This window comes from Lissotriton helveticus, chromosome 6 (genome assembly GCF_964261635.1).
Source record: "Lissotriton helveticus chromosome 6, aLisHel1.1, whole genome shotgun sequence".
In the NCBI taxonomy this organism is placed as follows: domain Eukaryota; kingdom Metazoa; phylum Chordata; class Amphibia; order Caudata; family Salamandridae; genus Lissotriton; species Lissotriton helveticus.
This window is the reverse complement of record NC_136067.1, coordinates 131,134,457-131,206,545: the sequence shown is the minus strand read 5'-3', so window position 1 is coordinate 131,206,545 and position 72,089 is coordinate 131,134,457.

The window sequence follows — 72,089 nt, the reverse complement described above, 5'->3', positions numbered from 1 at the left end:
TGCTCCGTCGATCAATCTTGGTGACCAGACACACTGTCCACTGCCTGCCTGATGCGGATTTGCGGATCGCTAATTGTAAGCCTGAGTAGTACATCGGTGGCACAGGGTAAAAGCGTGCCTGTAATTGATGATGGAGAAACACAACAGTAAGCTCGGAGAAAAAAATACATAAGGCACGCTGTGTAGTGCAAAAATTATACTTTCACTTTCAGAGATGACAGTCCCCAAAATCTAGAACACCCCACATTACCCTCCCAAAAACGTGCAGAATACTGCTGCTACCTCGCAGAGGCCTAATTTCAAATCGTGCCAAAACGCACTCAGAAAGTATGCCCAAAACCCCCCTCTCCCACCATGGATTTTCTTCAAACCACTTGCAATCAAAATTAGACATTCTAACAAGTGTTCCAAGACCCCACCCAGTTGAAAAAATCTAGAACACCCCCAAACACATGCAATACAATACTGCTAACCCTAACGAGCCCTAAGTTAAGAATAGTCACAAACGCTTTCTTTAACTAGGCCAAATCCCCCCTTTGCCACCATGGATTTTCTTCAAACCACTTGCAACCAAAATTACACATTCCGACGAGTGCTCTAAGACCCCAGAACCCAGTGGAGAAGTGTGGCTCACTGGTTAGAGGCGGCAGACCCTGAAGCAGAGGTCAGACCCGGGACCAGGGTTCAATTCCCGACGCGGCAGGGTCTTGAGCCCAAATATCCACGGACTCGATAATTCTCGTTTCGGTGCCTACTCGAGTCACAGGTTCACACTCTGCAGCTCTGGGCATTAGCTTGCTTAATCTCCACTACGGCCCCCCCGCGGCGGGATGCCTGGCTTTCACCTTGGGGATGCCCAGTACGGGTATCTCACAGGGAAAAAAACAGGACGGGTTCCCAAGGCAAGCGCCGAGATGCCTACGGGTAATCGAGCGCTATATAAGAACGCTTAATAATAATAATAATAATAATAACCCAGTTGCAAAAATCTAGAACACCCCCAAACACATGCAATACTGCTGCTAACCCTAACGAGCCCTATGTTAAAAAAAGTGCCAAAACGCTTTTCAGGATGGATTTTCTCCAAACCACTTTTATCCGGTATTAGACCTTCACAGCAATGCCCCAAGACCCGCCAACCCACCCGCAAAAAAGCAGAACACCCCCAAACAGGCAAAAAGCAAAAATGGAAAATCTCATACTTAGAATATTTTCGGCCTTCTTTCAATTCTGTCCAAACGTGCTGTGCAGCTACGTCATAACTCCACTTTTCCACCATGGATTTCCTGAAAAACAAATGCAATCAAAATTAGACTGTGCCAGCAGTGCTACCAGACCCCATAACCCACCCCCAAACACCATGAACCCCCCAAACAGCCCCCAAAAACAGGCAAGTGAGCAAAAACGGAAACAAAAATTCACCATGGATTTTTGTCCTAACCACTTGATTCCGATATTAGACCTTCCCAGCAATGCCCCAAGACCCGCCAACCCACCCGCAAAAAAAGTAGAAGACCCCCAAACAGGCAAAAAGCAAAAATACAAAAACGGGCACTTAGAAATATTTTGGCCTCATTCCAAAATCACTCCGTGCGCGCTCTGCAGCTAGGCCCTAACTCCCCTTTGCCACCATGGATTTTCTTCAAACCTCTTGCAATCAAAAGTATCCATACCCAGCGTTGCTCAAAGACCCTCCAATCCACCCCCAAACACCAGGAAGCCCCCCAAACAGGCCCCTGAAAACAGGAAAGTGAGCGAAAACTGTAAAAAGTGAAAAACTTTTTCACCATGTATTTCATCCAAAACACTTTTATCCAGTATTAGACCTTCCTAGCAATGCCCCCAGACCGTCAACCCAGGCGAAAAAAGTAGAAGACCCCCAAACAGGCAAAAAGCAAAACCGGAAAAACTTACACAGAAATATTTAGGCCTCATTCCAAAATCACTCCAAGCGCGCTGTGCAGCTAGGCCATAACTCCCGTTTTCCACCATGGATTTCCTGAAAAACAAATGCAATCAAAATTAGACTGTGTCAGTAGTGCTCCCAGACCCCAAAACCCACCCCCAAACACCAGAAACCCCCCAAACAGCACCCCAAAGACAAGCAAGTGAGCAAAAACGCAAAAACATTTTCACCTCCGATTTTCTCCAAACCACTTTTATCCGGTATTAGACCTTCCAGCAATGCCCCCAGACCCGTCAACCCTGGCAAAAACTAGTAGAAGACCCCCAAACAGCCAAAAAGCAAAAATACAAAAATGGGGACAGAAATTTGTAGGCATATTTCCAAAATCACTCTGTGCGCGCTCTGCTGCTAGGCCCTAACTCCCCTTTGCGACCATGGATTTGCTTCAAACCTCTTGCAATCAAAAGTATCCATACCCAGCGTTGCTCCAAGACCTAAAAACCCACCCCCAAACTCCCCCCAAACAGCACCCCAAAGACAAGCAAGTGAGCAAAAACGCAAAAACTTTTTCACCTCCGATTTTCTCCAAAACACTTTTATCCAGTATTAGACCTTCCGAGCTATGCCCCCAGACCCCTGCAGCCACCCGCCAAAAAGCAGAACACCCCCAAACAGGCAAAAACCAAAAATGGGCCTACCTTCAATTCAGTCCAAATACGCTCTGCAGCTAGGCCCTAACTCCCCTTTTCCACAATGGATTTCCTGAAAAACAAGTGCAATCACCATTAGACTGTGCCAGCAGTGCTCCCAGACCCCAAAACCCACCCACAGAAACCTAGAAGCCCCCCAAACAGCCCCCCAAAAACATGCAATACTGGTATATTCAAAACATGGCAAATTGCGCTGTTCACAAAACATTGCTGTTTTCAGCACTTCCACTACTTCGATCCTCTTGAAACTCACCTGGACAGTCACTTGTTCCAGCGATTCACAAGAATCTCAGCAAGGCAGAACAAAAACAAACCACTGCACTCTTTGAAGAAGAAGAAGAAGAAGGTCTACGGCTAGTTTTCACTTAGTTTTCACCCAAACACACGCGCACGCAAAACACCCAAAGAGGCCAAAATTCTGCCAATTCTGGACCAAAGAACACCAAAACCCCCTAAAACATTGCCAACATCATTATGAACGAGCCTGCATGGGGCCCGAGCCCTAGAATCAGCGTGAACCATACCAACTTAATCCCAAAAACCCTAGTAAATCGCACTGACTGAACCCTAAACCGTAGATATGCTTTGTCTGTCTGTGTCAAAGAGCCTAGGTATGCTACATCAGGAGGATGCTTCACTCAGTGGTGCCTGCCTTGACCGTCTACATGGCCCTGTCGCAAGCATGTCCCAAAAATCCGTTCCGCTCCAGAATTTGCGATTTTTCGATACTTTCACGAGATTTGCGAAATGCCGAAAAACAGCAAATTTTGCAAACATAACGGATGTTTGGCCCAAGCTTGAGGTAGTGCCATGCAGAGGGTCAAGGCAGGCACCACTGAGTGAAGCAACCTGATGTAGCATATCTAGGCTCTTTGTCAGACAGACAAAGCATATCTAATTATATGCAGCAAGCCACATAGCCCCAATTTTACATGAACTGCTGTCTGTAGTGGACTCTGCCTGGCATAACAACAACAATATACTGCCTCGCCCTCGACCAATACATACCACGAATAGACAGACATGTAGTCCTGCTGTAGTAGTTGTTGTAGACTGGTTTACCTGTTTGCCACTCAAGAATTGGCCATTGTTCTTCCGTAAATCGACGCTGATGATCAATCCATCCCAATGAGTGACTGTAAAGAAAAAAGATATAATATTTAATCAATCATCATGGTATATTGGCAAGTGAGTCCGCTCCAAGGTCATTTTACATATGTTGCGAAATGCAATATAGTGGCCCCTGAATTTGAAGTACAATTTTAATCAAACAAGGTAAAAAAAAAACAGAGTTGTTGACATGAGGTACAATTACTGTGTGAAAGATTAAATAATAACTAAGAAAAGACATATGAATTATCATTTCATGCACAAAAAACAAACAGCAATTGGTTTCATCAGAGCCATACAGCCATTGCTGTCCACTGCATGCCATCTTCTCAATTATTCATTACCTGTTCTACTTTTTGTCCGTATCTTCTTCGGAAAGTTAGGGCCCACAGGGCAGCCTCTCCTGTCAATATCAGAAGTAACTCTGTCAGCAATCAGCAAGCATGATAGTCAGTCAGTAATTTCAGTCCCACTTGAGGGGACTCGTCGTAATCCATCCATCTGCCTTGAGGGAAATGGATAGGTGGAGTCTGGAGGAGGAGTATAAAGGAGCATGATTGAGTTGTGAACTTGTGAACCTCAGGAATGCAGACTGAGGCACCTTCAAATCAATAAGGAATATAGGATGAAGACAGTGCTGCTGATGGACTTGTTGTGATTAGGTGATTAGAGTTTTGTTGTGGTAAAAGTTGCAAAACAAAGAAAGACACACAGGAATAAAAGTGAATAAGGACGAAAAAAAGGAAGTCATTTTCAGGCCTCGGTGTCAGGGAAGTAGAGCTCGTCCTCAAACTCCATGAATTGATACGGGAGTAGGTCAGGTAACAGTGAAGAACTTCCGTCACCTAAGTCGGTGTCCTCTTGTTCCTGCGTGCATTCACGTACTTTGTAATCTGGTGGTATCAAGTGCTGATTCATCTTGATCAGTGTTAACCTCTCCACATTTTTGGCCGAGAGGCGGGTCCTTTTTGAAGTTACAATGGCACCAGCAGCACTGAAAACATGTTCAGAAGACACGCTTGCGAGTGGGCAAGACAAATAATTTATAGCCAGGTTGGCAATCAGTGGCCATAGATCCATTTTCCTGTACCAATACAGCAATGGGTTCGTATTAGCAAAGACCTGTGTTGGCTCATCCAGATAGGCCTGCACCATCAACTTAAGGTTCTCCACGGTTGATCCACTTTGCGTACCATCTGTGGCCTTCTCAGCACTGGAACAAAGAAACCCTTTACGAGTTAGCCAATCCGCTTCCGACAATATTATGGCTGGGCCTGGTGCAGGTGAGGATGATGATACGGTTGCTGCTGGTGTCGTTAACGGCTTTGAGGGAAAGTGACTCCGTTCGCCCACAGATTCAGAAGTGGAACTTGACGCTGGATGGCCTGCTGATTCAGTTGGACTTCTGATGGCTCCTTGAATTTTCCGCCGATCTTTTTCGAACCGACTGGCTGACACAGCTAGCCAATGTTTGTACTTTGAAACATCTGCTTCATCACAAGGAATGAATGCTTTGCTGGCTACTGCCTTTTTGTACCGTGGATCCAGAATAGTGGCACAAATATAATGTTGTTCTGTATGTATATTTTGAAGCCTTTCATTGGCAACTAGGCAGCTTAATAAGTTCTCCCCCAACCGATATGCATCTTGCTTTCCAACATCATCTCTGAACGTTGAAGACACGTCCTTCAGTTGGTGCTCTAGCATGACCAACAATGGGATAGCTTTGCTCAAAGAACAGTCCTCCCTGCTGACTTCACGCGTGAAGACCTCAAAAGGACGAAGCATGTCTGTCAGGCTTTTAACTAGCTTCCATTCCTCCAACTCTAGCCTCTTGTCTTTATGATCAGAACCTAGTTTAAAGACATAGTCATTGATAAACCATGCACTGCTCAGACAGACGCTCAAGCATGTAAAAGGTTGAGTTCCAACGTGTTGCCACCTCCTGGATGAGTCCTTTGACTGGCACTTTACGTTCATGTTGAATGCTCCTCAGCTCCGTCCAGGCATTAAAAGAATGGCTGAAATGTGTGCAGATTTTTCGGCAGGTGGTCAGTAACTTTTTGACTGTGTTTTCAGTTTTCAAGAAATCTTGCACAACCAGGTTTATACAGTGCGCCAAACATGGCACTCTGAAATATTGACCCTCCTGCATGGCCTTAACTATATTACTACCATTATCCGTGGAAACATAACCAACTATGCGAATTCTTGGTTGCAGCCATTCAGAGACCTTACTGTTAAACTCCTCCAAAATGTTTTTTAGCAGTATGAGTTTTCTCCATGGCAAACATGGCTGATGTTGCGTGTTTCCTAGTAGCTTGAAAAACTGTGTCCAGGTCAACAACTGCACTTGACTTGTCTCTAACCCCTGCCAAAGACCCTGCAAAAGAGACCCAGTGTGCAGTGATGCACATGTAATCAAGGGCTTGGCAACTGGTCCACATGTCTGTTGTCAAATGGATAGTGTGAATAGCACTCTTCTGCAAAGCTGCCCCAATCACCTCCAGCACATCCTGATGTAGTGCTGGAACCGCAACTCTGGCAAAATAGGACCGGCTAGGAACCTTCCATTTAGGGCAGACTGTTGCCACTAATTCTAGAAACCCCACCCCTTCCACGAAAGAAAAAGGGAGAAGGTCCAGCGCTAGCATTTTAGCCAGCTTTGCGTTATACAGATGTACTGTTGGGTGGTTGCGTTAAAATGGCGCCTCCGACCACAACATTTGGCGAATGGTGGGCATGGATCATTTTACGTGATGATGATGATGATGACGTCTTCAAACCAGTTAAACCCATTGATGTAGTTTTTCGCATAGGTGTCTCACCCACACTCCTAGTGTGCCTCATAGATGTTGCAGGGGTAGAGGGTGTGGGCAATACCACTGCAGTGCTGCTGCCAGCAGAGCTGGGTGTACCAGACAAAATGTCTGTCGCTTCTTCACTTCCCCCCTGCACGATCAGCCTCTCGTCCTCACCAAATACAATATCAAGGGATACATTTGGATTTGTTTTTCTTTTGCCTTCCTCAATCTTCCTCATGTGTGCTTCCCAAATGATAGTGTGGTGTTGCTTGAGATGACCTCTCTGGCCTCCTGTACCATAGTTGGTATCAAGCTTACCCCGACTAACTAATACTTTACAAATCGGACAAACAACCATGTTTTCCACCCTTTGGCTAACAGTAAAGAAGTCCCAAACTGGGGACTGGTGAAGTCTGGTGAAGGTGAAGGTGCTACTTTGACTTTCAATGCCAGATGAAGTGGAGGATGGGTGTGGCTGTATTAGTTTCTGTTGTTCACTTACAGCACCACTACTTGAGGTCGAGCTGGATGGAGGTCCATGCCGGCCCTTCTGACTAAAAAAGATGGGAGCTGTAGGTGGTGTTGCAGTTAACGGTGGTGGTACCAGTGCCACGCCGCCCATATCGCGCTCAGCAGCCATTCGGGCTAGGGTAAAAATGTCTGTCTGCTGCATGCCTGCTGGGGCGGGAGTGATGACTGTGATGACTGGGTCATCGTCAGACTGTTCATCAGCAGCAGAAGACACCAATTCTTGTTCATCGTCATCACCGATAAGTGGAAGCTTTGCAGGAGCCTTCCTTTTAGGCTTAGCTACCTTTGTCGGCTCATGGCGTGACTCACTCTAAGACTGCATGGCTGGGTTCCAATCATGATCAAGGTCATCAGAAGGAAGGGGGCTTGAAGAAGAACTTGTAGTAGTAGTACCCCTCCTTGACCTTTTTCTTGCTGGGGATCTGGAAGACAATGGATAAACATCATCAGGAGGAGTGGCTTCCTCGGATGATACCTCCTCTTGAATATCAATTTCCTGATGTGCCCCTACTTCTGGAGGAACAAGCGTTGTAGGCAGTTTAGCCGCTCAATGAACCTCTAGTTGCACCTCTCCATGCGCCTGTCCATGCGCCTCTCCTTGCGGCTTTACTTCCGCCTCTCCTTGCGGCTCTACTTGCGCCTCTCCTTGCGGCTCTACTTCCGCCTCTCCTTGCGGCTCTACTTGAGCCTCTCCTTGCGGCTCTACTTGCGCCTCTCCTTGTGCCTCTCCTTGCCCATGTACTTGCGCTTGTACTAGTTGCACGTGTGGTTGTCATTGCGGCTGTGGTTGTTGAACACTCGTCAGCTGAGTTACACCTGGCGTTGATTGGATGGTACTTTCTTGTGATGAGCCAACATCACTATTCGATGGTGATTGAACAACCAAAGTAGCTGCCGCAGCAGCACTCATGGTCTTGGACCTAAGTTTGAGTGGGGGCACTGAGCCCAATGAAGCGGAGGTGCTGCTTCCAGCTTGGTCCCCGGCGGACACCGCTGCTGCTGCAGGCTTATGTTTTTTTTCCCAAAAAAGGTGTCGGTGGGCACACCAGTCTCCTTGGTAGGTGGTGCCACTTGCTTCTTCTGCTCCATCTTACTGGCAGTGGCGCTGGAAACTTTTTTTGCTGAGGCGCTACGGCTAACTTTCTTTGGGGCCATCTTCTTGAGATGTCAGAACAGCAGGCCGCAGTTGCACGAGTTGCAGAGTTGTCTTGTCTGTGGGCACACGTGACGTCACGTGACGTTGTGCTGCACACACCGCTGCAGGACTTCTTCCTGGCACTGGTGGTTCTCTTGTGCACATAAAAGCAATGGAAGCCAGAGGAACATCAGTTATACACCCCAAAAAGTCGAAAAACACATACAAATCACCACAATCCAATGCCATCCATGCCCTCAATGATGTTTAAACTCAAGGCACCCCACAGAAAGACTAGGCCCATGCACCACTGAGTAACCCTGAGCATAATGGTTGAAAGCAAGGCAAAATGGGTGCAGGCCTGAGCACACTGTCTTCCTTCAAAATGGCCCCTTGACCCCCACCACATGGCCAGGCCCTGCCTGTACCAGCCCTCAAAATGGCCCCCACCCACATGGCCATGCCCCAACAACACCCCAAAAAATCGAAAAACACATAAAAATCACCACAATCCAATGCCATCCATGCCCTCAATGATGTTTACATTCAAGACACCCCACAGAAAGACTTGGTCCATGCACCACTGAGTAACCCTGGGCAGAATGGATGAAAGCATGGCAACATGGGTGCAGGCCTGAGCACACTGCCTGCCTTCAAAATGGCCCCTTGACTCCCACCACATGGCCAGGCCCTGCCTGTACCAGCCCTCAAAATGGCCCCCACCCACATGGCCATGCCCCAACAACACCCCAAAAAATCGAAAAACACATAAAAATCACCACAATTCAATGCCATCCATGCCCTCAATGATGTTTAAATTCAAGACAACCCACAGAAAGACTAGGCCCATGCACCACTGAGTAACCCTGGGCATAATGGTTGAAAGCAAGGCAAACTGGGTGCAGGGCTGAGCACACTGCCTGCCTTCAAAATGGCCGTTGATCACCACCACATGGCCAGGCCCTGCCTGTACCAGCCCTCAAAATGGCCCCCACCCACATGGCCATGCCCCAACAACACCCCAAAAAATGGAAAAACACATAAAAATCACCACAATCCAATGGCATCCATGCCCTCAATGATGTTTACATTCAAGACACCCCACGGAAAGACTTGGTCCATGCACCACTGGGTAACCCTGGGCATAATGGTTGAAAGCAAGGCAAACTGGGTGCAGGCCTGAGCACACTGCCTGCCTTCAAAGTGGCCCCTTGACCCCCACCACATGGCCAGGCCCTGCCTGTACCAGCCCTCAGAATTGCCCCCACCCACATGGCCATGCCCCTACAACACCCCAAAAAATCGAAAAGCACATAAAAATCACCACACTTCAATGCCATCCATGCCCTCAATGATGTTTAAATTCAAGACAACCCACAGAAAGACTAGGCCCATGCACCACTGAGTAACCCTGGGCATAATGGTTGAAAGCAAGGCAAACTGGGTGCAGGGCTGAGCACACTGCCTGCCTTCAAAATGGCCGTTGATCACCACCACATGGCCAGGCCCTGCCTGTACCAGCCCTCAAAATGGCCCCCACCCACATGGCCATGCCCCAACAACACCCCAAAAAATGGAAAAACACATAAAAATCACCACAATCCAATGGCATCCATGCCCTCAATGATGTTTACATTCAAGACACCCCACGGAAAGACTTGGTCCATGCACCACTGGGTAACCCTGGGCATAATGGTTGAAAGCAAGGCAAACTGGGTGCAGGCCTGAGCACACTGCCTGCCTTCAAAGTGGCCCCTTGACCCCCACCACATGGCCAGGCCCTGCCTGTACCAGCCCTCAGAATTGCCCCCACCCACATGGCCATGCCCCTACAACACCCCAAAAAATCGAAAAGCACATAAAAATCACCACACTTCAATGCCATCCATGCCCTCAATGATGTTTAAATTCAAGACAACCCACAGAAAGACTAGGCCCATGCACCACTGAGTAACCCTGGGCATAATGGTTGAAAGCAAGGCAAACTGGGTGCAGGCCTGAGCACACTGCCTGCCTTCAAAATGGCCCCTTGACCCCCACCACATGGCCAGGCCCTGCCTGTACCAGCCCTCTAAATGGCCCCCACCCACATGGCCATGCCACAACAACGCCCCAAAAAAATCGAAAAAGACATAAAAATCACTACAATCCCATGCCATCCATGCCCTCAATGATGTTTACATTCAAGACACCCCACAGAAAGACTTGGTCCATGCACCACTGAGTAACCCTGGGCATAATGGATGAAAGCAAGGCAAAATGGGTGCAGGCCTGAGCACACTGCCTGCCTTCAAAATGGCCCCTTGACCCCCACCACATGGCCAGGCCGTGCCTGTACCAGCCCTCAAAATGGCCCCCACCCACATGGCCATGCCCCAACAACAACCTAAAAAATTGAAAAACACATAAAAATCACCACAATCCAATGTCATCCATGCTCTCAATGATGTTTAGATTCAAGACACCGCACAGAAAGACTAGGCCCATGCACCACTGAGTAACCCTGGGCATAATGGTTGAAAGCAAGGCAAACTGGGTGCAGGCCTGAGCTCACTGCCTGCCTTCAAAATGGCCCCTTGACCCCCACCACATGGCCAGGCCCTGCCTGTACCAGCCCTCAAAATGGCCCCCACCCACATGGCCATGCCCCAACAACACCCCAAAAAATGGAAAAACACAAAAAAATCACCACAATCCAATGCCATCCATGCCCTCAATGATGTTTAAATTCAAGACACCCCACAGAAAGACTAGGCCCATGCACCACTGAGTAACCCTGGGCATAATGGTTGAACGCAAGGCAAACTGGTGCAGGCCTGAGCACACTGCCTGCCTTCAAAATTGCCCCTTGACGCCCACCACATGGCCAGGCTCTGACTGTACCAGCCCTCAAAATGGCCCCCACCCACATGGCCATGCCCCAACAACACCCCAAAAAATCGAAAAACACATAAAAATCACCGCAATCCAATGCCATCCATGCTCTCAATGATGTTTACATTCAAGACACCCCACAGAAAGACTTGGTCCATGCACCACTCACAACCCCTGGGCCCACTGGCTAGTGAGGCTTTACAGGCACCCCAAAATAAAAAAATAAAAACATATAACAGTGAGCTAAAATTCCATGACATAAATGAGAATTAAGTTAAAACAAGATCAGAGAAACAGTTGTATCATGCACCCATGACTAACCCTGGGCCTACTGGATACTGTGGCTACCCACCACAATATATATTTTGTTAAAGTTGTGAAAAAAGTTTTCGAACTGGAGTTGCCTCAACTGCAATGCCCCAAACAAGCAACACCAACTTACTTGTAAAATCTCAAGTACAAAAGTAATCCAAACTCCAAAGTCCAAAAAGTCCTCAAATACAAATATCCAGCAGCAGCCACAAAAAGTAATCCTTCCAGCTCCACAGCCAAATGAAAAGTGACCAGGACATGGACAAAGCACTGGGAGGAGCCTGCTGGACAGGAACAGGAAGTTGGAGACTCTGGGGCACTTCCTTCCTCCCACCCCACCCCAAAAAAGTGGACTCCTGCACCAAAAAGTGCAGCCAAATGTCAATCTGAAGAGTTATTCTAATCAAAATCATCATTCCCACAAGGTTTATGCTTCCTGCGGTGGATTTCTTGTGCAGAATTGCAAGTTTTTCAATTTCGGGAATGCGAGCTGTTCAAACCTCCCGCCGGAAGTCAGCTGCGCACCGTCGAGGGCCTTTATGACGTACTCGCGTTGTCAAACTCTCGCCGTGCAGATGGCAAGCCGCGATAACGTAATTGCGTTCGAAAAACTCTCGCGCGATCACGCAGCAAGATCGAAAATGGCGCAGCACACGCAAAACCGCGAGAAAAACAACTCGGCAGGTTCAGAGTCAACGCCGTGCACGCGATATAGTATTTTTCAAGCGCGACCAAGCAAAATAATTCATAGCTTGCGAATTTGCGGCTATTGGGCAATTTTGCGCGGATCGCGAAATCGTCAAAAAATCCGCAAATTCGCCCGTTAAACGGATTTTACGCCCACGCTTAATTCCAAGTGAAGAGAATTCAGAGAGTCAGCAAAGTCAGCAAAGCGCTGGCACAGGCACAGAATCGAGTATGGGCAGAGAAGGCATAGAAGGAACAGTGGAAGATGCCAAAGGAGGAGTGGAGAGCCAGCTAGAAAAGATGTTCTTGAGTTTGAGGCAAGACATATTGACAAAATTCAAGATATCGGAGACAAACCAGAGAGGGATTCAGTATCAATGTGAGACTCTGGATGGAAAACTTGATGATATAGCACAGTGAACTTGAATCTTGGAAGGGGAAGTGAAGGTCTTGTCTGAAGTTATGACTGAGAACTCAAAGGAATTAGAAAAATCAAAAAGGCAGAACAGAGCGCTAGAGAAAGACATAGGGAGGCTGGAGATGCAGGCCATACGCAATAATTTGAGAGTCCTCAAAATACCAGAAGGGTGCTAGAAGGAAAATATCAAAGCCTTTGTATGTAAGCTCTTAAGAGAAGGAATCTTGAAAAATAGACCGGAAATTGAGTTGTAAAAGGAGATTCAGAGAGTCCATAGGGATCCAGTTAAACTAAATCCAGCTAGGAAGGCACCGAGGAGAATTTTGATAAATTTTTAAAGATACACAGTGAAGGAATTGGTGTTGGGAACAGCATTGAAGGAGGGAATATTAAAATATGAAGATCTCAGCTACCAAATAAGGTCATACCTAGTTAGAACAACAGCACAGAGGCAGTGGGAGTTGGGATCTCGAATAAGTGAGCTTCGGAGCAAGGGAGCACAGGTGCAGAAGAACTTCCCAGCACTGTTAAAATAATTTTGCGCAAAGGGATGTACAACTTCTACAACCCGGAAGAAGTTAATGCTTTTCTAGAGCAAATGGAGGGATGGGTGTCTTGGAATACAGAGCAGGGGGTGCAGTGTCAGGTTGTAAAATTTGCATATATGAGCTGGTTCCTTATCTTTCTTTTTTCATCTTGGTATTTTAGAATTCTTTCTCTTCGGGAACGAGGTGATCACGAAGGGCGGTTTGCTACGCCCCGGGAGTAAAAAGGTTTTTCATGGGGGAGGGGGAGCACAGGGTGTGGGGAGAATAGGGAAAAAAGATAAAACAATAGTCCTCAGGATGCTAAAATCGAAAAGGAAGGCGAATAAATATAACCAAGGCTACAGGTTAAAGGAGATAGAATGCTGAGGGGGAAGTAGAACAGAATATGGATAATCCTAAAAAAAATAAGCTTTTTGACATGGAACGTAAATGGTTTAAGGGGTAGAAAAAAGCATATAGGGTGTTAGAATTTTTTAAAGGAAAGTGTTGCACAAATCATCTTTTTACAAGAGACACATCTAGAGAGGCAGGAGTGTAGACAGTGTTTATGCAAGTCACGTTGGGTACAAGAGCTGTTGTGTTCAGATCAAAGGGGGAGCGCTGGAGGTGTGGCCATTATTATAAAGATCAATTTAGGAATCAGGGTGGTGAAATATGAGACCGATGCTATGGGGAGATGGTTAGTGGCCACTATATTGATACATGATAAGCCTTTGGTCTGGGCAGACTATTATGGGCCCAACGAGGATAACCAGGGACCTTTATTAAAGCTTGATGCCTGTTTATTGGAAATAGGAGCTCCCATAATTTTAGGAGATTTTAATTTGGTCCTAAACAAAGAATTAGACAGAACGTCACATGTGAAATAAATGTCACCCCCCCAAACGCATTTGCTAGACTAAATTTGGTGGATATCTGGCATAGCAAGAATGAGGAAATAAGAGACTTCACTTATTATAGCAAAAAGTATAGAAATCATTCCCACATACACTATTTCCTCATAGACCAGGCCCTATATGCGGCTATAGAAGTAGTGTCGCACATTACAGCAATTTTATCTGATCACTCCACAGTAGTAATGTCTGTGAACCTCCACTAAAATGAGGGGCAAAGGAGATGGACGCTAGACAGGACTATATTACTGGACGAGGAAGTGATAAAAGATTTTGGGGAAAAAACAGAGGAATATTTTCAGATAAACATTGGTTCTGCAAATGAGCAATCGGTCTGGGATGCCTTTAATACATATTTAAGGGGAATTTAGAAGTCTATAACAGGGGGGAAAAGAAAGACAGTAAAACAGGATGAGGAGAGCAGAATAAGGGAGATCAAGATGAAAGAGAGGGATCTACAGAAGGCCTCCCTAGATGGCGCAAGTAATGTGTCTATTGTGGCTAAAGACTTAGTGGATTTGCAGGCTAAATTTCAGGCCCAACTGGACAAAACAAAAAATTACTTGAGAGATGGAAGGTGAGTAAGCTCCAACATTTCGCCTATGGAGAAAAATGTAGCTCTCTGTTGGCTTGGAAGGTGAAACTAGATAGAGCCAGAAACACAATAGGAAGCTTAAAAAGTAGGGAGTCAGGGGAAGTGTTTTGTGCTAATCTAGATATATGCCGGAGGATTTATGATTGAGCTTTATAAGGAGACTGTATCGCCAGACCAACAGAGCATTGATAAATAGTTAAGACAGCAAAAGCTTTCACAGTTAGCTGAAGAACAGAAGAAAACTTTGGGAAGGGAGATACCAGAAGAGGAGGTTAGGATGCAGTGCAGAAAAATGGTCAGGGGAAAAGCAGCCGTACCAGATGGCCTTCCGGTTGAGGTATAACTATGATTTTTAGATAAAGTGGTGCATGGACGCCGGAGGAGGAAGACCCCAAGTTAGATCAGCTAACAAGAACAGATAACTGGAAGAAGGACATTTTTTTCTGGTATTGGGCCTTCGTAGAGGCAGAAGATACTTAGAGACCGACATGATTAAGCCAAACATGCTGACGGCTAGTTATTTTATTGCTCCTTGATCTTTTGTCCGCTTGAAACACTGTTGACCACAATAACCTGTTGACCAGATTGCAAGGATGGTTTGAGATTTGTAATATCAGTTCATTCCCTGCTACAGTTTGGGTGTTACACACATCCCTTCTCTCAATTTATATTTCATCGTAGTATAACATTTCAGAAGTACACACATGGCACTTAAATCCTATATCTATATTTAAACAATCCAAAGTGTTGGTTCAACGTTGCCAGCTACTGCATCCATATCAAATATGAGAAGGCATAAAGTTTCTTGTGCCAAACAAATGCAAAAATGGCATTCTAGTAGTAATAGGACCATGATCTTCTTATCTCTGCTACATTTACATTTACATTTACATTTACATTTGGCATCCAAGACTAGGACATCTAATATCCACTACAGCCTGGGAATCATCGTCGATTCAAATCGTTCTATAGCCCAAAATCGATGCTAGTTGTGAGACATTGCACCTCTTTGTGTTTTCCTTCCCGGTTTGTGTTGAAATATATGTCTGTTTTTACCTTTGCACACTGGGGCACTGCTGCCCAGTGTCCAGTGTATATGCTCTGACTCCTAAATCATGGGGAAATTGGCTAATCCCTGGTTGGCTTATTTAACATTTCTAAATGGCTATAGTATATGGCTTGGAAATAGACCCATGGCTGGAAATGTCCACTAGTGTGACAAAGGAAAACATGGCTTAGGCCTTCCATTACAGCCTGAATGCTGCACTGAATCTGTAGTGTGACCTTTTAAAATAACCCTTTTAGACAGAAATAAACCTCCCTTTAATTATTAGTAAGTTGGCCCAACATAGCCCACAGGATAGGCTGCATAGTTTTTTAAAGTAGGACACGTAGAAAATTAATGTTACCATGTCTCTTCAGGAAAAAGGCCCTTAATGTTCTATTCATTGTGGCATGCCTAGCCATCATATAAAGTAAACCAGAGTACAGATTAAAATAAGGCCAGCGTAAATCTTCAATTACACTGGCATAATTTGCATAATTTCTGGAATTTTGCATTACGCTTGTTACGTAAAATTCACAGACTTATGCCAATTAGGCCACTTTGTGTGAATACAAAAAAAGAACAATTGATGAACGGAACACTGAACAATGTCAAACATTCACCCCCAGTCAAAGACCTGGCCCTAAATCCATTGTTTTTGTGTTCACCATGCTATTCCTGTTTGGACTCATCCATATGCAAATCAGTCTTGACCCTGCTCCCTGTGGGAACATTCTATCCATCAATTGTTCTTTTTGCACTTTGCGTAAAAGGGCGCCATTGTGGTAAAAATTTACTTGAAACACATCATTCTATAAGCAGGACAACAACAGAATGCATGCTGTTGTTTCTCGTGGGGCTTTGTTTAAATGCACCACTTGACCCAAAAACTGACATGAAAACACATTTCACACTAAAACATAGCATGAAAAGATGGATTAGATGCAATTTTTATTGAAATGTCACTCAATTACATGAATTTCACACACCCTAAAATACTAATGCTATATAAAATCTCTGGATGGAAAACTTGAAAAATAATTAAACTATTTTAATAGGTGTTAAGATCCAATTCAATTGTGATGGTGGACTTTTAAGTATATTATGGAAAATTAACTTTTAAAAAGCTAGCCTTCACCTGCCTGACCTGTCAGGAGGGTAATTAACATAAGCCTCTGCCAGCTTCCAGCCTTTGCACCAGTCTGGTAATATGTGTGAAATAGTTGTGAAATGTCTCCCAGAAGCAAACAAAAGACTGACAAGAATGTGTAGAGATGACTCCTTTGAACTCCACAGAGAATTAAAAGTGGGGGATGTGGGCATCCTGTTGACACTAGTTTGTCAAATCCTGCGTGACAGTCCTGTTGATCCACATGTCACACTCTGGGCACACTTGAAATGGAGAGAACAGGATGCCAAAACAATTCTTGTGTCAGCTTGAGGACTCTTCTATTATTTATTTGAAAGTTTTATATAGCGCGAACCAGACCCTTGCGGATATCAGAGCGCTTTACAGGGTGAGTGTCTTAGTTACAGAGTACAAGGTAAATGACATAAAGTTCAATGCAAGTCAATGATAGTATACACATCGTCTCGTAGATACATAGGTATCTTTTGCTCTGCCAGACATCAGTCTCTGGGTTTGTTGTGGGGAAAGAGTCTGCCTCAAACTGGATTTTAGTGTTAGATGTCAGAGAGCACCTGTGATATTCCTATGATACATCCACATACACCCAAGCCCTCAGAGTCCAGATTAGTGTGGTGGAAGAATTTTGTTATATTGAACATGCTTTGACAAATGACATTTTTGGATTGTTTGCAGTAAGGCAAAGAGAAATAACTGAAAATATGGGTAGGATTGACTCTTGGGAACTTGTATCCATTGGATAGGGAGTGCCCAGAAGTCACCCCCTGCCATTAGAAAGTGCAAGACATAAACGTGGCACCCAAAAGCACTCCATCAGAACACTGCTGAACTGGTGAAAGAATGTCGGCCAGACTGAACCTGCTGTACTTGCAATCTATGACCTGTGAGAAGGCCCAGAGGAAGATATACCCCCTCCACTTGGAATTCAAGAAAAGAAAGATCCTCAAGGATCATATGGCTGATCTCCTCGGGAACGCCATAAACAAAAAAAAGCTTAGGAGAATTTTCCTGTGAAGAATCCTCAATGACCACTGAAGTTTGGACATGGACTGGACTTAGCTGTTGCTGTCTTCTTGATATCCTGACAGCCTTTAAATACCAACAACACACGAGAAGGGGGACTGGGAGCCAATGGAGAGAGGTCCAGTAGCCGTTCTCCCAAGGTCAACGTGTCAATCACTGGAGGGTAACTGTTCCTTTAAAAGTAGCTTGCCTATTTGGCCACTTGAAGTACAGATTAAAGAAAGCCTAATTCCTTAAAAAGTCACTAGTTGGATATAAAAGGAAAACAGTGGAATTCCTCCTTGTTAGAGAAGTGTCCTCACACACCCATAAGAGTGTCATGCTTCATCATTAGGTGTTGCTCCTTGTGGGGGTGGCGCTGCTGTCCTGCACGGATCCTGCAAGAGGGCTCTTTCTCAGAGATATTTTCAGAGGAACGCCGCAGTGGAGGGTGTAGGTGTGTGAGGAATAGTGTGGGTGAGTTAAAAATATTGTGCTGGTATCCCAAAGGGTTTTATTCAGAGGTCCGTGCAATACGGTTAAAAACTGGAGCCAAGAGGAATACTCTTGACCTCGTTGTCAGAGTTGGGAGCAATTTACTTCTGCGTATCTCAGTGCAAGTGGTGATAGTAAAAAATGGTTACCTTATGTCAACATGTTTCACACCTCTTGTGGTCCCTAATGGATCCAATGGTGTTTCTTCAGGACCCTGCACATATTAAAAGTAGAAAGTGTGGTACAGGGGTTCGAGATGGCGACACCCAATACACCCTGTAGTTATATCTAAATTCAGGTGTGTGGTCTGTGCTGCTCTGCACCTGAACAAGATCGACCACCTTAGTATCAGTATTCAACCTCAAAAGTAGTTCAGGGAAGCCTCATAGGCATGCAACGAGGCTCGAGAGGTTTACAATGACCTCTGCATGTGACAGACCAGATACCTGCCCTCCACCGCTAACTCACCAGCGAGCAACGCCCAATGATGAAGCATGACACTCTTATGGGTGTGTGAGGGCATTTCTCTAACAAGGAGGAATTCTCCCCTTTCCTTTTATATCCAACCAGTAACATTTAAAGGAGTTACGCTTTCTTTAACGTGTACTTCAAGTGGCCAAATAGGCAAGCTACTTTTCTAGGAACAGTTACCCTCCAGTGATTGACAGCCTTTAAAAACCCCATCCACTTTAGGTCCTGTGGCCTTGGAAGTGCGATTCTGTGGTTATTAGGCACCAAAAGAAGTTTGGGAACATTTTCAAACTTTCAGTACAGAGCTTCAATAGTATTGTTGACAAAAAAGTATTTGACCACCAGGTCCATGGCATTGGATTCAATTTCAGGATTGTCCTGCTTGGAGGGACGTACAGTGGGGGCTGACATGAACAAATGGTTTCCCTCCTATTAAAGGGCTTTGAGAATGCACAGGGTGGATGAACAGCAATTGGGAGCTTTTTTGTGGAAGTTGGTACCAACAATGTGGAGAGATAAACTCCTGACTCTAGAAGAAGGGGTAGTTGATTCATGCAAACATGTGAAAGAGGCCCTAGTGCAGAAGTTTGGCCTTATACCTGAAGGGAACCGGAAGATGTTCCATGACACATACAAATAATTGGAACATTCCAGTGCTGATTTTGTAGATATTTCTTTAAAGGCTTTGGAAGGCTGGGTGAAGAAAAATACAATGAATGGGTTATACATTTGATTATAGCAGAGTACATCTCCGTAATTGTACTTCAGAGTTTCACCAGCATCTATTAAACTCCAAGCTTATGGATCCTAGAAAGCTTGGAAGCCCAGCTGATCTGTGAGTACATACTAGGGTACATCTCAGGTTGCAGCCAGGGAACAGAAAGGAACATTCCTCATGTCACAAGAAGACGACTACCACTACTGGGCATTCCATAGGGGTGGCCAGTGTAACTTTAGGGGAGGGTTACTCAGAGAAGGCCCTTGTAGTCCTTAACTGGGAAAAATACTATGAAGGAAGGCTGCGGATCCTTGGGGGTTCTAGGAAGTGCTTCTAGTACATTAGGTGCCTGTCACTGCTTTGCATAATAACTATGCTAGGCATACCGCTGTGATGGAAAGGCTGGTTTCCCCAGCATAGTGTCTGCCAGGACAGGTTTGCAAGGTAAGGAATGCACATGACAAAAAAAAAACAAGAAACAGAGGGTTGAGAGGATAACAAACCCTCTTCAACCTCCTGCTCAATAGTTTAAATCTCACAAAAAGAAAAGGGATAATGAAGCTATGTGAAGGTAGATAAGTGTGTGGGAATGCACCAACTTTGTAAAAACTGCCCTCACACACAGCAACCTGTATCATGCTTCATCAAAGGGCTGCTAGCACACCTCTGCGTCAGCCCAACGCTGGAGGTGGAGCAATAGGGAGGGAAAGACAATACAACACAAAGTGTAAAGTGTGAGATCACAGGTGGAATAATGGTGCAGAGAAAGTGATATCAAGTGATATAAAACTGTTCTCAGGGGGAAACATCCTTTACAACGCAACTTTTACCACGCAGCGCCTTTACGACGCAACTTTTACAACACAAACCATTACAACGCATTGCGCTGGGGGGCGCTCTAGGATAGGGAATAGATTTAATTTACTATCCAACACCTTCCCTAGTGTCCACGGGGACTGCAGTTGGAATAGTAAATTAAACTATTCAATATCCAGCACCCCAAAGCGCTATGTGTTGTAAAGGCATGCGTTGTAAAAGCCGCGTTGTAAAGGCATGCGTGGTAAAAGCATGCGTTGTAATGTCATACATCCGTTCTCAGGGAGTCCTTATGGTAATTTTAATATTAGGTGCCCTGTCCAGGATTAAAACAAGAACGTTGATGATAGGTTGAGGATCTTATAATGAGATGCCAACCCCTCCACTCTGCATATGTGTCGACATGTTTCAGCCAGCAAAACTAATACCCCACCTTTCCTCAGGACTCTCACCACTGTAATCCCTGGGTGCACACCCTCCCTCCTTTAAATCCAGGGGAAGAAAGGGATATCACCTTTAGTGGAGCCCCTTACACTTTGAGAGGAACCTGAAATGATTAAAAAGACATAAAACAAGTGAAGTGTTTTGTAAAGGGTCCTTCGTACAACAATTACAGAGATTATATTAGTATTACGTTGCATTATCCTCAATGGTGGAGGAAGCCATTCAAAATGAATGGATTAGAGAAAAAGAGGGAAGTTTTCTTTGCCAACCACAACCAGTGACCCCATATTTTTATACTCTCCCGAAGGTTCATAAACTAACAAGGCCTCCACCGGGGAAGCCTATTGTATTGGGAATGGGGTCACTACTGGAGCACCTGTCACAATTTTGTGACTTCTTCTTTAAACCCATAGTTCAATCAAGATCGGCATTTCTGAAGGACACAACAGAGGTCTTAACATTACTGAAGGATGTGGAATTTGACCCTACAGAAGACATCTTGGTAGGTCTGGACGTGGAGTCCTTATATACAAACATACCACGGATGGAAACAATAAGAGTGCATGAAAACATCTTGTACACGATAGAATGGGAACACAGCAAGCACAGACCTTTCATTCTACATCTGGCAGAAATCGCCCTAACAAGAAACTTTTTTGAGTTTCATGGGACCTACTAGCTCCAGATGCACAGGACCTCTATGGGGAGTGCTTTCACTCCAAGCCTAGCAGGGCTGTATATGTTGTATTGTCTTCCCCTCCCTATTGCTCCACCTCCAGCGTTGGGCTGATGCGGATGTGTGCTAGCAGCCCTATGATGAAACATGATACAGCTTGCTGGGTCTGAGGGCAGTTTTTACAAAGTTGGTGCATTCCCACACACTTATCTACCTTCACATAGCTTTATTATCCCTCTTCTTTTTGTGAGATTTAAAGGAATGTACATGGACAAGAATCTACTTGGCTTGTGGTTTAGTAATCCTAGAATGAGAGGGTGTTACATGCTCAGAGACGCCTAATTACCAGTCCTGACATACCCCTAAAGTGCATTCAATGCAATGAGTTTTCACAAGTGAGAAAAAGCACAGTAGGGCAGCCACCCAGTGTGCCCCAAAAACACATGTACAGTCTATAAACCAAGTGCACAGAGGCTCTGGTAACGTTGTAAGTAAAGCAGCAGGGGACAGACACAGGGACGAGGTTCATCCTGGTGGAAAGCTTATCTTCACATGGGAATATTTTATTGAAAAAATTGGTCGCTGAAAAGTTGTTGATGGGGCAAACTCCAAGATGCATCTGGAGTAGAACACGACAATGGTGGTATGCTGAAGAACAGAGTGTAGTTGTTGTTGATGATGTTAAAGCTCATGGCAAGTGAAGTCTGTAGTCTGTGCCCAGGAAGGTTTTGAAATCAAGGGATTGCTGATCTGCTTCGATCCTGTTGAAACCCACTGGGCTTGGACTTAGAAACTTTCCTGGCACAGATCTCCTTCAGAGGGGCAAACTGGGCCTGACTGGCGATTCGATGATGACGGTTATAACTTTGATGGCAGTCCCATTCTTAGATGGTTATCCAGGAAGAAATTGGCAAACCTTTTTAAGTCCCGCTTCTTGCAATTTGGCGACAGGAGAAGTATACTCAAACAGCCGGCAAGGGTCAAGGGCCTGGGCTTCGCCAGTCAGTGATTAGGACTCCCTCCAACAGAGGCAGTGTAATAATCCAAGGAAAAAGGTATAATTCAAGAGATTTATTTCTCAGCAGAGCATAGGGTCTAAGTACAACAGCATCAGGATACAACTGATAATTCAGAGCAGAATGTTACATGAAGAAAGCTCTGTTCAGAATCTGGAATACATTATGAAACACAACTAGTCGCATGCACTTAAAGGAGAAGGGGAAAGAGAAAGAAAGATTAGAATGTAACACATCTCCCTTATATGAAAATTAAGGAAAATGAAAGGTAAGATTAAACATAGTCTTGCAAAGAATTAGGTCTTCTTCTGATACGTACATCATCTTTAACTCTTGATGCCACAGTGTCAGAAAACTGTTCAGGACCGATATTAATATTCGAATAGTCATTTTGACATTGGTTGTTTCTTAATTGAGCATCTTGAAAAGAAGGACATTTTGCTACTTTACTCACATTCCAAGTTTTGCCATCCTGGGTGACAACAGTATTATTAAAAACTTTAACAATCTGAATGGGCCTTCCATACTTACTCATTCCCTTGCTTACCATAACTGGTTTCACAATCCTGACCCAATCACCAATCTTAAATTCATGCACCCTTGTTTTCCATTTGTTGTTGTACCACAAAGCTGATTTATTCTGCTTGTCACAAATCTTATTGGCAACATTCTGAATGTCAACTCTATTTTCAGTTAACTCCCCACACTTCTCCTTAAACCACCAAGGACAAATCGAAGAAGCAGGATCTCTACCTTTGAGCAATCTAAAAGGGCTAATCTCAGTAGTGGTGTGAGGTGTGATGCGATAACACCAAAGCTTTTCCCTGAGTATATTTAACCAATTACCTTTTTCCTCTATGGAATCAGTGACAAAACCTTTGAGAACCCTATTCTAATTCTAATTCTAATCTTTCTTTCTCTTTCCCCTTCTCCTTTAAGTGCATGCGACTAGTTGTGTTTCATAATGTATTCCAGATTCTGAACAGAGCTTTCTTCATGTAACATTCTGCTCTGAATTATCAGTTGTATCCTGATGCTGTTGTACTTAGACCCTATGCTCTGCTGAGAAATAAATCTCTTGAATTATACCTTTTTCCTTGGATTATTACAAAATTTGGCGACGAGGCTTTTTCACTCCTGCCATTACCAGCAGAGGAGCGGAGTTTTGAACCCATTTTATTCATTTTTACCTCAATTTTGAACTATCTGGATTTATTTACTGCCTGATATTTTCCAAACCTTGGAATCGTTTCTGCTACTTCATTACGACTTCTACTTGAGGTAAACCTGGATTTTGTTACATTTTCGCTATCAATTTACTACTTTGCCGCATTGCATCTTTCAAAACTTTTCTGTACCTTCACGAAGCCGCGCTGCTTCGAATCCTCACCTACGGAGCTGCGTATCCTGTCACGTCACTAACCCCTGTGACGTGTTTGCCGACAGAGCCTCCGCTCTAAACAAGAGACTACGCATGCGCACCTGTGTTTCCCTGACAACAGAAATCACAAGCGCCACGACCTCACGTAAGCGCGTCCTTGGTTTCCTGGCGCGTCCTTTGTTCCTGGCAACGGAAGTCACAAGCGCCATTACGCGATGCTTAACAACGGAAGCAGCATCTAACAACGATAATAAAAGCGGCAATATTTCATGAAATAAAACATCAGAAACTGCGTTTTCTCAAAGCGACTTACAAATATTTCACAGCTACGGTCACAGAGCGTTTTGCAAGTATTTATTTACATTGAAATATTTATTTCATCAATATTTACATTTTAAATGTTTTATACATCTGCAATGCAAAATACTTCTTAAGTTCCTACATACTTTGTTTATTTTAATTTAATATTTTACTACTATTTCTTCATAATGCAATTTGATCCTCCATCTAAATTTCTTCAAACCAAAGGTGATCCACCCATACCTTGGTCTAGATGGAAGGAAGAATTTTTTAATTACATGCGTGCTATTGATGGAGAACGCATGGGTGCTGAAAGAAAGAAAAGTATTCTTTTACATTGCATTGGTTCTGAAGGACAAGAGATTTTCAGAAATTTACCGCAATTGACTGTTCCTACTGGAAGTGGGGATACTTTAAACGTCTACGTTGAAGCTCTAAATAGGTTAGAAAAAAGATTCAAACCAACTGCTAATATTGCCCTAAATCGTTTTAAATTCTATACTAGGGCACAAAAACAAGAAGAATCTTTTGATGACTTTTTAACTGCATTGAGAGCACTGTCCATACATTGTAATTTTGGAGCAATGACGGATGAAATGATTCGAGACCAAATAATTGTGCATGTCAAAAACAAAAAGACTCAAGATAAACTATGGTGCTTGGGTGATCCCAATTTAGAGGAAACTATTGCCATTGCCAAATCTACGGAATTATCTGAAAAATGGATGGACATTGTGGTTAAACAAAGCTCTTCTTCCAATAAAACCACAACAGAGGAGGAAGTATGCAGTGTCAAGCCAAAAGGAGACTACAAAAATTTTTCTTCTGCCCAAAAAGGGAATAAAACCTCCTACATGGGAAGCAATAGAAAAACAGAATTTAATAATAATTTAGTCTGTTATAGATGTGGGAGTAAATCCCATATTGCTTCATTTCAAGGCTGTCCTGCTTTGAATAAAGAATGCAATGTTTGTGGGAAGATTGGACATTTTGGAAATGTTTGCAGGGAAAAACGTTTCAACAATCAATCCCGAATGTTACAATCACGACCATCTTCTAGTAACTTTACTCCTGCAAAGGTCTCTTCTATCACAAATACTGAAGAAGATATACAAGTTTTAGATAGAGGTTATGTTGTCTCTATTGTACACTCAGGTCGTGTATTGTTTACTTGTAAAAAATCACCTAAATGCATTTTTAATATTTTTACGGTTCAAGTAGAACTCATGGTAGATTCAGGGTCGCCCTGGACCATTATTACCATGGAATATTTTAAAGAAAAATTACTGGGTGTGTGTGATATTACTAATATAGAAGTACCTGATATTCTTGCTGATGATTTTAATGGTGCTAAGATTGTTGTAGAAGGTTACTTTAGAGTACCTTTAACTTTCAGAGGTAGAATGGCTCATATCAAATTGTATATTGCTGCCAAAGGCGTAAATGTACTGGGATGGCATGATCAGTGGGAGCTTGGCATCACACTAAATCCACGTGCCAAAGATCCTGTTTCATTATGCAGTGATCAAGATATGTTAAATAGTGAACAAGAAATGATAAATTTTATCTCTCCTTGTTTTGAAGAGAAGAAAAATATGTCCTTTTGGAGCAAGAAATTCAACAATGTATTTTGTGATCAGTTAGGTAAATTGAAAAATTTTACACATAAAATTGTACTTAAGGATGGAGCACTCCCGGTCAAACAGAAATTAAGAGGTGTTCCCCTTAATGTTAGGGATGAATTGAAAGAAATGTTGAATAATTTGTTGAGTGAGAACATTATTGAAGCCATTGAATCCTCAGAATGGGTTTCCCCCATTGTTCTCGTGCGTAAATCGGACCAAAAATTGAGGGTCTGCATTGATTTAAGAGCTCTAAATGCCAATATAATTATTGATTGCCACCCTTTACCTAACATTAATGAGCTTGTCTCTCTCTTTGATGGTGCGCAGATATTTTCCACTTTAGACCTTAGGTCTGCGTATCATCAAATTGAACTTGCAGAAGAATCTAAAAAGTATACAGCTTTCATCACTCCCATGGGTTTATTTCAGTACAGAAGGATGCCTTTTGGATTAGCTTCTGCTGCTTCTCTATTCCAACGAGTTATGTTCCAAATTTTCAGGGATCTTGATACTTTCGTTAAATGTTTTCAAGACGACATTTTAATTTTTTCCAAAAATGACAGTGACCATGTTGTACATTTAGATGCAGTTTGTAAGAGACTTGAACAATATGGTCTTACTCTTAAAGGGCATAAGTGCAAATTATTTCAGAAATCTGTAGAATATTTGGGCCATACATTATCTGGGGAAGGCCTTATTCCTAAAAAATCCAATGTTGAGGCCATCCTTAATGCTCCATCTCCGGTAAATAAGGATCAACTTCTTTCCTTTTCAGGAATGTGCGAGTACTACAGCAAGTTTGTGGTGAATTTTGCCACTAAGATGGAGCCGTTGAGGAAATTACTGAGGCAAAATAATGCATTTAAATGGGAAAATGAACAGGAGAACGCTTTCATGGCAATTAAAAAAGACATTGTTAATTCCCCAACATTAAAGCCTTTTAGAATGGGTAGGACATGCATTATCACCACGGATGCAAGCTTATATGGTCTGGGTTGTGTGTTGTCACAAACAGATGGTAGATTGGAATGGAATGTTGCATTTTCCTCTAGAACGCTGAATGATACTGAGCGCAGATATGCAGTCATTGAGCGTGAAGTGCTTTCATGTGTGTGGGCGATTGAACATTACAGAATTTACATTTGGGGTAGTAAATTTATTCTGCGTACAGATCATAAACCCCTTTTGAACATTCTTTCTGCTGGAGGTGGCTGGAATTCCACAGCAAGAATTGCACGCCTTGCATCTAGGTTACAAGAATACAATTTCACAGTGGAATACATACCTGGAAAAAAAAATGTCACTGCAGATTGCCTTTCACGCCTTCCTTGTGTGGATAGCCAGAATAGTGTAAATGGACTTGTTGAGGCTGATTGTGTGTTAAGTCTTTCTGATGTTGTTTCTCCCCATTATCAGGATATTTCTGAAGAGTTCTGGTTGAAGTGTCAGGATGAGGATGAAAAATTTGTTTTACTGAAAAGATTCATTCTTGAAGGTTGGCCTGATAAACACTGTGTCAAAGATGAGTTACTTCCTTTTTATAAAGTTATGGAGGAGTTAGGTTGTGAAGGGGATCTGATTTTCAAGGCGGGTAAGTGTGTCCCACCTAGTGGAGTACAAGAATTGATTTTGAAACTGGCACATAAAACTCATCCAGGTATATCAGCCATGAAGCGTTTAATTAGATTACATTTTTGGTGGCCAGGCATGGACAGATATGTGGATCGTACTGTCAGGGAGTGTTCTGCGTGTTGTTCTAATGATAAAATGCTTAGAGTACATGTTCCTCCCCTTAGAACTGTGAAATGGCCCGAATTACCTTGGAGTAAAATTGCATTCGACATCTCAGGTCCATTCCACATTCTTCCGGAATCTTCACGTTTTGCTTTGGTCATCATAGACTATCACTCTAAATGGCCAGAGGTTAAGTTTGTGGCAAAAGCAACTTCTGAGGCCGTCATTACATTTTTCAAGGAAGTGTTTTCTAGAGAAGGGTGTCCCTGTGTTTTAATTTCTGATAATGGTGTACAGTTAGTTTCATCAGACATGATGTCCTTTTTGAAGAATTGTAACATCAGGCACATTCAAACCTCTCTCTATGAACCACATGAGAATGGCCAAGTAGAAAGGTTCAATAGGGTTCTCAAAGGTTTTGTCACTGATTCCATAGAGGAAAAAGGTAATTGGTTAAATATACTCAGGGAAAAGCTTTGGTGTTATCGCATCACACCTCACACCACTACTGAGATTAGCCCTTTTAGATTGCTCAAAGGTAGAGATCCTGCTTCTTCGATTTGTCCTTTGTAATAATCCAAGGAAAAAGGTATAATTCAAGAGATTTATTTCTCAGCAGAGCATAGGGTCTAAGTACAACAGCATCAGGATACAACTGATAATTCAGAGCAGAATGTTACATGAAGAAAGCTCTGTTCAGAATCTGGAATACATTATGAAACACAACTAGTCGCATGCACTTAAAGGAGAAGGGGAAAGAGAAAGAAAGATTAGAATGTAACACATCTCCCTTATATGAAAATTAAGGAAAATGAAAGGTAAGATTAAACATAGTCTTGCAAAGAATTAGGTCTTCTTCTGATACGTACATCATCTTTAACTCTTGATGCCACAGTGTCAGAAAACTGTTCAGGACCGATGTTAATATTCGAATAGTCATTTTGACATTGGTTGTTTCTTAATTGAGCATCTTGAAAAGAAGGACATTTTGCTACTTTACTCACATTCCAAGTTTTGCCATCCTGGGTGACAACAGTATTATTAAAAACTTTAACAATCTGAATGGGCCTTCCATACTTACTCATTCCCTTGCTTACCATAACTGGTTTCACAATCCTGACCCAATCACCAATCTTAAATTCATGCACCCTTGTTTTCCATTTGTTGTTGTACCACAAAGCTGATTTATTCTGCTTGTCACAAATCTTATTGGCAACATTCTGAATGTCAACTCTATTATCAGTTAACTCCCCACACTTCTCCTTAAACCACCAAGGACAAATCGAAGAAGCAGGATCTCTACCTTTGAGCAATCTAAAAGGGCTAATCTCAGTAGTGGTGTGAGGTGTGATGCGATAACACCAAAGCTTTTCCCTGAGTATATTTAACCAATTACCTTTTTCCTCTATGGAATCAGTGACAAAACCTTTGAGAACCCTATTGAACCTTTCTACTTGGCCATTCTCATGTGGTTCATAGAGAGAGGTTTGAATGTGCCTGATGTTACAATTCTTCAAAAAGGACTTCATGTCTGATGAAACTAACTGTACACCATTATCAGAAATTAAAACAGAGGGACACCCCTCTCTAGAAAACACTTCCTTGAAAAATGTAATGACGGCCTCAGAAGTTGCTTTTGCCACAAACTTAACCTCTGGCCATTTAGAGTGATGGTCTATGATGACCAAAGCAAAACGTGAAGATTCCGGAAGAATGTGGAATGGACCTGAGATGTCGAATGCAATTTTACTCCAAGGTAATTCGGGCCATTTCACAGTTCTAAGGGGAGGAACATGTACTCTAAGCATTTTATCATTAGAACAACACGCAGAACACTCCCTGACAGTACGATCCACATATCTGTCCATGCCTGGCCACCAAAAATGTAATCTAATTAAACGCTTCATGGCTGATATACCTGGATGAGTTTTATGTGCCAGTTTCAAAATCAATTCTTGTACTCCACTAGGTGGGACACACTTACCCGCCTTGAAAATCAGATCCCCTTCACAACCTAACTCCTCCATAACTTTATAAAAAGGAAGTAACTCATCTTTGACACAGTGTTTATCAGGCCAACCTTCAAGAATGAATCTTTTCAGTAAAACAAATTTTTCATCCTCATCCTGACACTTCAACCAGAACTCTTCAGAAATATCCTGATAATGGGGAGAAACAACATCAGAAAGACTTAACACACAATCAGCCTCAACAAGTCCATTTACACTATTCTGGCTATCCACACAAGGAAGGCGTGAAAGGCAATCTGCAGTGACATTTTTTTTTTCAGGTATGTATTCCACTGTGAAATTGTATTCTTGTAACCTAGATGCAAGGCGTGCAATTCTTGCTGTGGAATTCCAGCCACCTCCAGCAGAAAGAATGTTCAAAAGGGGTTTATGATCTGTACGCAGAATAAATTTACTACCCCAAATGTAAATTCTGTAATGTTCAATCGCCCACACACATGAAAGCAATTCACGCTCAATGACTGCATATCTGCGCTCAGTATCATTCAGCGTTCTAGAGGAAAATGCAACATTCCATTCCAATCTACCATCTGTTTGTGACAACACACAACCCAGACCATATAAGCTTGCATCCGTGGTGATAATGCATGTCCTACCCATTCTAAAAGGCTTTAAGGTTGGGGAATTAACAATGTCTTTTTTAATTGCCATGAAAGCGTTCTCCTGTTCATTTTCCCATTTAAATGCATTATTTTGCCTCAGTAATTTCCTCAACGGCTCCATCTTAGTGGCAAAATTCACCACAAACTTGCTGTAGTACTCGCACATTCCTGAAAAGGAAAGAAGTTGATCCTTATTTACCGGAGATGGAGCATTAAGGATGGCCTCAACATTGGATTTTTTAGGAATAAGGCCTTCCCCAGATAATGTATGGCCCAAATATTCTACAGATTTCTGAAATAATTTGCACTTATGCCCTTTAAGAGTAAGACCATATTGTTCAAGTCTCTTACAAACTGCATCTAAATGTTCAACATGGTCACTGTCATTTTTGGAAAAAATTAAAATGTCGTCTTGAAAACATTTAACGAAAGTATCAAGATCCCTGAAAATTTTGGAACATAACTCGTTGGAATACAGAAGCAGCAGAAGCTAATCCAAAAGGCATCCTTCTGTACTGAAATAAACCCATGGGAGTGATGAAAGCTGTATACTTTTTAGATTCTTCTGCAAGTTCAATTTGATGATACGCAGACCTAAGGTCTAAAGTGGAAAATATCTGCGCACCATCAAAGAGAGAGACAAGCTCATTAATGTTAGGTAAAGGGTGGCAATCAATAATTATATTGGCATTTAGAGCAATTAAATCAATGCAGACCCTCAATTTTTGGTCCGATTTACGCACGAGAACAATGGGGGAAACCCATTCTGAGGATTCAATGGCTTCAATAATGTTCTCACTCAACAAATTATTCAACATTTCTTTCAATTCATCCCTAACATTAAGGGGAACACCTCTTAATTTCTGTTTGACCGGGAGTGCTCCATCCTTAAGTACAATTTTATGTGTAAAATTTTTCAATTTACCTAACTGATCACAAAATACATTGTTGAATTTCTTGCTCCAAAAGGACATATTTTTCTTCTCTTCAAAACAAGGAGAGATAAAATTTATCATTTCTTGTTCACTATTTAACATATCTTGATCACTGCATAATGAAACAGGATCTTTGGCACGTGGATTTAGTGTGATGCCAAGCTCCCACTGATCATGCCATCCCAGTACATTTACGCCTTTGGCAGCAATATACAATTTGATATGAGCCATTCTACCTCTGAAAGTTAAAGGTACTCTAAAGTAACCTTCTACAACAATCTTAGCACCATTAAAATCATCAGCAAGAATATCAGGTACTTCTATATTAGTAATATCACACACACCCAGCAATTTTTCTTTAAAATATTCCATGGTAATAATGGTCCAGGGCGACCCTGAATCTACCATGAGTTCTACTTGAACCGTAAAAATATTAAAAATGCATTTAGGTGATTTTTTACAAGCAAACAATACACGACCTGAGTGTACAATAGAGACAACATAACCTCTATCTAAAACTTGTATATCTTCTTCAGTATTTGTGATAGAAGAGACCTTTCCAGGAGTAAAGTTACTAGAAGATGGTCGTGATTGTAACATTCGGGATTGATTGTTGAAACGTTTTTCCCTGCAAACATTTCCAAAATGTCCAATCTTCCCACAAACATTGCATTCTTTATTCAAAGCAGGACAGCCTTGAAATGAAGCAATATGGGATTTACTCCCACATCTATAACAGACTAAATTATTATTAAATTCTGTTTTTCTATTGCTTCCCATGTAGGAGGTTTTATTCCCTTTTTGGGCAGAAGAAAAATTTTTGTAGTCTCCTTTTGGCTTGACACTGCATACTTCCTCCTTTGTTGTGGTTTTATTGGAAGAAGAGCTTTGTTTAACCACCATGTCCATCCATTTTTCAGATAATTCCGTAGATTTGGCAATGGCAATAGTTTCCTCTAAATTGGGATCACCCAAGCACCATAGTTTATCTTGAGTCTTTTTGTTTTTGACATGCACAATTATTTGGTCTCGAATCATTTCATCCGTCATTGCTCCAAAATTACAATGTATGGACAGTGCTCTCAATGCAGTTAAAAAGTCATCAAAAGATTCTTCTTGTTTTTGTGCCCTAGTATAGAATTTAAAACGATTTAGGGCAATATTAGCAGTTGGTTTGAATCTTTTTTCTAACCTATTTAGAGCTTCAACGTAGACGTTTAAAGTATCCCCACTTCCAGTAGGAACAGTCAATTGCGGTAAATTTCTGAAAATCTCTTGTCCTTCAGAACCAATGCAATGTAAAAGAATACTTTTCTTTCTTTCAGCACCCATGCGTTCTCCATCAATAGCACGCATGTAATTAAAAAATTCTTCCTTCCATCTAGACCAAGGTATGGGTGGATCACCTTTGGTTTGAAGAAATTTAGATGGAGGATCAAATTGCATTATGAAGAAATAGTAGTAAAATATTAAATTAAAATAAACAAAGTATGTAGGAACTTAAGAAGTATTTTGCATTGCAGATGTATAAAACATTAAAATGTAAATATTGATGAAATAAATATTTCAATGTAAATAAATACTTGCAAAACGCTCTGTGACCGTAGCTGTGAAATATTTGTAAGTCGCTTTGAGAAAACGCAGTTTCTGATGTTTTATTTCATGAAATATTGCCGCTTTTATTATCGTTGTTAGATGCTGCTTCCGTTGTTAAGCATCGCGTAATGGCGCTTGTGACTTCCGTTGCCAGGAACAAAGGACGCGCCAGGAAACCAAGGACGCGCTTACGTGAGGTCGTGGCGCTTGTGATTTCTGTTGTCAGGGAAACACAGGTGCGCATGCGTAGTCTCTTGTTTAGAGCGGAGGCTCTGTCGGCAAACACGTCACAGGGTTTAGTGACGTGACAGGATACGCAGCTCCGTAGGTGAGGATTCGAAGCAGCGCGGCTTCGTGAAGGTACAGAAAAGTTTTGAAAGATGCAATGCGGCAAAGTAGTAAATTGATAGCGAAAATGTAACAAAATCCAGGTTTACCTCAAGTAGAAGTCGTAATGAAGTAGCAGAAACGATTCCAAGGTTTGGAAAATATCAGGCAGTAAATAAATCCAGATAGTTTAAAATTGAGGTAAAAATGAATAAAATGGGTTCAAAACTCCGCTCCTCTGCTGGTAATGGCAGGAGTGAAAAAGCCTTGTCGCAAATTTTGTAATAATCCAAGGAAAAAGGTATAATTCAAGAGATTTATTTCTCAGCAGAGCATAGGGTCTAAGTACAACAGCATCAGGATACAACTGATAATTCAGAGCAGAATGTTACATGAAGAAAGCTCTGTTCAGAATCTGGAATACATTATGAAACACAACTAGTCGCATGCACTTAAAGGAGAAGGGGAAAGAGAAAGAAAGATTAGAATGTAACAACGATAATAAAAGCGGCAATATTTCATGAAATAAAACATCAGAAACTGCGTTTTCTCAAAGCGACTTACAAATATTTCACAGCTACGGTCACAGAGCGTTTTGCAAGTATTTATTTACATTGAAATATTTATTTCATCAATATTTACATTTTAAATGTTTTATACATCTGCAATGCAAAATACTTCTTAAGTTCCTACATACTTTGTTTATTTTAATTTAATATTTTACTACTATTTCTTCATAATGCAATTTGATCCTCCATCTAAATTTCTTCAAACCAAAGGTGATCCACCCATACCTTGGTCTAGATGGAAGGAAGAATTTTTCAATTACATGCGTGCTATTGATGGAGAACGCATGGGTGCTGAAAGAAAGAAAAGTATTCTTTTACATTGCATTGGTTCTGAAGGACAAGAGATTTTCAGAAATTTACCGCAATTGACTGTTCCTACTGGAAGTGGGGATACTTTAAACGTCTACGTTGAAGCTCTAAATAGGTTAGGAAAAAGATTCAAACCAACTGCTAATATTGCCCTAAATCGTTTTAAATTCTATACTAGGGCACAAAAACAAGAAGAATCTTTTGATGACTTTTTAACTGCATTGAGAGCACTGTCCATACATTGTAATTTTGGAGCAATGACGGATGAAATGATTCGAGACCAAATAATTGTGCATGTCAAAAACAAAAAGACTCAAGATAAACTATGGTGCTTGGGTGATCCCAATTTAGAGGAAACTATTGCCATTGCCAAATCTACAGAATTATCTGAAAAATGGATGGACATTGTGGTTAAACAAAGCTCTTCTTCCAATAAAACCACAACAGAGGAGGAAGTATGCAGTGTCAAGCCAAAAGGAGACTACAAAAATTTTTCTTCTGCCCAAAAAGGGAATAAAACCTCCTACATGGGAAGCAATAGAAAAACAGAATTTAATAATAATTTAGTCTGTTATAGATGTGGGAGTAAATCCCATATTGCTTCATTTCAAGGCTGTCCTGCTTTGAATAAAGAATGCAATGTTTGTGGGAAGATTGGACATTTTGGCAATGTTTGCAGGGAAAAACGTTTCAACAATCAATCCCGAATGTTACAATCACGACCATCTTCTAGTAACTTTACTCCTGCAAAGGTCTCTTCTATCACAAATACTGAAGAAGATATACAAGTTTTAGATAGAGGTTATGTTGTCTCTATTGTACACTCAGGTCGTGTATTGTTTACTTGTAAAAAATCACCTAAATGCATTTTTAATATTTTTACAGTTCAAGTAGAACTCATGGTAGATTCAGGGTCGCCCTGGACCATTATTACCATGGAATATTTTAAAGAAAAATTACTGGGTGTGTGTGATATTGCTAATATAGAAGTACCTGATATTCTTGCTGATGATTTTAATGGTGCTAAGATTGTTGTAGAAGGTTACTTTAGAGTACCTTTAACTTTCAGAGGTAGAATGGCTCATATCAAATTGTATATTGCTGCCAAAGGCGTAAATGTACTGGGATGGCATGATCAGTGGGAGCTTGGCATCACACTAAATCCACGTGCCAAAGATCCTGTTTCATTATGCAGTGATCAAGATATGTTAAATAGTGAACAAGAAATGATAAATGTTATCTCTCCTTGTTTTGAAGAGAAGAAAAATATGTCCTTTTGGAGCAAGAAATTCAACAATGTATTTTGTGATCAGTTAGGTAAATTGAAAAATTTTACACATAAAATTGTACTTAAGGATGGAGCGCTCCCGGTCAAACAGAAATTAAGAGGTGTTCCCCTTAATGTTAGGGATGAATTGAAAGAAATGTTGAATGATTTGTTGAGTGAGAACATTATTGAAGCCATTGAATCCTCAGAATGGGTTTCCCCCATTGTTCTCGTGCGTAAATCGGACCAAAAATTGAGGGTCTGCATTGATTTAAGAGCTCTAAATGCCAATATAATTATTGATTGCCACCCTTTACCTAACATTAATGAGCTTGTCTCTCTCTTTGATGGTGCGCAGATATTTTCCACTTTAGACCTTAGGTCTGCGTATCATCAAATTGAACTTGCAGAAGAATCTAAAAAGTATACAGCTTTCATCACTCCCATGGGTTTATTTCAGTACAGAAGGATGCCTTTTGGATTAGCTTCTGCTGCTTCTGTATTCCAATGAGTTATGTTCCAAATTTTCAGGGATCTTGATACTTTCGTTAAATGTTTTCAAGACGACATTTTAATTTTTTCCAAAAATGACAGTGACCATGTTGTACATTTAGATGCAGTTTGTAAGAGACTTGAACAATATGGTCTTACTCTTAAAGGGCATAAGTGCAAATTATTTCAGAAATCTGTAGAATATTTGGGCCATACATTATCTGGGGAAGGCCTTATTCCTAAAAAATCCAATGTTGAGGCCATCCTTAATGCTCCATCTCTGGTAAATAAGGATCAACTTCTTTCCTTTTCGGGAATGTGCGAGTACTACAGCAAGTTTGTGGTGAATTTTGCCACTAAGATGGAGCCGTTGAGGAAATTACTGAGGCAAAATAATGCATTTAAATGGGAAAATGAACAGGAGAACGCTTTCATGGCAATTAAAAAAGACATTGTTAATTCCCCAACATTAAAGCCTTTTAGAATGGGTAGGACATGCATTATCACCACGGATGCAAGCTTATATGGTCTGGGTTGTGTGTTGTCACAAACAGATGGTAGATTGGAATGGAATGTTGCATTTTCCTCTAGAACGCTGAATGATACTGAGAGCAGATATGCAGTCATTGAGCGTGAATTGCTTTCATGTGTGTGGGCGATTGAACATTACAGAATTTACATTTGGGGTAGTAAATTTATTCTGCGTACAGATCATAAACCCCTTTTGAACATTCTTTCTGCTGGAGGTGGCTGGAATTCCACAGCAAGAATTGCACGCCTTGCATCTAGGTTACAAGAATACAATTTCACAGTGGAATACATACCTGGAAAAAAAAATGTCACTGCAGATTGCCTTTCACGCCTTCCTTGTGTGGATAGCCAGAATAGTGTAAATGGACTTGTTGAGGCTGATTGTGTGTTAAGTCTTTCTGATGTTGTTTCTCCCCATTATCAGGATATTTCTGAAGAGTTCTGGTTGAAGTGTCAAGATGAGGATGAAAAATTTGTTTTACTGAAAAGATTCATTCTTGAAGGTTGGCCTGATAAACACTGTGTCAAGGATGAGTTACTTCCTTTTTATAAAGTTATGGAGGAGTTAGGTTGTGAAGGTGATCTGATTTTCAAGGCGGGTAAGTGTGTCCCACCTAGTGGAGTACAAGAATTGATTTTGAAACTGGCACATAAAACTCATCCAGGTATATCAGCCATGAAGCGTTTAATTAGATTACATTTTTGGTGGCCAGGCATGGACAGATATGTGGATCGTACTGTCAGGGAGTCTTCTGCGTGTTGTTCTAATGATAAAATGCTTAGAGTACATGTTCCTCCCCTTAGAACTGTGAAATGGCCCGAATTACCTTGGAGTAAAATTGCATTCGACATCTCAGGTCCATTCCACATTCTTCCGGAATCTTCACGTTTTGCTTTGGTCATCATAGACTATCACTCCAAATGGCCAGAGGTTAAGTTTGTGGCAAAAGCAACTTCTGAGGCCGTCATTACATTTTTCAAGGAAGTGTTTTCTAGAGAAGGGTGTCCCTCTGTTTTAATTTCTGATAATGGTGTACAGTTAGTTTCATCAGACATGAAGTCCTTTTTGAAGAATTGTAACATCAGGCACATTCAAACCTCTCTCTATGAACCACATGAGAATGGCCAAGTAGAAAGGTTCAATAGGGTTCTCAAAGGTTTTGTCACTGATTCCATAGAGGAAAAAGGTAATTGGTTAAATATACTCAGGGAAAAGCTTTGGTGTTATCGCATCACACCTCACACCACTACTGAGATTAGCCCTTTTAGATTGCTCAAAGGTAGAGATCCTGCTTCTTCGATTTGTCCTTGGTGGTTTAAGGAGAAGTGTGGGGAGTTAACTGATAATAGAGTTGACATTCAGAATGTTGCCAATAAGATTTGTGACAAGCAGAATAAATCAGCTTTGTGGTACAACAACAAATGGAAAACAAGGATACATGAATTTAAGATTGGTGATTGGGTCAGGATTGTGAAACCAGTTATGGTAAGCAAGGGAATGAGTAAGTATGGAAGGCCCATTCAGATTGTTAAAGTTTTTAATAATACTGTTGTCACCCAGGATGGCAAAACTTGGAATATGAGTTGTGTTACATTCTAATCTTTCTTTCTCTTTCCCCTTCTCCTTTAAGTGCATGCGACTAGTTGTGTTTCATAATGTATTCCAGATTCTGAACAGAGCTTTCTTCATGTAACATTCTGCTCTGAATTATCAGTTGTATCCTGATGCTGTTGTACTTAGACCCTATGCTCTGCTGAGAAATAAATCTCTTGAATTATACCTTTTTCCTTGGATTATTACAAAATTTGGCGACGAGGCTTTTTCACTCCTGCCATTACCAGCAGAGGAGCGGAGTTTTGAACCCATTTTATTCATTTTTACCTCAATTTTGAACTATCTGGATTTATTTACTGCCTGATATTTTCCAAACCTTGGAATCGTTTCTGCTACTTCATTACGACTTCTACTTGAGGTAAACCTGGATTTTGTTACATTTTCGCTATCAATTTACTACTTTGCCGCATTGCATCTTTCAAAACTTTTCTGTACCTTCACGAAGCCGCGCTGCTTCGAATCCTCACCTACGGAGCTGCGTATCCTGTCACGTCACTAACCCCTGTGACGTGTTTGCCGACAGAGCCTCCGCTCTAAACAAGAGACTACGCATGCGCACCTGTGTTTCCCTGACAACGGAAATCACAAGCGCCACGTCCTCACGTAAGCGCGTCCTTGGTTTCCTGGCGCGACCTTTGTTCCTGGCAACGGAGGTCACAAGCGCCATTACGCGATGCTTAACAACGGAAGCAGCATCTAACAACGATAATAAAAGCGGCAATATTTCATGAAATAAAACATCAGAAACTGCGTTTTCTCAAAGCGACTTACAAATATTTCACAGCTACGGTCACAGAGCGTTTTGCAAGTATTTATTTACATTGAAATATTTATTTCATCAATATTTACATTTTAAATGTTTTATACATCTGCAATGCAAAATACTTCTTAAGTTCCTACATACTTTGTTTATTTTAATTTAATATTTTACTACTGTTTCTTCATAATGCAATTTGATCCTCCATCTAAATTTCTTCAAACCAAAGGAGATCCACCCATACCTTGGTCTAGATGGAAGGAAGAATTTTTTAATTACATGCGTGCTATTGATGGAGAACGCATGGGTGCTGAAAGAAAGAAAAGTATTCTTTTACATTGCATTGGTTCTGAAGGACAAGAGATTTTCAGAAATTTACCGCAATTGACTGTTCCTACTGGAAGTGGGGATACTTTAAACGTCTAAGTTGAAGCTCTAAATAGGTTAGAAAAAAGATTCAAACCAACTGCTAATATTGCCCTAAATCGTTTTAAATTCTATACTAGGGCACAAAAACAAGAAGAATCTTTTGATGACTTTTTAACTGCATTGAGAGCACTGTCCATACATTGTAATTTTGGAGCAATGACGGATGAAATGATTCGAGACCAAATAATTGTGCATGTCAAAAACAAAAAGACTCAAGATAAACTGTGGTGCTTGGGTGATCCCAATTTAGAGGAAACTATTGCCATTGCCAAATCTACAGAATTATCTGAAAAATGGATGGACATTGTGGTTAAACAAAGCTCTTCTTCCAATAAAACCACAACAGAGGAAGAAGTGTGCAGTGTCAAGCCAAAAGGAGACTACAAAATTTTTTCTTCTGCCCAAAAAGGGAATAAAACCTCCTACATGGGAAGCAATAGAAAAACAGAATTTAATAATAATTTAGTCTGTTATAGATGTGGGAGTAAATCCCATATTGCTTCATTTCAAGGCTGTCCTGCTTTGAATAAAGAATGCAATGTTTGTGGGAAGATTGGACATTTTGGCAATGTTTGCAGGGAAAAACGTTTCAACAATCAATCCCGAATGTTACAATCATGACCATCTTCTAGTAACTTTACTCCTGCAAAAGTCTCTTCTATCACAAATACTGAAGAAGATATACAAGTTTTAGATAGAGGTTATGTTGTCTCTATTGTACACTCAGGTCGTGTATTGTTTACTTTTTAAAAAATCACCTAAATGCATTTTTAATATTTTTACAGTTCAAGTAGAACTCATGGTAGATTCAGGGTCGCCCTGGACCATTATTACCATGGAATATTTTAAAGAAAAATTACTGGGTGTGTGTGATATTGCTAATACAGAAGTACCTGATATTCTTGCTGATGATTTTAATGGTGCTAAGATTGTTGTAGAAGGTTACTTTAGAGTACCTTTAACTTTCAGAGGTAGAATGGATCATATCAAATTGTATATTGCTGCCAAAGGCGTAAATGTACTGGGATGGCATGATCAGTGGGAGCTTGGCATCACACTAAATCCACGTGCCAAAGATCCTGTTTCATTATGCAGTGATCAAGATATGTTAAATAGTGAACAAGAAATGATAAATTTTATCTCTCCTTGTTTTGAAGAGAAGAAAAATATGTCCTTTTGGAGCAAGAAATTCAACAATGTATTTTGTGATCAGTTAGGTAAATTTTTTACACATAAAATTGTACTTAAGGATGGAGCGCTCCCGGTCAAACAGAAATTAAGAGGTGTTCCCCTTAATGTTAGGGATGAATTGAAAGAAATGTTGAATGATTTGTTGAGTGAGAACATTATTGAAGCCATTGAATCCTCAGAATGGGTTTCCCCCATTGTTCTCGTGCGTAAATCAGACCAAAAATTGAGGGTCTTCATTGATTTAAGAGCTCTAAATGCCAATATAATTATTGATTGCCACCCTTTACCTAACATTAATGAGCTTGTCTCTCTCTTTGATGGTGCGCAGATATTTTCCACTTTAGACCTTAGGTCTGCGTATCATCAAATTGAACTTGCAGAAGAATCTAAAAAGTATACAGCTTTCATCACTCCCATGGGTTTATTTCAGTACAGAAGGATGCCTTTTGGATTAGCTTCTGCTGCTTCTGTATTCCAACGAGTTATGTTCCAAATTTTCAGGGATCTTGATACTTTCGTTAAATGTTTTCAAGACGACATTTTAATTTTTTCCAAAAATGACAGTGACCATGTTGTACATTTAGATGCAGTTTGTAAGAGACTTGAACAATATGGTCTTACTCTTAAAGGGCATAAGTGCAAATTATTTCAGAAATCTGTAGAATATTTGGGCCATACATTATCTGGGGAAGGCCTTATTCCTAAAAAATCCAATGTTGAGGCCATCCTTAATGCTCCATCTCCGGTAAATAAGGATCAACTTCTTTCCTTTTCAGGAATGTGCGAGTACTACAGCAAGTTTGTGGTGAATTTTGCCACTAAGATGGAGCCGTTGAGGAAATTACTGAGGCAAAATAATGCATTTAAATGGGAAAATGAACAGGAGAACGCTTTCATGGCAATTAAAAAAGACATTGTTAATTCCCCAACATTAAAGCCTTTTAGAATGGGTAGGACATGCATTATCACCACGGATGCAAGCTTATATGGTCTGGGTTGTGTGTTGTCACAAACAGATGGTAGATTGGAATGGAATGTTGCATTTTCCTCTAGAACGCTGAATGATACTGAGCGCAGATATGCAGTCATTGAGCGTGAATTGCTTTCATGTGTGTGGGCGATTGAACATTACAGAATTTACATTTGGGGTAGTAAATTTATTCTGCGTACAGATCATAAACCCCTTTTGAACATTCTTTCTGCTGGAGGTGGCTGGAATTCCACAGCAAGAATTGCACGCCTTGCATCTAGGTTACAAGAATACAATTTCACAGTGGAATACATACCTGGAAAAAAAAATGTCACTGCAGATTGCCTTTCACGCCTTCCTTGTGTGGATAGCCAGAATAGTGTAAATAGACTTGTTGAGGCTGATTGTGTGTTAAGTCTTTCTGATGTTGTTTCTCCCCATTATCAGGAGAGTTCTGGTTGAAGTGTCAAGATGAGGATGAAAAATTTGTTTTACTGAAAAGATTCATTCTTGAAGGTTGGCCTGATAAATACTGTGTCAAGGATGAGTTACTTCCTTTTTATAAAGTTATGGAGGAGTTAGGTTGTGAAGGGGATCTGATTTTCAAGGCGAGTAAGTGTGTCCCACCTAGTGGAGTACAAGAATTGATTTTGAAACTGGCACATAAAACTCATCCAGGTATATCAGCCATGAAGCGTTTAATTAGATTACATTTTTGGTGGCCAGGCATGGACAGATATGTGGATCGTACTGTCAGGGAGTGTTCTGCGTGTTCTTCTAATGATAAAATGCTTAGAGTACATGTTCCTCCCCTTAGAACTGTGAAATGGCCCGAATTACCTTGGAGTAAAATTGCATTCGACATCTCAGGTCCATTCCACATTCTTCCGGAATCTTCACGTTTTGCTTTGGTCATCATAGACTATCACTCTAAATGGCCAGAGGTTAAGTTTGTAGCAAAAGCAACTTCTGAGGCCGTCATTACATTTTTCAAGGAAGTGTTTTCTAGAGAAGGGTGTCCCTCTGTTTTAATTTCTGATAATGGTGTACAGTTAGTTTCATCAGACATGAAGTCCTTTTTGAAGAATTGTAACATCAGGCACATTCAAACCTCTCTCTATGAACCACATGAGAATGGCCAAGTAGAAAGGTTCAATAGGGTTCTCAAAGGTTTTGTCACTGATTCCATAGAGGAAAAAGGTAATTGGTTAAATATACTCAGGGAAAAGCTTTGGTGTTATCGCATCACACCTCACACCACTACTGAGATTAGCCCTTTTAGATTGCTCAAAGGTAGAGATCCTGCTTCTTCAATTTGTCCTTGGTGGTTTAAGGAGAAGTGTGGGGAGTTAACTGATAATAGAGTTGACATTCAGAATGTTGCCAATAAGATTTGTGACAAGCAGAATAAATCAGCTTTGTGGTACAACAACAAATGGAAAACAAGGATACATGAATTTAAGATTGGTGATTGGGTCAGGATTGTGAAACCAGTTATGGTAAGCAAGGGAATGAGTAAGTATGGAAGGCCCATTCAGATTGTTAAAGTTTTTAATAATACTGTTGTCACCCAGGATGGCAAAACTTGGAATATGAGTAAATTAGCAAAATGTCCTTCTTTTCAAGATGCTCAATTAAGAAACAACCAATGTCAAAATGACTATTCGAATGTTAACATCGGTCCTGAACAGTTTTCTGACACTGTGGCATCAAGAGTTAAAGATGATGTACGTATCAGAAGAAGACCTAATTCTTTGCAAGACTATGTTTAATCTTACCTTTCATTTTCCTTAATTTTCATATAAGGGAGATGTGTTACATTCTAATCTTTCTTTCTCTTTCCCCTTCTCCTTTAAGTGCATGCGACTAGTTGTGTTTCATAATGTATTCCAGATTCTGAACAGAGCTTTCTTCATGTAACATTCTGCTCTGAATTATCAGTTGTATCCTGATGCTGTTGTACTTAGACCCTATGCTCTGCTGAGAAATAAATCTCTTGAATTATACCTTTTTCCTTGGATTATTACAAAATTACCATAACTGGTTTCACAATCCTGACCCAATCACCAATCTTAAATTCATGTATCCTTGTTTTCCATTTGTTGTTGTACCACAAAGCTGATTTATTCTGCTTGTCACAAATCTTATTGGCAACATTCTGAATGTCAACTCTATTATCAGTTAACTCCCCACACTTCTCCTTAAACCACCAAGGACAAATCGAAGAAGCAGGATCTCTACCTTTGAGCAATCTAAAAGGGCTAATCTCAGTAGTGGTGTGAGGTGTGATGCGATAACACCAAAGCTTTTCCCTGAGTATATTTAACCAATTACCTTTTTCCTCTATGGAATCAGTGACAAAACCTTTGAGAACCCTATTGAACCTTTCTACGTGGCCATTCTCATGTGGTTCATAGAGAGAGGTTTGAATGTGCCTGATGTTACAATTCTTCAAAAAGGACTTCATGTCTGATGAAACTAACTGTACACCATTATCAGAAATTAAAACAGAGGGACACCCTTCTCTAGAAAACACTTCCTTGAAAAATGTAATGACGGCCTCAGAAGTTGCTTTTGCTACAAACTTAACCTCTGGCCATTTAGAGTGATAGTCTATGATGACCAAAGCAAAACGTGAAGATTCCGGAAGAATGTGGAATGGACCTGAGATGTCGAATGCAATTTTACTCCAAGGTAATTCGGGCCATTTCACAGTTCTAAGGGGAGGAACATGTACTCTAAGCATTTTATCATTAGAACAACACGCAGAACACTCCCTGACAGTACGATCCACATATCTGTCCATGCCTGGCCACCAAAAATGTAATCTAATTAAACGCTTCATGGCTGATATACCTGGATGAGTTTTATGTGCCAGTTTCAAAATCAATTCTTGTACTCCACTAGATGGGACACACTTACCCGCCTTGAAAATCAGATCCCCTTCACAACCTAACTCCTCCATAACTTTATAAAAAGGAAGTAACTCATCCTTGACACAGTGTTTATCAGGCCAACCTTCAAGAATGAATCTTTTCAGTAAAACAAATTTTTCATCCTCATCTTGACACTTCAACCAGAACTCTTCAGAAATATCCTGATAATGGGGAGAAACAACATCAGAAAGACTTAACACACAATCAGCCTCAACAAGTCCATTTACACTATTCTGGCTATCCACACAAGGAAGGCGTGAAAGGCAATCTGCAGTGACATTTTTTTTTCCAGGTATGTATTCCACTGTGAAATTGTATTCTTGTAACCTAGATGCAAGGCGTGCAATTCTTGCTGTGGAATTCCAGCCACCTCCAGCAGAAAGAATGTTCAAAAGGGGTTTATGATCTGTACGCAGAATAAATTTACTACCCCAAATGTAAATTCTGTAATGTTCAATCGCCCACACACATGAAAGCAAATCACGCTCAATGACTGCATATCTGCGCTCAGTATCATTCAGCGTTCTAGAGGAAAATGCAACATTCCATTCCAATCTACCATCTGTTTGTGACAACACACAACCCAGACCATATAAGCTTGCATCCGTGGTGATAATGCATGTCCTACCCATTCTAAAAGGCTTTAATGTTGGGGAATTAACAATGTCTTTTTTAATTGCCATGAAAGCGTTCTCCTGTTCATTTTCCCATTTAAATGCATTATTTTGCCTCAGTAATTTCCTCAACGGCTCCATCTTAGTGGCAAAATTCACCACAAACTTGCTGTAGTACTCGCACATTCCTGAAAAGGAAAGAAGTTGATCCTTATTTACCGGAGATGGAGCATTAAGGATGGCCTCAACATTGGATTTTTTAGGAATAAGGCCTTCCCCAGATAATGTATGGCCCAAATATTCTACAGATTTCTGAAATAATTTGCACTCATGCCCTTTAAGAGTAAGACCATATTGTTCAAGTCTCTTACAAACTGCATCTAAATGTACAACATGGTCACTGTCATTTTTGGAAAAAATTAAAATGTCGTCTTGAAAACATTTAACGAAAGTATCAAGATCCCTGAAAATTTGGAACATAACTCGTTGGAATACAGAAGCAGCAGAAGCTAATCCAAAAGGCATCCTTCTGTACTGAAATAAACCCATGGGAGTGATGAAAGCTGTATACTTTTTAGATTCTTCTGCAAGTTCAATTTGATGATACGCAGACCTAAGGTCTAAAGTGGAAAATATCTGGGCACCATCAAAGAGAGAGACAAGCTCATTAATGTTAGGTAAAGGGTGGCAATCAATAATTATATTGGCATTTAGAGCTCTTAAATCAATGCAGACCCTCAATTTTTGGTCCGATTTACGCACGAGAACAATGGGGGAAACCCATTCTGAGGATTCAATGGCTTCAATAATGTTCTCACTCAACAAATCATTCAACATTTCTTTCAATTCATCCCTAACATTAAGGGGAACACCTCTTAAATTCTGTTTGACCGGGAGCGCTCCATCCTTAAGTATAATTTTATGTGTAAAATTTTTCAATTTACCTAACTGATCACAAAATACATTGTTGAATTTCTTGCTCCAAAAGGACATATTTTTCTTCTCTTCAAAACAAGGAGAGATAAAATTGATCATTTCTTGTTCACTATTTAACATATCTTGATCACTGCATAATGAAACAGGATCTTTGGCACGTGGATTTAGTGTGATGCCAAGCTCCCACTGATCATGCCATCCCAGTACATTTACGCCTTTGGCAGCAATATACAATTTGATATGAGCCATTCTACCTCTGAAAGTTAAAGGTACTCTAAAGTAACCTTCTACAACAATCTTAGCACCATTAAAATCATCAGCAAGAATATCAGGTACTTCTATATTAGCAATATCACACACACCCAGTAATTTTTCTTTAAAATATTCCATGGTAATAATGGTCCAGGGCGACCCTGAATCTACCATGAGTTCTACTTGAACTGTAAAAATATTAAAAATGCATTTAGGTGATTTTTTACAAGTAAACAATACACGACCTGAGTGTACAATAGAGACAACATAACCTCTATCTAAAACTTGTATATCTTCTTCAGCATTTGTGATAGAAGAGACCTTTGCAGGAGTAAAGTTACTAGAAGATGGTCGTGATTGTAACATTCGGGATTGATTGTTGAAACGTTTTTCCCTGCAAACATTGCCAAAATGTCCAATCTTCCCACAAACATTGCATTTTTTATTCAAAGCAGGACAGCCTTGAAATGAAGCAATATGGGATTTACTCCCACATCTATAACAGACTAAATTATTATTAAATTCTGTTTTTCTATTGCTTCCCATGTAGGAGTTTTTTTTCCCTTTTTGGGCAGAAGAAAAATTTTTGTAGTCTCCTTTTGGCTTGACATTGCATACTTCTTCCTCTGTTGTGGTTTTATTGGAAGAAGAGCTTTGTTTAACCACAATGTCCATCCATTTTTCAGATAATTCTGTAGATTTGGCAATGGCAATAGTTTCCTCTAAATTGGGATCACCCAAGCACCATAGTTTATCTTGAGTCTTTTTGTTTTTGACATGCACAATTATTTGGTCTCGAATCATTTCATCCGTCATTGCTCCAAAATTACAATGTATGGACAGTGCTCTCAATGCAGTTAAAAAGTCATCAAAAGATTCTTCTTGTTTTTGTGCCCTAGTATAGAATTTAAAACGATTTAGGGCAATATTAGCAGTTGGTTTGAATCTTTTTTCTAACCTATTTAGAGCTTCAACGTAGACGTTTAAAGTATCCCCACTTCCAGTAGGAACAGTCAATTGCGGTAAATTTCTGAAAATCTCTTGTCCTTCAGAACCAATGCAATGTAAAAGAATACTTTTCTTTCTTTCAGCACCCATGCGTTCTCCATCAATAGCACGCATGTAATTAAAAAATTCTTCCTTCCATCTAGACCAAGGTATGGGTGGATCACCTTTGGTTTGAAGAAATTTAGATGCAGGATCAAATTGCATTATGAAGAAATAGTAGTAAAATATTAAATTAAAATAAACAAAGTATGTAGGAACTTAAGAAGTATTTTGCATTGCAGATGTATAAAACATTTAAAATGTAAATATTGATGAAATAAATATTTCAATGTAAATAAATACTTGCAAAACGCTCTGTGACCGTAGCTGTGAAATATTTGTAAGTCGCTTTGAGAAAACGCAGTTTCTGATGTTTTATTTCATGAAATATTGCCGCTTTTATTATCGTTGTTAGATGCTGCTTCCGTTGTTTAGCATCGCGTAATGGCGCTTGTGATTTCCGTTGCCAGGAACAAAAGACGCGCCAGGAAACCAAGGACGCGCTTACGTGAGGACGTGGCGTTTGTGATTTCCGTTGTCAGGGAAACACAGGTGCGGATGCGTAGTCTCTTGTTTAGAGCGGAGGCTCTGTCGGCAAACACGTCACAGGGGTTAGTGACGTGACAGGATACGCAGCTCCGTAGGTGAGGATTCGAAGCAGCGCGGCTTCGTGAAGGTACAGAAAAGTTTTGAAAGATGCAATGCGGCAAAGTAGTAAATTGATAGCGAAAATGTAACAAAATCCAGGTTTACCTCAAGTAGAAGTCGTAATGAAGTAGCAGAAACGATTCCAGGGTTTGGAAAATATCAGGCAGTAAATAAATCCAGATAGTTCAAAATTGAGGTAAAAATGAATAAAATGGGTTCAAAACTCCGCTCCTCTGCTGGTAATGGCAGGAGTGAAAAAGCCTCGTCGCCAAATTTTGTAATAATCCAAGGAAAAAGGTATAATTCAAGAGATTTATTTCTCAGCAGAGCATAGGGTCTAAGTACAACAGCATCAGGATACAACTGATAATTCAGAGCAGAATGTTACATGAAGAAAGCTCTGTTCAGAATCTGGAATACATTATGAAACACAACTAGTCGCATGCACTTAAAGGAGAAGGGGAAAGAGAAAGAAAGATTAGAATGTAACAGGCAGGCAGCAGGATCCATTGTTTGTCCAATTGGAATTGGTGATCTGTAAAGTTTCAGCTAGAGAGGCGTCTGGAAGCTTGTTATGTCCCTGGAGCCATCTGATCTTTGGAGTCACTTGGGAGGTTCTAGGTTCAAGGCATGCAGGTTCAACTTTCCTTCAGGATTCAGGAAGCTGACCAGTCCTTCTGCTAATCTTCACAGGTCCAGGAGTATTCTGAGAAGGGTAAGGGATTGCCACATTTATGCCCAGTGCTAGCATGTGGGTGGGGAATTCCTGGTCTCCCCCTATCCAATAGGGTACATTTCCTATGGCTTAACCTACCCATTTTTGCAGCACTTCCTGTGTGTTTACTGTAAGCTATTCCATGGTACCCCTCAATTCCTAAAACCGAGACAGCAGAACCCTTCTTTCCCTGGTCAGAGCTCCCGGTGCTCACCCAGAGTTGTGGATATCGAAATGGGAAAACCGTCCCTTGTGGTGACTCTAATTCAGTTCTGGGGCATCATCCTCTCCCACTGAGTTGGGAGCCAATCTAACTGGGAAGACTAACGACAGTGCTAGGTGTGTGCTATATCAGCCTGTGACAGGTTAGGTTCCCCTTGATACTCGGACAGGGGCTGGACACAGCTCTGCCGGCATTCATGCTCATGGAGGTAAAAAGGCTTCCCCACACACAAAAGGTTTGCCCACAGGTCCCACATCTCACTACATGGGAGCCATTGAACAGTCAGGTGACACTGAACACTGGTAGAAAGGCACATTTGACTTAGACAGGGAAATGCAACTTTCTAAAATTATCATTTTCAAAATAGTAATATAAAATTCGATCTTACCTTGAAGTTAATAAATTACAATTAAAATAAATCCTTGAATCGTCTTTGTAGCTTCTTCTAAAACTGAAATTCAGTATTATACATTGTTATAATGTAACCTATTGGTTTACTAAGTGAGAGCCAGCCTTGCTACACTGAAAAATGACTTTGTGGGTTTCTCATTGCCAGGACATGGAAAACATTAAATATACATGTCCTACTGTATAATGACCATGCACTAAGGGCATTTAGGGCCTAGCTTAGGGGTGACTTTTAGGTATTAAAAAGAAGGATGACATAGGTATTAAAAATGGGTTTAAGGCTAGCGAAAGGCGTATTCTGCTAAGTCAAAATAGCAGTTTAAAACTGCCTATCCAGGCTGCACACTAATAGCAGTTAACTCACAGTCTCTGGGTGCATATGGTACTAAATACTAGCGACTTATAAGCAAAATAAATTCTGATTCAGTGTGCACCAGACATGTTTAGAGAGGAGAGCACAGGCACTTTCTCTCTGATTAGCCAAAGTGAAGTGCGCAGAGTCATTTCGCTAACATAAATCAGGTCTGTGAAAGAAGGCAAAAATCAGAGGTGGTTCTTCAGAAAGGGCACATTTCCAACAGGCATATTGAAATTCTAATTTAAAGTAATCAACTTTTTGGTGAAATGGATGTGAATATTTATATTAGTTGGGCAAGTTCATGCTCTTTAGTAGACTTGACATCTGCCTCTATGCAGTCCTGTCAGAAGTGTTTTGTGGGGTTGAGGGGCACGGATTACAAAATTAATGTAGGGCCTCGTTTGGCAGAGCACTTGCTTCAAATTATAATAAAGATTGACCTTCAGGGAAGTAAAACACATGACAGCGCCATCGTACACCCAGCTAGAGTATGGCCATGTTTATCTGCCCTGTCATTAATAAACAGGCATGATTGCACGTGGCGCGGCTTTATGTCCGTCAAACCCTCAGTCTGGCTGCTTTATTATGAGTTGGGAGAACCAGCAGGGTTCCAACGGCAGCGTACCCGCTGGCTCCACCATCAGAAACCTACATCAATGGGTTGACGGAATAATGGCGGTCAGTGCATTAACATTAGACCGCCCCTGGCGTGGCTAGCAGAGCAGCGAGATGGCCGCTCTCTGAGTGAGCTCCGCCGGCTACTTTGATTAATCCTCTACACTATCCTGTTCCTGGCGCCTGTGGACCCCCATTCCTCCCGGGTTCCGCTCCGCAAGCCCGGGTGATCCTTTGACCCGAGTTTGGTGCGCGGAGGTGGTTTCTCCGTGAAGCGGCACAAGACGGAAATACCAGCGGCCGGTGAGCTAGTATTGCGTCCCGCCGGAAGTGACTCTCGCTGGGAGTCAAGCTCAACTGTGGGCCGCGGCTGCGGAGGCCCCTGCGGCCTGATTGAACTCGGCGGAGGTCTGGCGCTTGCCGTATTCATGCCGAAGGCACCTCAATATTGTGCCCCCGCTGCACCTACCGGCGATCTCCGCTGCGAGACTGGCTGCGACTGGCGAGGCTGGGCGGGAGCGGCCGCGCTGCGGAGGAGTGATCCTTAGGCCTGCTGCGGCGGAGCTTCCATGAGAGGGACCCGGTGAAGGGACAAGAAGTCACGTCTGCACCACCTGCGCTGCGGCGGGAGCTGGAGAGAAGGTGAGGAGGTGCTGCGGAGGGACGGGTTTCCCCTGGCAGTATTCCCGCTCCACAACTGCACCCGGACCCCCCAGCGGCTCCTGAAATCGACGGAGTGGGCCGCCGTGTGCATGGTGGGACGCCTTGCGGCCCCGATCCCCTTGGAGCCCCTGCGCTGGGTTTGATTCTGCCTGACGAGTGGACTCCCCGCTGCGATAAGAGAGCCCGCCATTTTAGGACCTGAGGAGACCTGCTGGACACGTGGCAGGTTGGGTGACATTGCTGGACGCCTGCTACGATATTTAACGCGGCTGGCTCACAATACCGCGCTCGCTCCATCGCGCCTGGCGCGCCCTGGCATCTCCTGGATAATTACGAGCGGGCTCAACACTTGCTGGCTGAGGCGCAGGATAGGGGCTACCTCACTGCGTGGCAGGCGGACCTCTTCGGACTGTGGTGATGGGAAAAAACGACGCAAGGCAAGCGAAACTAAGCTTTGACAATAGGAAACCGCCGAAAAACAAAACGATGGAACTGGATAATGGCGCATCGTCATCGCAATGCACTACCCCAGACATTGATTTTGGGGCCCTCATCATGGAGGTGAGAACCAGCTTGAAGAGCATAGATGCCAAGCTTGACAACATGGCTGCGCAACTTGAATCAGTGAAAACTAAGGTGGACGCTCACGAGACGAGGCTGGACTGTCTCGAAAATAGGCAGACTGAATGTTGTGAATTTCAACAGCAGACCAAGCAGCACATAACTACACTGGAGCGGGAACTTGAAAATTTGCGCGCCAAGTCGGACGATTTAGAAGCGCGCTCCAGAAGGTCCAACATCCGCATTACAGGCGTTCCGGAGACAACCAACACGGGGAAGATGGAATCGTTTGTATCGTGCCTCCTACATGACCTGTTCGACCCAGATCTGTCCCCGGTCTTCGCGGTGGAGAGAGCGCATAGATCCCTTGGGAAAAAACCCCCGGTGGGCGCCCCTCCGCGTCCAATACTGGCTAAACTGCTCAACTACCAGGATAGGGACGCCGTTCTGCGCTTGGCGAGAGAGAAGGGTAAGATCACGCACCAGGGCAATCACATCTCATTTTACCCAGATTTCACCCCCCTGGTGCAGGCGGCCCGCAAGGAATTCCTACCAGCTAAGAAGATTCTACTGCAAGCTGGTGTGCCCTACTCTCTCCTATACCCGGCAAAATTAAAGGTTCAGCACGACAACGCATCCCACTTCTTCACTGACGCCAAATCAGCCCTTAAGTTCGCCAAACACATCTGTGCTGGAGCCAGGAGAAAATCGCCAAGACTTGAGGAAGCTTCGGATCCCCTCAGTGACAATGACTGAGGTCTCTACAAAGCCTACCCTGACTGGCTGCACCTTTCCTCTTTGCCTCGAGGATGGGGGCCGGTTAGAGCCCAGCACACAGGTCTGTTACACTCGCATTATCTCCTTGAGGGTAAGTCTTGGAGTCAGTTTTGTGCACAGACTTTTGCTGCCGTCACCATGCCTCCAATGTGCCATTGATTGCTTGCGGACTTTGTGGACCGGGAGTTGGGGGAACTGCTAGAGCTCAGGAACGCTAAAGTTTGACTGTAGCCACCCCGAGTATACGGGGGTGTTTGCCGAGCGCACCACGCCTCATGGGGTGCCTCCCTTTGTTGTTGATGTTGGGGTATTTCCACGCTATGCGTGCGAGTTTCTGGGGTATGTCACGACCTAATTGGGGGGTTGCTGAGGGAGGGGGGTGGAAGGGGGGATTTCACAAGTTGAGAGTTTTCGTCCGTATCTGGTGCACTGTACTACTACAAATGCCTCTATTTTTGCGCGCTTGGTCTGCAGATGTTGTGCCTGAGCACTTGTCTAGCCTCCGGGGGCGGAGATGTGTGGGGAGATTGCTGTGCTGGACTGCACTCTGATGGGGGGTATCAAACTCTGGACTTGGAACATTAGAGGCCTTGGGGACTACAAGAAGGCCCGGTTACTGCATGGCATGTTGTCCAGACACAACGTTGATATTTGCTTCCTACAAGAAACTCATTTAAACGTGATCCCCTCGGCCCGATTGAAAAATTCCAGATGGGCTCATATCTATTCCTCCATATACTCCAGTTATGCGAGGGGCGTTGCCATACTCATTCGTAGAGGGTTGGATTGGAGGGAGTTCTCCCAGGTACGAGATGTGGAGGGAAGGTATGTCTTACTCCATGGGTCTTTACAGGGGCGACCCATTGTCCTGGCTGCAATCTATGGCCCCAATGTGGACGATCCTGATTTTTTTAGAAGTGTTTGGGCGAGGATTGAGTTACTGAACTGCCAGACGATTGTGCTGGGGGGAGATTTCAACATTGCATTGAATGATGACATGGATCGTAGGGGTGTGAGCAGACCGCAGCATGCTAGAGCGCGTCAAGCGATATTTGATGTCATGAATGAAGGTCTACTTTCCGATGTGTGGAGAGCTAGGCATCCGGGAGTCAAGGTGGGGACCTGCTACACCTGCCATAAAGCTGCCTGGTCACGGCTAGACTTCTGGTTGGTATCTCCTGAAGTTGCGACATGGGTGTCGAATGTTGATATTATGGCTAGATCACTGTCGGACCATGCTCCGTGTATGTTAGAATTGAGCCCCCCAGACACTATACACAGGGCGTTCCAATGGCGCCTTCCCCCCCACGTGCTCACAGACCCAGTGTTTGTAGAAGAGATTAGAGAGGACATCACTACATATTTTGAAGAAAATGCTGGTTCTGCCACATCCGAGGCTATTGTATGGGATGCCTTTAAAGCTGTAATCAGGGGTCAGTGTATAGCGCGAAAAGCAGGGGTCCTACGCTCCATTAGGGACACGCTGGCTAAACTTGAGGGGGAACTGAAAGATCTTGATGCTGCTTTTAGCACTGATCCGTCGTTGGAGATTGCTGGCGCTCTAAAAACCAAATTGCTGGCCTTTAATGAGGAAGCGGAGCGGGAGGTGAAATTTCTGGGGAAACAGGCTGAGGCGCGCAGATATGGAGAGGGGGATAGACCAAGCAGGACCCTTGCCAGGCTGACTACTCCTCGCACACACTCGAACTACATACACACTATTTATGATACATCTGGACACTTAGTGATGGGCCAAGAGGCAGTGTTAGGCGCCTTCGCAGACTTCTATGCTACCCTGTACACCTCAAGGCAACCCACAGCACCGCCTTCACTGCGCGACTTTCTTGACTCCATTGCACTAGTATGGTTCAACGATAACCACAGACAGTACATGGACCTCTCGGTCACGATACAAGACATTGCCCAGGTGATTAAGAGCATGCCGGCTAATAAAGCCCCTGGCCCAGATGGTCTGACAACCTCCTTCTATAAAACCTATGTAGCTGAACTGGCGCCGAGACTACACTCTGTCTTTGTCGAGGCTCTCGAGTCGAATACACTTCCAGATTCCATGCGTGAGGCTCTAATTATCACACTACTCAAACCGGATAAAGATGAACAACAGTTAGACTCCTACAGACCCCTGTCTCTTATCAACGTGGATGCTAAAATTTACGCGAAGGTTATTGCGGATCGGTTACAACCGATGTTGCCTATGATTGCGCTTCCAGATCAATCGGGGTTCATCCCTGGACGCGCGACATCGCATAATCTCAGGACTATCTTCTCTGTCCTTCACTATTTACACCCATCTGTACAGGCGGCGGTGGTGTTCCTTGACGCCACCAAGGCCTTCGACTCCTTGGAATGGCCCTACCTCTTCAGTGTCCTAGGGCGGATGGGATTCAGCCAGAACTTCATGACCCTGATCAAGCTCCTTTACACAGCACCCAGAGCCCGGGTGAGCGTTAATGGCCTCATCTCCCCACCATTTCGTGTATCGAGAGGAACTAGGCAAGGATGTCCTCTATCACCGCTACTCTTCGCGATAGCGATGGAGCCGCTTGCGGCTCGCATACGGCAACATCACACCGCCAGGGGCATTGGGTTCAGTGCTAGAAGCTTACTGATTTCGCTATACGCGGATGATGTCACCCTATATGTCCTTAATCCAAAAGATAACCTAAGTCCGATGCTCCGTGAATTTGTACGATTTGAGGGCCTGGCGGGGATATCCATTAACTGGACAAAGTCGGTGGCGTTCCCACTGACGGAGAGCACTGTTCGCCCTGCTCCTGATTACCCCCTCAGATGGGAGACGGGGGCTGTCAAATATTTGGGTATCTGGATCAGCCGAGATGTGCAGGAGTTGTGGTCGCTGAATTTCGGGAGGGCGGTGGACTGGTTGGAGGGGAAGGTCGAGGTCTGGAACAAACTGCCGCTGTCTCTGGTCGCGAGAATTGCACTGGCTAAAATGGTGGTTCTCCCCAAATTCTTGTATTTGTTCGTCAACGTACCACTGCCTATGACAGCGCCCTTCCATGCTCGTGTGCGCTCCCTGCTGCTGAAGTTGGTGTGGGCCGGCGGTCAAGCCAGAGTCTCCTGGGACTTACTCACGCTTCCACTCCGTCAAGGAGGTCTGGGTGCCCCGGACTTAAAGCTCTATTCCCTCTGTGCGCAAGCTCAGTTCCTGCATTTCTGGGCCTACCCCACCCCATACCAGCCACATGCTGCGGTGGAACTAGCAGTGGTCGCCCCCTTGCCTTTACGAGTAGCACTATATGGCAAAGTCACATGCCCGTCACGTGAGGTGGACACGGTGGAAATGGTCCGCTGGTCCTGGCGCGAACTCCAGAAGAGAGCCGGTCTCTCCTTACTTTATGCGCCAGCCGTCCCCCTGAGAGGTAACCCGATGCTGCCTTGTTTGACAGCAAGGGGTGGCGTCCTCACCATCCGTGGCAATCGCCTTTTCACATTCGCTGACTTATATCCGGAAGGCACTTTTTTTGAGATGTCCGCTGATGGGGACAGCCAGCCCTGCTCGTTTGCTGACACGTTGCTATATCATTCCCTTAGGGAATCTTGCAAGAAGATGGGACCGAGCTTCCCGGAGGAACCCTGCGCACTGGCTGCTCTCCAAAACTTGCTGTCGCGACCTTCCCCCAAAAAGCTGGTGTCTAGACTGTATAACTGCATGCAGGAACAGGCCCCGGTGACGGAGGCCGTGGCCAAACACGCTTGGGCTGCTGACCTAGAGAATCAGCTGCCGGACGACACATGGGAATATTGCTGTGCTCAACTGACAGCCCTATCCCCTAATTGCAGGTTGAGGCTTATCCACTTCAAATTCTTACACCGGTATTACCGCACTCCGACACTACTACACCGTATGGGTCTCCGTGAGGACGCCTCTTGCTGGAGGTGTGGGGGTGTGGATGCGACCTTTATTCATATGGCTTGGAGCTGCCCTCGATTGAGCACATACTGGTCGGAGATCTTCACTGCCATCAATCACATCATACAAAGAACTGACTCACCGTCCCCACTGCTGGGTCTGCTGGGGTATGTTAAAGACACTACACCCTGCGACAGGAAATTGCATGCGTTGCTCCTTCTCTACGCCAAACGTCAGATCGCACTGCACTGGGGCAGATCGGCTCTCCCCTCTTTCGAGGGCTGGATTAGGGATGTGACTTATGGCCACACACAACTGACACACTATTGGGAGACCATGCCCTCCGCTTCCAGACCCACTGACATCTGGGGCCCGTTTGTACAGTGGACTGCGGCGCGCGCGAGTTCAGACACCCCAGGTACATCACGTGCTACGAGCGTTTCAGATGATATGGGCTGAGGATGTGCGCTGCGTAGGTTAATGATTGAAGTCCTGCGTAGTGGCGCTGTCGAGTACAAGCCCTGCCCTGCAGCGCGCTCTGCAGTTGCTGCCCCCACTGACCCTGTTCTTGTCCCTGGCATCTCCCTCCCGCTGGCCCTCATGTGGCCTATTGCTTGCCCCCCCCCCCTCCCCCAAACGCCCCTCAGCATATACGGGCACAGATGCGATGCCATTGCACGCCTGCCCAGACTATGGCTTGCCTTCTATCTGAGTGCTCCATGGCGAGACCGCGCAACTCTGTTGTGGCCTGAAGTGCTGTATGACTGCTGTTTATATGTACTTGCACCTATGTTTTGATGTTTCTTTTTGGGTTAGCTTGTTGGGGGGTCCTGTTGGGAAGAAAAAACAGTGCTGATAGACATATCCTTCCCATAGGCCGCTGCAGCGGTTAGTTGACCGTTGCTTCTTTAGGGGCGGCTTCACTGATCTTCTATATCTTTCAATTGTCTGCGACACTGTGAGAAAAGCAAGACCGTTCCCTCGCTGAAGTCGCACTGCACACGCAACAGCTTTTATTGTATTTCCTGTTTATTTCTGCATGATTAACCCGGTCGGATGTCGGCCTCTGGTTAGCTTTCTTTGTGATTTTTGTATGCCCTAATTGATAGCGGCCTGCCTCCGGGTTGTTGGCGTGACGCAGTGTGAATCTTCAGTTGCATTTGTTTCAAATCGATGTCTTGCAATAAAAAAAAAAAAAAAAAAAAAAAAACATTAGACCGCCCACTCTATTTAGAGCGGACAGGTCTGATGCTGAGGAAAACCTGGCGACCCCAAGCACACAGAAGGCTTGCAAGGTGTCAAGGTCATATTCATTTGTTTTTCAAAAACAAACTCCCGCTTCAGGGCCTTTATTCGGAATGCACAGAGATCACTGCTGGGCCGGCAGTGATTTCTAAATATGGTGAGCCTGTGTCTGCCAGGTACTTACCCTTTCTGCTACCCTGGCAGAAAGAGTAAGCACCATCTGCTCGAAATCAAGATCTAAATATTATTTAAAAGAACGTGGGGGGCTTGAAAATGTGCAGGGCTGCCCTCCAATTGTGACAATCCCTGCCACTGTTTTGCAAAAAATGTTTAATTTTTTTTATGGGTAATAAAATACAGTACAGATAAAACATGTAATTTTATACTGTAATTACTTTTCCATTAATATGATAATCGCGCATATGAATGAACCAACTGAGCGACTTTAAATAATTAACTTTACTAGGTTTTATTGCTGGACATCAGTAGCAGGCCTATTTTTAATATTTGGATTATAACCTCTGTTTAGAAATGCGCGCCGCACCTTTCTGGTTTGCCTGTGTTGCAATAAAGCCTAATTTTAAACACGATTCACTGCACATCTTGAAAAAAATGAAGTTTATGTGACTATGTACATATGATTTTCCATCTCCCAACAGAGTTTGATGCATCTTTGCAACGGGCCGTCGTCTGGAAAATCATTTGAATTTTAAATGTTCGTCATTGAAATGCAAAGCCTACCGTTGCAACTTTCTAGTGATTTCTCCGGGTTGCGAGATCTTTGAATGTGTTCTGCAGATTTTACTGTCAAGTAATATTTCATTATAGAATCATTCCAGCCGTAAAATGTGAGCCTTCACAATGAGAATAGCAGAGCACGAGACCGACGCGCCAGGATGTAGCCGGCACGGGGACCACGTGCCGCATGTATCCTGTACGTCGCCAAGCTGCGCGCGTCCTAAACATCTGCTTGGCAAAACCGGCACTGCCAGACGCCCATTGAAGATATGTTCGTTCTTTGAAATTTAGGTTTTGTAAGTGTTTGAGCAAAAATTGTATATATGTTTTGCTTGTGATATTGCTGTATAATGATAGTGCGGTCATAGTTGCAAATGCTAGCTCTGTGTATAGAATTAGCCGTCCGTCTATTTATGCGCTGTGTAACGAGGTACAGTTGACGGACTCAGAAGCAGTAGAAGTGCTTCGAGACCTATTATTGAATATGTTTCCTAAGAAACTTCAGCTCCCTTGGAGATGGATTCTTTTTCAGCAAGATGCTTAGGAGCTTATTTATGGGAGCCCTGCCTCACTTTTTCACCACTAAAGTGGCACGTGCGTGACGCAGGGCTCTCATTTCAATTTATGAACCCAAACAAAGCCACCTTGCATGGCTTTGAGTGACCTCATAGATCATGAGTAAGGCAATGATCACCTTACTCAGCGCCTGGGAGGCATTCACCACCGTTGCAATGGGGTTTTCCATGCAACACCCACGGAATATGTTGCTGCCCCAGATTTAAAAAAGTAATGTAAACCTGGGCAAGCACCAAATCCATATTTCCAAGGTGAGGCGTAACAAGGAGCCTGGTGAGGCGTAACAAGGTCGAGCCTGGGCAGCGGTTGCGCTGCTCTGCAAGGCATGCTGTATTCAGGTACGAACTTGAAGCTTCGCTCACTCTCCCACCATATTTTTTATTGGCTTGTCCTTTGTAAATGTCAGCTTCTGATTTGTTGATAGGCTTATTAGTCCCTCTTTAGTACTTCCATGTTTTCTGTTGTAACCTTCCATGAGGACTGGCCCTTTTACATGTGTCCAAAATTGGTAGCTTTCATGAGCAATTTGGATAACTATTTCGTTAATTATTGTTCACATGACTCGCTGGACGCCATCAATGGCGGCGGCTTCTATGTTTTGGCAGTGAGCCATGCACACTTTCACTGTGGTTGCCCCCCCCCTGCACTCGAGGGAAGCCGGCAATGATGGCCGCTTCTAATGTGTTAGCAATGCACAATGCACGCTTTCACTGTGGCTGCCCCCCCGCCCCAACCACAGCACTTGTGGGACGCCGGCAATGATGGCCGCTTCTATGTGTTAGCAGCGTGCCATGTGCTCTTTTACTGTGGCTGCTCAGAAGGGCTGTTGCAACATGGTATCTCTATGAAATAGCAGACACAGGCAAATGACGCTCCACATTTTAGACACTGCGACACCTATCAGCCGGGTCCGGCCATTATTTAAGCCCTACACCTGGTCACACATCGACCTTGTTACTGATCGACGCTGTTTGCCCTTACAGCACCACTAACTTCAAATGTTTTGGGGCACCCAGCATCTCCGGCTCCACCTCCCTCACAGAACCTTGCCCCGTCGCACCGATCACCCTACATAGAGCCTAAACCAGCATCATCAACCCTGGTATGAAGCTGTGACCAGTCCAGTGCTTTAAATGGGAAAAAAGTGCAGGTACTCTTAAAATGAGCTGACTGTAGCAAGTGGGCGGGGCTAGAGGTGGGGCTAGGGACAAGACATATAAGACACTTCTACTATGTGGCTGATTGCTTATATATTCTTGAGTGCGCACTCAGAGAAACAAGCAGCAATGCTCACACAAAGCATTCCAAGAATGTCCTTTCAAATACCTCCCTAGTGTCTGGATTCTCTCTCTCTTTCACTTGCTTTTCTCACACACACACAAACGTGCACACAAGCAGGCAAACACCCAGACACAAGCAGACAGACACTCATTCAAAAGATTCAAGTGGGATAAATGCCATTTTACACTCCTTGCCTCCTGCTGCTTTCTTAATTTCTGTTGTCAGCGGGATGCCTGGATTAAAGTGAGTGCACAAATACACACCATGGTGTGAAAGTGATTGACAACTCAGGGCCTGAATGGACCCTGCTCTGTCAAACACAGCGTGGTGGGGAACACCGGAAATTATGCAAATGAGCCCTGCTGAGTTGTTTAGAGGTGGCTCAGCTTGGGCTAGAGGCACTTTGGCTGTCAGACAGCCTTGTTGGTGCTCGTGATCACCATAAATAATAAGCCTACCTTTGATGAGTACCGGTACTCTCCTTGGCTGCAGAGAATTGCCGGTACTCAGAGCGATAAAAATGAGAAGTGCCCGTACTCAGGACCGGTGAGTACCGGCCAATTTAAAGCACTGAACCGGCCGCATTACTCCTCTGCACGAAACCGTGACATACTGCCGCACCCCCTACAGTCCGCAGTCGTTTAGGGTCCCACAACCCTTCTGACTGATTGCACTGCATGGTCGTGGCCATCCCATGCAGTGAGTCACCATCTACATACCGGTGCTGCTGCGGGTCACCTGACGACCAACAACTCCAATCTGCACATCACCGGACACAGCTCACTGCACCACCAACTCACGGGATTACCACTAGAGGCATCACCAAATCCAGCCTCAGCACCACCAGCCTGTGGGTAACTATACTGGATCCATGCTACCCAGGCACCAGGGAACCGGAAAGCAAAGTCATCAGACCAGCTCGAGCTTCCCCACAGCCTACCACCTCATCACCAATGGTTATTGGGACCACATAATAGTTGCCAAATCCTGCCTATTAGCCTGTATGCAGTCCGATCAGCCAAATGGTCTGCTAGAACATCAGAGAACCAATGACAAAACCAATAGCCCAGGCTTATTGTAGGTGTTATGTTACATGTTGTATTATATATCTCAATGCAGTGCCAGGAGCATCAAAATTCCAGTCTGGCGGCGCACTATGCTAAGCACAGATTTTCAGTTTACACCTTTTTTAAGCCACGCCTTTAATTACATTGGCCACGCCCCATGGCGAGAACCCTCCATTTTTTTCATCCAACTTATAGCCCTTCAAGACACCTGCTTTTACTTCTCCCCGCAATGTGTCCACACAACCGGAGATGCTACACCCTAATCCATGTTACCACATTTTTAATGTCTGTGTTTTTGAGACTTTACAAAATGTACAATATCAGTAGTATCGGAGCTCATCAGTGAGGTCCAGGGTTTATCATCTCAGGCCATGCCCGTAACTCGACGTAGCAGCCTGCAAATACCGTACTGGTTGCTTTTACGGACGTCTATTTCAGAGGTTCTCACAATTACAAAGGTGCAATAAAAATTGGACTATGTCTATTTATTTATTTTCTTTATTTATTAATTGGATTTGTAGGGCGCTACAGCTACCCAAAAAGGGTTTCCCGGCACCATGGCAGACAGGGAGCAGAGATAGCAAGGCAGTCGTATGACTTTATTGATCAAATAGCCAGGTCTTAAGAGCTATGCGAAAGTGGGTGTAAGCAGTTTCTTTGTGGGTGATAAGGGGCAAAGTGTTCCAGAGCGATGGACCAAGGTAGAAAAAAGATCTTCCCCCTATCCCGGAAAGTCTGACCCTGTGCTTCAACAAAGTTGCCCATGGTTTCAGACCGCAGGTGACGGGAGGGAACATAGGGGCGGACAAGTGATTGAAGGTACTGAGGTGTCGTACCTGTCTTGATTTTGGACATATAGCTCAGGGCTTTGAACTTAGGGGCTCATTAGGATGGCGGATGGACCTGCATCCGTCCGCCACCCTAGAGGAGGAGGGACCATCCGCAGGGGCAGCGGCGGTCCCTCCAGTGCAATTAGGATGTGACCGCCAGCCTGGTGGTCACATCCTCAATATTTAACATTGCGGCGGGTGCTGCTTGAAGCAGCGCCTGCCGCAAGGTTAAATATGCATGCTTAGCATTTGCATGCACAAAGCGGCACCCCACCCCCCCCCACTCACTCTGGGGGCCCGCAACGGGCCCCCAAAGAATTCACCGTATGCCTTTCCATGGCGGAGAATCCGCCACGGAAAGGCATCTGTTTTCCGCCATCCTAATATGGCTGGTGATGTCTTATAGACACCGCCAGCCATGTTAGAGCTTTTCCGCCACGGTCGGAAGGCGACCGCGGTGGAAAAGCTGCGGACCGATTTTGAGACCCACCGCCATCCTAATTCGGCGGTGGGTCTTTTGTGCCACCCCAGCGGTTTTCCCGCATCCTCCGGGCCAGCGGTGGCTTCCGCCGGCCCGGAGGATGCGGGAAAACCGCGATCCTAATGGGCCCCTTAATACGGTTCTCCACCGTGAGCTAATGTAGGTCACGTCGATGTCCAGAAATAGGGGAAGTCCTCTGCAGAGAAGTCTAGCTGCAGAATTCAGGACTAGCTGAAGACTGCGGGTCACGGCCTTGTAGGAGCCAAGGTAAAGAATGTTACCGTAATCGAGCCGTGAGGTGATAAGGGCATGGACCACATTTTTTTGGGTGGTGACTGGCAACATCCATAAGATTTTCCTGAGCCATTTTAAGATGGTAAAGCATAATGCTGTAACCTTGACTGTTTGCTGGTGCATGGACAATGAGTCGTCAATAATGACACCCAGGTTCCGAACATGGCTAGAGGGCTTGGGAAGATTACCCATCTCAGCCGGCCAGTGAGAAGGGCTCCAAAGATCTTTCTTCTTGCCCAGAATAAGAACCTCAGTTTTTTCTCCATTCAGCTTTAGGTGATTTTGAGTCATCCAATTTGAAATTTTACTAAGGCCTTGTTTAAGATAAGAGGGTGCGAGGGGGTCGGATTTACAGAGGGAAAAAATAATCTGGGAATCGTCAGCATAGGTGAAGAGCGTTAGACCGGCTTGATCCGCAATGTCTACTAAAGGTCTGACGTTCAAGTTGAAAAGCAGTGGGCTGAGAATCGAACCCTGAGGAACCCCATAAGGTGATGAGTGATCTTTAGAGCTAGCTGTGGCCGAGAAAATTTGAAAGGTGCGGTTGTCCAGAAAGGAAGTAATCCAGTCCAGAGCAGAGCCTAAGGACTTTAATGTGTGGATTAGCAGGTGATGGGAAACAGTATCAAATGCCGCACTGAGGTCTAACAGTATGAGTGCAACTGTCTGTCCGGCGTCAAGATAATGATGCAGCCTCTTGGTGACTCCTAACAGTGCTGTCTCAGTAGAAAAGCCGGCTAATCTTCCATCTCGAAGCTGCCACAGAAGCCTGGGAGCAGTCTCTTCAAGATTAGTAAACACAGGAGCATCACCATTCAGCATAGTTTTCCAGGTTGGGACAAACTGCTTCTTCCTTTATTACCACCCTATGGTGCTCCATTCTCTCATTTCACACTGCTCTTCGATTCTAGGTTGTTCTACTTTCTGTTTCCCTTTCCACATAAATTTGGCTATAACTGCCAGCTCACCCAGTGTTTGAAGGTGTTGATTTCCTCCAACAAGTAGCTGCCAACTTTGTATAAAAGTGATGTATAAATATGAAAAATAAAAAAATACCATTAGCACTTCTGTAATAGTGGCATGTGTGTGCACTTAAAAACACCAGACCGTTCCCAGTTTTTTGTTTCCTCTTGTAACAAGACAGTAGCAGTTCACATGAGTTAGAACCCTGAAACCATTCATGTATTCATATAAAACACCAATCAATGCTCCATGAAGGCAAACATGCATATATTGTACAGAATAGTACCTCCAGCATTTTCAGAGCTAAAAGCCCCTTTTAACACAAGTTCTGCATTATTACCAATACTTTTTGCATCATACAGTAAAATGGTCAAATAAATATGCTAAAGTAAATATTTAGAAATATTGGTCTACACATGTATAGAGATCTATTCTAGGCAGGGTGGCAGCTGTGTCTTTTTTCTAGGGCTAATTCCAATGGCAATTCCTCATTCTAAGTCTTCTAGACAAGGCTGCAGCCGCGTCTTTCGTCCTGTCAGTAATTGCTCCATTCCAAGTCCTCTAGGCAGTGCTGCAGCTGTGACTGTAGTCCTGGTGGTAATTCCTCGTTCTTAATCCTCTCGGCAGTGCTGCAGCTGTGTCTCTGTTTCCAGTGATAATTACTCATTCTTAGTCCTCTAACCAGTGCTGCTAGCTGCTTCTTTGGTCTCAGTGGTAATTCCTCATTCTAAGCCCCCTACACATGGCTGCAGCTGCTCCTCTGGTCCCAGTAGTAATTCCTCATTTTAAATTCCCTAGACAAAGCTGCAGCTGCTTATCTTGTCACAGTGGTAGTTCCTCATTCTTAGTCCCCTAGGCAGTGCCGATAGCTGCTTCTCTGGTCCTGATGATAATTGTTCATTCTAAGGTTCTATGCAGTGCTGCTAGCTGCTACTCTGGTCCCATCAGTAATTCCGTATTTTAAGTCATCTAGGCAGTGCTGCAGCTATATCTCTGGTCACAGTGGTAATTCCTCATTCTAACTCTTCAAGACAGTGCTACAGCTGCTACCCTGGTCCCAGTGGTAATTCCTCATTCTAAGTTCTCGAGGCAGTGCTGCGAGCTGCTTCTCTGGTCCCGTCAGCAATTCCTCATTCTAAGCTCACTGAGCAGTGCTGCTATCTGCTACTTTGGTTCCGTCTTTAATTCCTCATTGTAAGTCCTCTTGGAAGTGCTGCTACCTGCTACTCTGGTCCCATCGGTAATTCCTCATTGTAAGTCCTCTAGGCATTGCCGCGGCTGTGTCTCTGGTCACAGTGGTAATTCCTCTTTCTAAATCCTCTAGGCAGTGCTGCAGCGGCATCTGTTTTTAGTGGAGTCTCATTCTCAGTCCTCTGGGCATTGCTGCAAGCTGCTTCTCTGATCTCGTTGATATGCCTCATTCTAAGTCCTCTAGGTGGTACTGATAGCTGCTACTCTAGTCCAGTCCAGTACTTTTGACTAACTTGTATTCAAACTGGTGAGTTCTAGAGGCCAGTCTGATCCAGGGTCCTAAAACCTGGAAAATGTATTCCCCTTTAAAGAGTGAACCAAGGCTCCTTAGCTTTCGAAAAAAGCTAAAAATGTGATTGTTTAATAGAGAACCTGCCTGGTAGAGCTTTTGCTGGTTATCTACTGGTTGTTTTAGCTGTGACTGTTTTTAAGAAAGAGCCAAATGACCTTCTCAATAGGGTGTATGCTGAGCTTTAAAATAAACTTTGTTAGGTGATTCACCATACAGTAGCGGGGTCTCACTTTATGTCAGCAGGATTATCATCATTCTGCAGCTCATCTCCCCCTACTCTCTACCTTCAACCACTCAATGTGTTGCAACATGCAGGGCTGAATTTACAAACATTTCACGCAATGCAGCGCAGCAAGTGAAGTTGCTCGTCTGTGTTGCATGAAAGGGAGAGGGCAAAACTGAAACAGTGCAATTCTGGTCTCTCCCTGCACTGGAGCATTGTGGGTTGCAGTGTACCAACGCACCCTTTAGGTGCCTGCTTTATGGTCACGTCCTTTTTGTGCCAGAAGGACTATCTTCCTGCACATAAATATCCTTGGAGGCTTTTTCCTCTCTGTATGTGCACATGCAAAGAAGAAATAACTAGAAGAAATTAAGATGTTTCTTCTTGTTATGGATGCCTCAGGCAGGTGCTCCATTTTGGGGCAAACCCATGTCTGCAATTTCTGTAAATATGGGTTTGTGTCAAAATCCATTGGTGGATGCACGGGAACACCCATGCATCCACCATGGAATGTCTTCCTGAAAAAAAGTAACAAAAAACAGCACAATGCGAAGTGTTGCATTACCTTTTTTTACGAATTGACATTTGCATTGCTTTCTAAATACCAAAATGGATTTTGCATCGGGTCTGCCTCAAAAAAGTGATGCAAACCTGGTGCAAAATCATTGTAAATCTGGGCTTCAATTTCTATGCTGAAAGCACACTAACGGTATGGTACTAACATGAGGGCCTGTCTCTGGTCAAACAGGAGGGTCTGTTCCTGGCAGCAGCAGTGGTGAACTAACTCAGAGCTTCCCTTGCCGAGAGACTAGGAACCCTGCCTAGATGTCCCCAGTACATCATTTATCTGTTCTATAAATCGCCTCATAATTTTGAGTAATGCTATATTTAATCATTAAAACCATACAATATAATTTTAACCATACTGCTGAGTTTAACTATATGTGTTAATCTGCAATCTATACTAATATAATAAAAAGAGAGCCTAAACCTTTGAGGCGGGTAATCTCAAGAACCACAGCACCAATCACAACACCCAATACAGCATTGGAAATGGCAGTTGCAGCAGAAGGACATAGGCTATGCAGACGCCCACCATATACATTTAAAAGGTAAAAGAACTGTGCCAGCAAAGTAGTCCCTTGTGGGCGTGTCTACGTTGTGCGTGGGTGTGTCCTGGGGGCATGACAAATGCTGGGGGCGTGAGGTACGTTCCGCCCTTCATGCCATGTCGTGTGCTGTGGGCGTGTGCTGTGGGCATGGGCGTGTGCGGGGCACGGGATTACGGGAAAAAAAGCGAGCGTTGTGCCCAATATTTCATTGTTTTTTCTTCCCAGGTTCTGTACATTCCAGCTCCGGGTGTCCACCCTCCTCCCTTTAAATACCCCTGCACCCCATAATCATAACCCACCCTTACTCCTTAAAATACCCCAACACCCTTAAACACTAACCCATCTTAACCCTATAAATATACCCTGTACCCCAAAACCCAAACCTATCCCTAAACCCTAAAAATACCCCTGTACCCCAAAACCCAAACCTACCCCTGAACCCTAAAAATACCCCTGTACCCCAAAACCCAAACCTACCCCTTAACCCTAAAATACCCCTGTACCCCAAAACACAAACCTAGCCCTGAACCCTTAAAATACCCCTGTACCACAAAACCCAAACCTACCCCTGAACCCTAAAAATACCCCTGTACCCCAAAACCCAAACCTAGCCTTGAACCATAAAAATAACCCTGTACCCCAACACCCAAACCTACCCCTGAACCCTAAAATAAACCAGTACCCCAAAACCCAAACCTAGCCCTGAACCATAAAAATACCCCTGTACCCCAAAACCCAAACATAGCCCTGAACCCTTAAAATACCCCTGTACCCCAAAACCCAAACCTACCCCTGAACCCTGAAAATACCCCTATACCACAAAACCCATGCCTATCCCTAAACCCTAAAACTACCCCTGTATCCCATAACCCAAAACTATATCTGAACCCTTAAATTACCCAAACACCCCAAAACATATACCTCAGTACCCCGAAACATATACCCCTATACCCATACTTAACCTTATCCAAACATTAAAAAAAAGTGCATTTACCATTCATGCTTTTACAACGAATTTCGTTGTAAATGTATGCGTTGTAAAAGCATATAAAATGTTATGCCATGCGTTATAATGGCATTGCGGAGTCATGGTACTTTCGTAATGAAAGTATGTGGAGTGATGGTATGCGGAAAGAAAGTTGCGGAATAATGGGTGTTTACCCTCCCCGGTAAGTACATTGGTGGCACGGCGGCCCACATCTCCAGCAACATACTCATATTTTTTCACCACCGATTTGAAAAATGCACAGGTCTCTCTCAACGATGGCCAGCACCGACATACACTTTTAGATACACCTCCCGCCACAAGTTCTAGAACTGCAAACTTTAGAGCTGGGAGCTACGTTCGAATCTCGGCATCAGCTCAACATCCTGTGATTCCAGGCAAATCGCTTTGTCTCCCCGTGCCTACCACAAATGAATGTGTTCTTCTGTAATGTAAATTGTGCTCATGCCATGTTGTCGAGTTCGCACTATATAATATTGCAAGGAAAAATTAAGTAGGGAAACTCGAGTTCACACACTACTGAACGCGCACTCTTAAGTGCATCAGCAGTGCACTCTGAATCAGAGCGTTTCACAGGCCTGTCACAGATAAGAAATGCTATCAAAACGAAATCCTACAAAACAATATATATACTACTGGCCGGCAGCAATTCATACCCGGACAACGTCGGGACGGGCTGCTAGTGTTTAATAAAGTGTAACAAAAATGAGAAGCCCTAAAAAAATATAGCCCTTGGAGTCACCGCAAACCAAAGAAAATAATTGATGGTCTGCTTTTTTGTTATGCTTATTTTGGATTCCACCTACCTTCGAGTCTAGCTTGCAGCAAATTAAAGACCGCCATTTACAACACACGTAAAAACTCTTTCCCAACCACAAAGTTCCCTTTTCATTTTCTGTTATAAATAACTATCATTGGTTGACACAGAAATTCTTTGTTTCTAGACTGTGTTATGATGTCTGGAATATCCATGATGTAAATGGCTTCAAGCGCCCACAACCTCTCTGGAGAGACTCTGGCAGGTAGATGCAGACTTGTCCGGTGAGATTTAGAACTGGGACATGCCACTGAAGCAATCAGCTTCCCAAAAGAAATATTTGGGAAAGTTAATGATAGATGTCTACCTCACTCTCTCATGGTTGAACGATTCACTGGGGTGAATAGCAGCACAGACATTCCACCAGGCTACCCCTTTCTTTTCCATTTTAATGTATTCATAATATTGACTACATTGCAAACTGTAATATTTTATTTGCTAAAGCTTTTTTCCACTTATGTCATTACACACAGAACTCGAGCTACAATCAACAACTTTCAATCGTGTAAGAATTAATCTATATTCAATTTTTAATTTTAAATTCTCACACCTCATAATGTTCTAATGTGGAAACATTTCTAACACTTTTAAAACGCAGAGAGTGCTTCCGTGTTTACATATTTATTGTGCCTTGCTTTGGATCAGCATGTAAACACTGCCTCTAGCTCCATGTCGTAATAATTAGCACATCTAACCATTGCAAGCCCTGTGAAAATATGATTGATGTGTATGATGTGAAGAGAGTTATCTCCTTTACCTCATCAATTTCACATGTGTGGAAAATATATTATCTTGTTTTAGGATTTTAAGTCATTAATAAGAAGTGGTATTTTTAATGATTACATATAATATAACCATTTATTTATTTATTTATTCATGCATGTGTATTATAAAGTACTACACAACACAAAGTGCGCATCAGAATGCTAATATATGATTTTAATTTACTTACTTATCTTATGAATGCTCCGTTTAGACTTCCAGAATGTGCTGCTTCTTGTGTGAGTTGTGGGGTGTGACAATAGGGCATGGGAACATCAATCACGATAAATCTTTTGTCCTAAGGCCAGTGCAAGAATGTTTTGTGTCCTACATAAACTGAAATGTTGACATCTCCCTTTCCTGTATTTAAGGCAATATTTGCTACTTATAGAAGCAATAGGGCTGCCTAAGCACAAGCCAGTACGAAGAGGGAAATGATCCATTCTTGTATAGCAGCAGCAAATTGCTTTTTTAGTTTTTTTTATGCATGAAATGCATTTTTGTTCTGCGCTCCAGCTAACTCTTTATTTTTGGATACTGTATAAATAACATTTTGACATGTAGCAAGTTGAAGCTTGTTACACAGCTTCTACCTGTATTAAAATGTTTCTACTGATACTATGGCCTTTACTTTTTGTAAATTAGATATAATATGATCACTAAAAGCACAGGCTGCCTTAAAGCTATTTTCCAAATGTGAGCATATAGGCCCACATGCATCATTGTGTCTTTTTGCATTTCTTAATTTGCGAAAAATAAGGAATCGCAAATTAAGAAATGCAAAATGATATGCATCAATATTTTCGGTATTCTTGTGGGATTCGGTAAAAATCGCATTTTTTACCGAATCCCAAAGAAATACCGATTTCTTAACTTAATATTCGCAATTTCCATTGATTCCTATGGGCCAAAAGGCCCATAGGAGTCAATGGAAATTGCGAGTGGCACTTAGAAAATTTCATGGGTGCAGGGGGGGGTCCAAAGGACCCCCCCATGCACCCCTGAAATGTACTTTTCAGCATAAGTTACATACACACATGTCCTAAGGACATGTGTGTGTGTAACTTTACAGTTTAAAAAATGCATTTTTGTGCATATTTAATCAATTTCGCAATTTACCACGAAGTTGAACTTCGTGGTAATTTGCACTTCCAATTTTTAAAAAAGCATATTTTTCTATAATGATGCATAGCATTTAAGAAATCGCACAATTGCGATTTCTTAAATGCTAATGCAATTTTAGAAATCGTAAAAAAGATGCGACTTCTAAAATGGCATGATGCATCCCAACAAGCACTTTTGCATTCGCAAACGGCCGATTTTAAGGAATCGCACCGTCTGCGACTGCAAAAATGCTTGATGCATGTGGGCCATAGAGAAAGCTTCATCTACTAACATTGTGAGTAAATCCTGCAAACATTTTTTTGTTACATTTTCAAAAACCTTTATTGACAAAGTTCACATATACAAATTGCACTTCAATATCAAATCAGAACATTGTGCTCAGCAGGTCATTGACAGAGTATCATGGACAGAATGATAATACAATCGTACACAAGCCTAGTTCTGTGCAGCATAGAAAGGGCACCAAAAATATAAAAATGCTAAAGAAGACGACGGCACCAATGTGAAGGTAGCGGCCGGCACTGCCTCAGGGGGATGTAGGGACATGAGGGGGAGCAGTCACTGATCAGTACTGGCGGGGAGCGCGGGGGAGGTAGCACGGCTCGGGTGGGGTCGGAAGAGGAGGTAAGTGACCATGGGGCCCCATTTACCTTTTGGACGGGATCGCGCAGGCAGTAAGTCCCAGAATTCTGTTAACAGGGTCTGACACCTCGAGGCGTCGTCGAGCCAATGGGAAAACTGAGGCACCGGTCTACGGCCCCAACACATAGCCACCCTGCGCCTAGCCAGAACGAGCAGCATAGCAATTAGGCGTTGAGAAGAGTCCGGGCAAAATTTGACAAAGCCAAGCAGGCACAATGGTGGGTCTGGCTGTACCGTGGGAGAAACAGTTTCAGAAATGGCAGCACAGACCGCAAGCCAGAACTCCGACACCTTTGGGCACAACCATGCCAGATAAGCAAAATCTGCGGCAGGGGCAGCGCAGCGCATGCAACTATCATTAGGTATGAGTCCCAGTTTATGGAGCTGAGCAGGGGTGCGGTATAGCCTATGTAAGTATTTAAAATGTATTAGACAAAAACGATAATTAGGTGATCATTTCTTCGTCTGGTTGCAGCAATAGAGCCAGGCTTCCTGAGCAATATCCATGCACAAGTCCTCACCCCAAGCCAAGCGTGCTCGGTCAGTGGAGATAGAGGTGGATGATAGCGTAAGAGCATATAACTTGGTTACCAATTTACAAGGAGAGGAGGATGTATATATGAAATCGAGGGCAGTCATTGAGGGAGTGGGCTGGGGAAATGTTGAATGCAGCTCCTTGCAGATGGCCCACCGCTGACAAAAAAGCAAAGTGTCAATTGAACCAGAGGAATCCGGAAGAGAGTAGAACGTGTCCCCGGGATAAAGATCCAGCAATGTCGTCAGCCCCAAGCGGGTAGCCTGTTTAGACATGCCCGTTGACTGGAGAGGAGGGAAAGTGGGATGGCGTATAATTGGCATATCATTAGCCGATAAAATCGGAGCATTGGAGAGACGGCGCAGTCCGGACCAGGCCCAGCGCAAAGTCTCGACCGTGTTTACTTCAGCACGCGGGCGACTCGCCGGGGCAAACAGAGCGGTGGTCAGTGGCCAGGGAGTAGCAATGTCGGCCTTGACCGCCACATGTGGCTGATAAGGAGAGGCGTGAATCCAGAAATGTAGAAAACGGGCCTGGGCACTTAAAGCGTAAAGCTTGAAATCAGAGGCGCCTTAGCCGCCCACTGCTATAGGGAGGGTGAGTATATTGTATGCAATCCTGGGCTGGTTACCAGCCCAGACAAGAGAGACGATCAAGGAACGGAGTCTGCTAAAGAAATTGGCAGTGAGAATAATGGGGATGTTTAAAAAAAGATAGAGGAATTTCGGGAGGACCACCATCTTGGCAATGGCTATGCAGCCCGCAAGGGACAATGGGAGTTGGTTCCAATGGGGTATTTTACACTCGAGCCAGTCCACTGCATGCCCGAAGTTAGCCTCCAAAGGTCATCCAAGTCCCTGCTGAGCCAGATGCCTAAATAGCAGGTCTGGCCAGATGCCCATTCAAAAGGAAAGTCTGGCGCAAATGGTTTGGTGGCATCAGTGAAAGGGAACAACACCGATTTACTCGAATTCACCTGTATGCCGGACAGTCCGCCAAATCGTATTATCTCTCTCACTAATGGGCTGAGATTGTCTTGGGGATGGCAGACATACAATGTGATGTCATCAGCATACATGGAGACAAGGAGGGAACAGGCTGAAAAGCCTATGCCCTTCTGAGTGTAGTCTTGCCAGAGTCTGGCCACAAGAGGCTCCATTGCGATGGCGAAGAGAATGGGGGATAGTG